The sequence below is a fragment of the Pagrus major genome, chromosome 8, assembly GCF_040436345.1.
Source record: "Pagrus major chromosome 8, Pma_NU_1.0".
NCBI lineage: Eukaryota > Metazoa > Chordata > Actinopteri > Spariformes > Sparidae > Pagrus > Pagrus major.
In genome coordinates, this window is record NC_133222.1 from 24021026 (window position 1) to 24093114 (window position 72089).

Here is a 72089-nt window from a genome sequence, read left to right on the forward strand (position 1 = left end):
TGCAAAGGTCTTCTTACCTTCTTCCACAAGCGATGTTTCATCTCAAAATGTCGGTTCCTCTTTGCCAGGGACACACCTTTGACCATGGCCTTCAACTGGTATAAAGAGGGACACTACAGGAATTTGCACATTACTGCCACCTACTGCTCTGGAGTTGTAAGCAGAAGTGATTTGCAATCTTAACCCATTAGAATTAGGTTGTGTTAACATACATTAGTCTTGTAAATTTCAAATTGTTGCATTTTATGCTAAAACTACATGATTTATAACTGTTCAACCACAAAACATGATTTTATATAATATAAGCTACATGTTAGACTTAGGTTAAGGTAACAGACACCCAGTTTGCTTTTTTTGAGTGTACAGATTTAACACTACAGACTTCACATTCATTCAGTAGCATCCTCATACCTTGACGATGAAAAGTTGTCAAAAGCTTTCGCCTACGTTATTCCTGGTGGGCGTGGAGGTGCGGTTAATTTCGATGACCCTCTTATGGCTTTTCCCATTCTGTACGTGGGGCGAGGGCCCGTTCATCTCTGCTTGCAGCTTTAATTAGGGCCCGAGCAGGAAACCTGCGAAGGCCCTATTGTATCTGTAAGGATTGTTTATTATTCTTTTTTGTCCTCCCAAAGGATCGCATATTTGGCGGCCTGAACATACCCCAAAACTCACCAAACTTGGAACATACGTCACATGTGGTGAAAAATGTGATAATTCAACAGGACTCATGGGTCTCAAAGATTTAGGCAGGAATTATTTTTGACACCCCCCTTATGGCCATTTTGGTTCACAGCGGCCATTTTGTCAAACTTGAAGCCCCGCCTCCAACATCCACATACACTAATGAAATTCGGTATGCATAAGTATCATGACCAGATGCACCCTCTTGGACCCCTACCCTCAGTCCAAAGGGAAGTCTGCCATTTTGGTTCAAAGTTGAGATTTCGCTGCCATTTTCCCCCATTTCTATGGCTCGTACTTTATTTAACTTGTCCTACAGATTTGATGCCACAGACTTCACAGTCACTAAGTATCATCCTCATGCCTTGATGATGAAAAGTTGTCAAAAGCTTTCGCCTACGTTGTACCTGGTGGGCGTGGCCGTCAATTTCGATGCTTGGCCATTGTAGGAGCCATGTCAATTTATGGTGTGTGTTGGACACAAACTGTCCACTAGGTGGCTGTGTTGTGTTTTGGGTCACATGCATCTATTTAGGTAGGAACCTTCCATGGCAGCACACACTGGACACAGGAAGTCAGCCTCATATCAATCAATCAGACGCCATTTATATCGCACATTTCATACAAATACAATGTAGCACAAGGAGCTTCACACAATAAAAGCAAGCAAAACGAAACAGAAGTGAAACCAAAAGACACACACACACACTTTCTCTCACACATAACACATACATACATTTCTGACAGAAGCTTAATGAGGCACTATCTTTCACTCAGCTATGTGCTGTGACAACAAACATTATCCAATTTACATGACATTCACAGGTTGTTTTCTCCAAACCGTACACTACAACATGACATATAATTGATGGGTGAGCTCTAGGGCCACATAGTGGACACAGGCAAACTTGCCCTCTGTGTCTGCCCTCCGATCGCGCCACGGCCCGACGTATGTGGGGCGAGGGCCCGTTCATCGCTGCTTGCAGTTTTAATTCATATTATGTTTCGTCACATTTGCCAAATTCCTTCCTCACTTTCTGACTCTCCCCTGGAAGTTATCGCGACAGGCGACCAAATGAAGTGCTCCATTACCTTGAGTGATATTGTGAATTCCTCTGGGTTTGAGCATTGGGATATTGTAAGTACACAGCTCAACAAAAAACTTAACAAAGGTGTGGTCGTTTTTACACTAACATTGTAAAGCACAGCAATATTATGTCTAATAACTTAACTACTAACTTACTTAATATAAATGATCGAACCCTATAAAAATAACACTGAAGTTGTTATCAACCTGAAATGTCCTTCAATTAAAATGAGATGATTTTTAAATTAAATGAAATTTTTAAATGCCTGATATTAAAATTTTACAGTGTATGAAGAGGATAGAGGCAGGATTCTGGGGTGGGGTGTGTGTTTACTAGAAAGTGATCTAAAGCACTCTAATTGTAGGTGGTGTGTTGGTGAAAATGATTTTGTGTCCCAGCACATCCCAGCATGTCTGTGTGTGTCTGTCACATCAACATTCTATAAACCCCTCATTTAAACATCAGCTGTCACCCACCTCCACCAAACACCTTCACTATCAGTGTTTACGTAGAATCTGTCCTACACTGCTGACAACTACTGCTCATTCTGACATCCCTTCTGTCAAACCCTCACTTTCTCTGGATGGATGGATGGATGGATGGATGGATGGATGGATGGACGGATGGATTAGGGGGATAATAGATGAGAGATGATCATCAATCGGAGCCTCTGTCAGCTGTGACCTTTGCAGGCCGAGTGACCACAGAGAGAGCAGAGTCATTACAAGCCTTTGTCCTTTTGTGTGTCTGTCGCAGCCCCGCAGAGAGGAGAATAGCTCTGTCATTTAGGGCACCGGTTCTCAACCTGGGGGTCAGGACCCCCTAGATGGTCACAGGATAATTTTTCAGGGTCATATGATATAGTTTTATTATGCAAATGTTTGGCTTTTTTTTCTTGTTGCTTTTACTCCAGCTTCTGTTATAATTAATCACATGGACCACTGTTAAAATGGAATCTCATTCTTCAGTTTACCTCATCGCCACTGTATATTTCACATTATATCATTATTTTGGGAAAGAGGAATGTGTTCAAGATTTGGTGTGTTATTGCTGATCAACATTTATTCTGGAATCTGAATCTGGGTTGAGTTTATTACCATGTTGTAAAAGTAGTACATAGGCTGTAAAATAATGTACCTTAACATAACTTCTTTAACACAAATTCAATTTTGTAATACAAGGAACAAGGTGAGTTTACAAAAACAATTATATTTTTGTTACATATCAATCAATTCTAAAGAAAGAGTGAATATATATGAAATTAGTCTATTTTGACAGCTCACTTGCCTCCACCGGTAGGCAGAGGAGGAAGTGATAACAGAATTTAATTTTCTTGACAGCATACAATTTTAAATTTTTATTGTGAGATAAATATAAAAATGCTTGTGTACTGTGTGTTAAACAACAGCTTTTAAGGTTATTTACTTGTGGCCATAGCCAGAACTGTTATGGGGAAGCAGAGCTAAGTGGGCACTGCAGCGGTATGGGTGTCAACTCACTGTCAATGCGAAGACAGCCAGATATCAGCTGGAACGGGTGTATCTATACTGCGCAAAATGAGTACAGAAACATATTCAGATATTCAGAAACAATATGTATCAATACATCAAATATATGTAATAATAAGTGTAATATAATATGACAACAATCAGACATTAGTTTTTTATAAAAACCAACAGTTGCTAACCCACACCTGCACCATACCTGCCATGTGAGCAGGTGTTTCCTCAGCTCAAATCAAACAGCAATTCATTAAAAATGGAGGTATAATGATATGGTGATCTACACTCTGAAAGTAAAATCATTTCATTTTAATTCCAGAGTGCTTTTATCAAGAAATGCAGAAAGTAATGACAACAGTATGAAAATGTACATTGTCATCTGCTTTCTGGTTTTGAACAGAAACAGGCATCTGGTAGTTATGTATTTGTCTGTGTGTGATGTGGTTGATGAGCATCAGGTATGCTTATCAGCATCATGCCAGCTACGAGGCAGGTTCAGACATGTAACAAAGGACCCAAGTGTACAGACACTCCTCACGCTGAAGACAAGCCTCACACATACACTTTCCAGGGAATAGACTATTACCCTATACTGCTTTGGCATCACATTAGCTCAGACCCATCCCCATAATGGTATCACTGGTCCTCCTGTAAACCTCTGTCCACAGCACAGCAGTGGCTGTATTATCACACACACAGTAATATGTGGTACTGTGTAGCAAGTGTAATTACAATTGGCAGAAGATTCTATTTGGGCCTTTGGGGAAGTAATTGCATTTTAAGTGCTATACACAATATAAGGTAGACTGAGGGCAACAGTGACAATTTTGTTTACGATGTCATTATTATTTTTAAAAAAAAACTTTGACAAGTATGAGAGATCAGTTTGTCCATTGGGCAGAAACAGAGGGATCAACACAGCGCACATGTGCAAGTTTCATGGTTCTGTCTTGTTTCTGATTGGTGTAATTTGAGATGTTACAAATGACCCTCGTTTAAAATGTATAAGACAGCTTCTGATACATAAACATCAGAGATTTCTAAACCCAGGTCTCCAGACTGAGAGGTGAAAGACTTAAAGGTCCAATGTATAACATTCAGCCTCACTAGATGTCAGGAAACAACTATTTCTATGTAAAGATATGGTGGAGTAAAGACACCCTGAGCAGAGAGTGATATCACACTCTCCCTCTCTGTGTGTTATTATTATTATTATCATCATTATTGAGCTTCTCTTTTTGTTTTGTTTTGGAGCCAGTCTGGTAGTGCATGTTAGTGCATGTGAGCCCTCTCACTTCAAAACTGTTGGCCCCATTTATAGACACAGCGAGCAGGGTTGTGTGTGTTCTGATTTATGCCACTTTTGGGGACTAACACCAGAGTCAAGACTGCATTTGCATGAAAATAGGTCTACCTAACCTTCAACACTTTAAAAGTAGCCCAAGTCCACAGGAAAACCACGTGGACAAACCACAGACTTGGACTACTAAGTATTTTCATGCAAATGCAGTCTTGACTCTGGTGTTTGTCCCCAAAAGTGGCATAAATCAGAACACACATGCACGTGCCTTTACCCTCCATGTGGTGTTCACATCCATCACTGCTAATAAGCCATTTTTTACAAAAGGGAGGGCGGCTAAGTAACATTCACCTTCACACCCTAACTGCCTCATACATACACAGCCTGAAGTGATGGAGATTTGAACACAAAGTCTGAAATGAGAAGGGAACTTTTGTTCTAAGGACCCGAGTCTTGACCAGCATGTTGGCTGGTCTGATTCGCTCCCTTTTTCTACCAGCTGTGGAGCACTACACCCAGCTTATTCTTTTAATGTTTATAGCCTGTTGTCATTAATGTATTATGGTCTGGTACAGTATTTGCTCTTTTGTCTGTTATTATGAAGCACTTTGTGATGTCTACTCCTGAAAGGTGCTTTACTGTAAAAATACATATGTCATTGTTTAGTAGTCAGGCTCAGCAGTGTAAGAGGTGAAAGGTTTCCAAACAAGTATTATTATTGGCATTTTAACATTTGAGTCTTTGTATGTAATGACCATGTGATGTACACACTGAGGGAACAAGTATCACAGCAGACAACCACTCCTCTGTGCTCTTCTTCCTCTATATCATCCTGCTGCCTTCTTTTTGTTTCCTCTTCCACTTCTGCCCCTGAGATGACGTAGCCTCCTCCACAGCGACAGCTGTATGAGTGCACACCCTCATCTGAAATGACACACACTTACATTTAATAAGGAAAACTAAGGATGTACCTGCCTTAATCAAACAGTGAGCATGAATATGTATATATAATGATCTTGATATTTAACAGTGACTGAAAAATAAAATACAATAATTCAAGAGATGTAATGACTGGATTATTTTGCTATGCATACCATTAGAAGAAGAATCTGAATATAAATTAATAAACAATATTGCAACGGGATCACACAAACCATGATTCCCGTCAACATGTTAACATTCTGACCCATGAATACTCACTAATGATTTTTACATTATTACAGGACATGACGTCCATCTTTGAACTATGCCTTCATTTTGATCTTAACTACACACCTGTAAAGTTTAGTGACTGTATCTTGCACAGTTGTGATGCTATCGCACTGACAACAATGTGTTGACAGACAGACTGACAGCTGGCAAATTATTCAAAACTGTAGTTCTGAGTTAGTAGTTCCCACTACAATAGGTGTCTCCAGGACCACATTTTGCCATGACACACACACACACACACACACACACACACACACAGTGGTGCTTGAGGAAAGGATTTATCCTCCAAGGCCCATAAAAATCCATGCAAACTTCATACGAATCTGACTAGTTAAAAAACAGATTGATCCATCATTGGGTCCAGCAGGGTAAAGATCTTATGAACTAGTGAGAATGACAGGAGTGAACCATAGGTTTCAGACAGCCTGTTCCAGCAGCCAGGTTTGAATTTGAACATTGTTTAAATGTAGTGGAAGAGTTGCTTTCATTTTGCATAAGCAGGTTGCATCATACGAGTCAGTTGCAGTGTAGTCAAGATAGAACTTAAAACTGACACATGATTTGATATGCCTTATTAATTGTTGTCATGGAAATGATTAAAAAGATAGACTAATGCCAGAGAAGAGCATGAGCATGCTCAGTATTGTGAGGTACCCGTATATTTATACATACATGAGGGCACGAGTGCAACCATTTTCTGCAAGGCTGCCCAGGATGGCATTATTGGATTTTCATTTAATTTTCTTGCATTTTTTGTCATTTAGTCCCTTTACTTGTCAGTTATTTAATTAGAAAACATTCACTCTGGTTAAATTGACCTTAAACAGTTTCAATAAATTTTCCAGACAATTTACTGTATAATCATATTGTTGAAATTCAATGGGGATATTAATTGATTATTGATTATTAATCAAGTTATTAATGTTAATCAATGAAATGTATGTTATTACTATTCATTAATAATCACCGGAGCACCACCCTGGAATCAGGGATCAATAATCAAATGATATGCTTTTAGTCTCAATGCCTGAAATTTATTACAAATTGTTAATATTACAAAAATATCAATAATGAGGGAAATAGAAGGCGTAAATCCGAACACTGGACTTCTCAACCAGCTGTTATTATAATATCAAGTTGTGCAAAATAATCACAGGAAAATGCTCAATTATAATCAACAGTGTTTATTAATGCTTGTCCTCCATCCACAAACCTCTTACTTTAACAAACAACAGTCGCTAACTACAACTAGCACATCTACAAAGCAACATAAGCAAGCACAGATATAGGAATGGACGTAGACCTGTATGTGTGTGTGTGTGTGAAAATGGCCGACAATGAGTCCTTTGAAAAGAATACAAAAATGGCCGAACCGGACGTTGGACTACAAATTAGCGGACGTGACGTAGGGAAGTCACGTTCGTAAGACTACAAAAATGGCCGGAACTTGACTTTGAGAAGTCACGTTCATAAGACTACAAAAATGACTGGAACGTGATTTGGAGAAGTCACATTCGTAAGACTACCAAAATGGCTTGAACGTGATTTGGGGAAACCACGCGTGGACACGAATTCAAAGGTGATGATATTGATTTTGCTGACTCATGTACCTTCAATTCAAAAATGGCAGACTGAATACGTCAACCAAAGGTAGTCACTCTAACGAGCACGCGAGATTTGAAACAATGGCAGGGGTTACACCACCATTGGCCTCATATGTACTTTGATTGCACACAAGATGGATTTAGAGGGAAAGTGACTCACTGTTCCAAGAAAGGTAGCCGTGCTACCAAGAGGCGTCCGCCTCTAAAGTGATGAATGGAAAATACTACAAGTCACATGTATCTTGTGCTATAGCGGGTAGAGCCCGACCGATATATCGGCTGGCCGATATTAGGCATTTTCCAAACTATCGGTATCGGCATTTATAATGGCCGATAAATTAATATTTAAAAAATAAAATATAAATGGACAAAACACCCTTCAACCATGTTATGAGTGTTGGCGTTGTATAGTTTGTCCACCAGAGGACACTCTACAACATCCCTGTTGGCAACACTCGTGTTTAGAACGCCACAAACCCAGTTACCCACGACTGAGATCAAAGGTGAAGTTTGTTCATGGTAAGTAACTGTCACGAGAAATACATTGCTTGAATAACAATTAAAATAACATCCCCATCAGTTCTCTTAACTCAAATAAGCATGACAAAATCTGTGACTACCATGTCCAGTTTTGCTGCTGTTACGTGTAAGCCGAACGTGAAACGGAATTAGCCAGTAGCAGTGTTCACAGTGTGTATATCTTAGCCAGATCACATCACTGTTCACACTGTCTAATAAACACAATGTGTCTGAATTAAAATAACTGTCCTGCCATACCTACGTCTTTTCGGACCAGAATTCCAGTCCAGCCACCCCCAGTGATGAATTACCACCCTGCCCTTTATTCTAATCTGCAGCTGGTCTCATCAACAAGCCTCCCCAGTGGACGTCTGTCTCGATACATTACATCCGCTGACATCTTTGACCATCATCCCATCAAATATACTCTGTGTTGTGAACTTTTGTCCATCCCATGGTGAAGAGCTTTGCACAAAACTGTACAGCTTTTCGAGTCTAAAACAAACATACTTGCAATAGTATTTCTTATAGCATTTCCTTTTATTTTAATTTTAATTTTTGTGTTCTATATTTATAGTCTTGACTGTTGCAGTAATTAGCCTTCATTTATTATGCACCAGACACCAAGGCAAATTCCTTCCTACAAAAAAGGAGTGACAGTTTAGTGTTCACTATTGCACTGATATTTTTGTAAATTTTGAAAACTTTGTAATAAATGGGGAACCATGAAAGACTGTTTGTGTTGACAATAACTGAAATAAAACATTCCAACCTGCTGGAAAGGCTTTTATGCCAGCTTTACTCAACTGTAGTTTACAGTTGTTGTTCAGTATGCCTGCTTCCACAGACGTGTGTTTGTTACACCAGTAGAATAAGCTGTTCTCAGATTTTAGTATCAATGTATACCTCCAAAAGTTTTATTTAGCACTTATTGTGTAAGAAAAGAGAGCAACAATGAAACTTAGGGAATGGTGAATATATGAGTAAATAATTAAATTCATAGTAGACAACACAGACAACAACTTGCAACAATGAATTTGCAATGAAACAAATCAAATATATAAAATAAATAACAAAAGGGGTTTGAACTAAACATTGAGAAGGGGGGAAATACTGCACCCCATTCGTTTGAAGCAAGTGGCTGGGAATTACAAATAGGTCCTTTTATTGATACTGCAAGATAAAATCATATATATTCTGTGACAGGTATGTAGAGTATACATGTATAAAAACATAAGTACCAAGTGATTGATAAACAATGAATTATACATTTCGAGCGTGAACAATTTAGGGGGACATAATAGTAGAAATGGAATATTCAAAGTTATGATTTCATTAATGTCAAATCACCTGAAATTTAGAATCATTCTGTTTACGTTACCTTAGAATGAGCCTTTTATGTCTAAGAACAGAGCGTGTCCTCTTTCATGGAGTCCGCCATGTTGCAACACCATGTTTCTACAGTAGCCCAGAACAGACAAACCAAACCCTGGCTCTACAGAGGGCATCTCATGTTTTTCAAGTTCTTAGAAGCCACCATAAAGGAGAGTGAGATGAAGGGTACTTTGCTTGTTGCATTATGCAACCACACCACTATGTCAGTAAATGCTACACACTGGTCGTTTAAATGATGTTAACATATCAACTAATGAGTGAGCGTAAGATGGAAAAGCATTGTATTTTATGTTAGGCAGTTCATTACTGGCTCTTTGCTGAACAATGCAGTTTAATGTAGAGCCCTCTCTTCCCCATATTACACGGACAATGCACTAGGTCAAAAGACACTCTGTGACAATGTTTTGCTTACAAACTACTTACTTAATCTGTTCTGTAGTAATAAGGAAGACTAGGGCTGGGCGATATGGCCAAAACTGTTATCACAATATGTTTTTTTATATTGATCGATGTCGATAATTATCACGATATACAGTATATTTAACAATAATAATGTTGAATTGACAGTTTTAAGAATATTTTCCTTAGGACAGAACCCAAAACCAACCAGAAGGTTCATTATGGTTTATAAAATACAATTATTTATTGTCAGAATGAATAGGTGGCAAACATTCAACAGAACCAACCAACCAAATGGCTTTATGTTAAACACCGGATAAATAAAATGATGAATATGTACAACAAATGGCTTGTTTCAAATGTGTCTTAAACATTTTAGAGGTAGTATAGTGAACTGAACATTGATTAAAGAAAATAAAATCAAAAGGTAAATGTTGAGGATGATTATGCTACTGTATTATTTGAATATTGCACATTCTTGAGCTTGCAGGTAGTTGTTCAGTTCAGCTTTAATGCCTCCTGTTCTGTAAGACCTGATGTGGTTCAGACGTGCGACCAGACCACATATCAGTGGTGACATCTCTGAGCTGCTCCTCCAACTTTACCCTACACTCTGCGTAGAGCTGATTTTTCAACCGTGCTTATAGGCATCATATCTTTAGCGATACAGTACGTAACTGCTGGTTCTGTCTTTGTGGCGCTTCGGTTTCTTCTCATATGGGGTAATGTCTGAAAAAGCAGCAGCAACTGTTGGTTGTCGAACTGAAGTTTGACCAGTAGAAGCAGTGGGGTCGGGCTGGTGGCTACTTGAGGGGAGGCTGACCACCAGTTCTGCTGAGGACTGGTCGCCGACACATTTTGCACCTAATGCTGGTCTGTCCTTTGTCAGACTTCAGGTAGCCGAACTATTTCTAAATAACCGAAGTGGTATGACCTTTCTTCGGTACAATTTCTTCGTCTTTGTCAGTTTCCTTGCACTCGGTTTGCTAGTCGGACCGCTCATTGTCTTGTGTCGGCTAGACACACAGGTGGTCACCGTCATTCTGAGTAGTTGTGAGTGGGAGGGGCCAGAAACATGCATCAACCACATGCATCTGTTTCTCTGCTGTGTGATTGGCTGGTGATGTAGTGTTTTCTAGGTAAAGGAAAACGGACTCAAAAATAACTATCGAAAATAAATGTCATAAATTTATCATAGTTATCGTGGAAAATTTTATCATGAAAATAATCGAGATTGTTTTATCACCCAGCCCTAAGGAAGACAATGCAAAAGACTCAGTGGTGAGTTTAGTGAAAGACTAACTAGTTACAATGTAGCGAGTGTTGATTTTACACTCAAGCTAGTGATGAAACGTGACTTTTTGTGTATGTGTTTTAGTGTACATGGTGTGTAGTTACCCTGGTCCCAGGTCATGTCCTCCAGATAGACTGTAGAATCCATTGGCCAGTCCTGTTTCAGTTCCTGTGCTGGAGGAAAAATGCATTAGTATTATAGAAGTGGTAGAAGGAAGACTAGCAGCATTATGTAAAGGTATTGCGACTTCACATTTATCAGTCTGTATCCAGAGACTGGATAAGGCAGGACTGGAGCAGAGACTTACATTGCAGTTTATTTTACTAAAGACCTCAAAAGGTTTCTCCCAAAAATTATTTTCTGACTGAAGCCGATGAGATATGCCGTTATATACCATATAAGCCTAAGAGCTTCACATTTGAGCTGTGACATTAACAGTTATAGTGTTGCTTGCAAGGGGTATATTTCACCTCTTGGACAAATTATAAGCTGTCCCAGAATAAATTTCCATTGCTACACTGATGATACTCAGCTGTACGTGTAAACCAACGTTTCTGTTGGTCCTTGTGTCCTGGAAGATGCAAATTCTGGTCAAATATGATCTGTTTAATGAGCTTAAAACAATTCACTGAGACTGATGACCTCTGATGCCATGCATCACCAACCAAAAGCATTGAATTTTATGACCTGAAAATGAGACTCAACAAACAACTATAGCCGAAGAATAGAAAGATAGTTAATTGTGGTAACAATTACGGTATGTAATGATAAATGACGTTAACACGTCATATAGAGGAGAAACATCTGGACATGCATTGATGGTTAGACCTTTTGATCTGGTGATGAATGTTGCACAGTATTGTTCCATTTCATTTCTGTAATTAGATAATGTATAGGTTTTGATTGTTAGGACGGTACATCAGTTAACTCTGCTTTTGAGTTTATGTCAGGAGGGCACACATTCTACATTATATCTTCTTTATTATATGACATCTTAGTGTCCTCACACTCTCACCCCCCAATTGTTCGTAACTGCCTGAAAAAAGTCACTACACCATTGCTGAAAATCTGCTATTACTAAGGTTGTAAAAATTGTCCAGCCTCTCATAAAACATTGGGACCTCACAACATGGTCCTAGCAATAGACAGGACTGCATGTAAACCAAAGCCTAACATGCAGCCTCCACGCGCTAACAAAGCCTGAAAACAAAAGGAAAGTACGCCAAAACCAGCATCCATTAAATCCCGCCTGGTTGCTACATTTTTCCAGGTTTGAATCTACCTTCTGAGGTGTCTGCTGTTAGATGCAGCATATTTATACAAATGGTTTGTATTATGAAGATATATTGGAATGTTAGTTGCTGTTTGGGCCTTCCTGACTTGGAGGTTATTTGGTTAGGGGTACCAGAATGCTGACATGATGGTGCTGTGGTCAAGGTAACATATATCAAATGTTAGGTCAGCAGAGTCATGGAAGTCCTGGGTCAGAGGTGAAGAGACATATGGTGGGGCATCCCTAAAGAGGTGCCTCTATTCTTATCTGTCCCTCTCTTAATGTGAACCATATGTGGTAACTAAGTTTTTGACCAGAACAAGCTCGATATATAAGGAGCTGTCTGCATATTTTCGTCAGAGTTTCATTATTCGGCTGGAGGCTCTCCAAGTAGATTACGATACTGAACTTATTGTAATAAATTTGTTATACAACTAAGACAGTGTCGGCGGAGTTTTTCTTCAAACATCTTCAACTGCATCGCCACAGAATATACAACAAAACTTGGCATCACAAACTATCAGGACGTCTTTGTGGCCGCGGCGCAGCTGGACGCAGCCCTGCTTTCCTCCTCTCATCCAAGGTGAGCCTACACCGTTACGCTGTTTGGGGGGATGAGGTTTGACTGGAGCTGTCACTGGCTGTGTTGGTTTTCGGTCGCACCGAAAAGATTCTGTGTGGGTGAATGTGTGTCATGCTGTGTTGATGTTTGCGGGTGAAGTTCCGTTTAAATTTGTTTTGCTCTCCATTGTTTTACTGCGTTGCGGATAACGCAGTAGGGGGGAGTGATGGTAGAGTAAGAGTTAAGAATAAAAAGTAGAAGGGAAATGTTTGTGTAAAGGGTAAAGGCAAGGAGCCTAACAATGAGTAACATTAAGTGAGTTAAAAAACTATGCAGGGTTAATGAAGAAGAGGGGCCACAAGCTTCTCAAACCATAAGACGTGTAAATTAGCCGCTGCGTGAAAGTTGAATAAGTGGAATTGAAGGGAAAACCTGGTACCAGGTGTATAACCAGAAATAAGGAAATAAGGATTTAAGGAAGCCACAGATTTGGATAAAAGCCCTCTGGGAGGAGGTTTTAGACGGGCCTAAAACCTGAATATTTCACTAGGTGAGTTCAGGTTGGTTATAAGCAAATAACTGGAAGTGTAGAGGAAAATATTTGTAGATAAATGCCCTCTCTGGCGCTGGCTGACGAGCCACGACTGATGCCGTTTTGTCAGATATTCTACACTTCAAAGGTAGCAAAAATTTAGATATAAGGGAGAAAAAGGAATAAGGAATAAAAATCCAGTCTATTATTCCTGCAGAAGGAGGACTTTCATCAGAGAACAAGCTGGATTAACGAGGCGGACGAACACACTAACTGTCAGTAGGTGATTTGTTAATTTTTAACAGGGGGGATGGCCCAGTGGGAGCACCACCCTGCCCCGACACACCTATGTACACCTCCCAAAGGAAATTGTTGCAGGACGCCTTAACCATAACTGACATTTCTAATTCTACAATTCCATTTTATCCAGTTATCTTCCTTCTCTCCCTACTACAATTGTCTTTTTATAACTGTATTAAAGTAACAAGTAAATACACCTTTAAATTGTATGCAGCGTGTGCAAACTTCCCTGCTCCACCGTATTCGGGACGACGTCGTCACGTTGCCGAACGTCACCGGAAGGACCCGAGTAGTCCCGAGTGAACACGAGAGCGACATAACAACCCCGAAGGAAGTAAACAACACACCTGTAGGATGCTGCACACCTCACCTACGATTATGACGTTGTTGAGCGGAGCATAGTCATAGCCGACAACGCCATCAACGCCGTCACTTTGTGTTCGTTGTGCGTGAGTACAAAGTAAGTTTGCATCCGCTGTTTATTGTTATGCTGTTTCTGATGTGCGTGGTGTTGATCCGGACCGGCCGCCATGTTGTAATGCGTGCTCTTGCACACAACGTTTCATATGTGTGATATATTACCACAGACTGACTAATATGTTAGCTTTCCTTTACATATGTGTTTTAGACATATGACACTGTTTTGATTGTGTGTTTAATACCTCGGATGGTCATTATATCCGATGATGTTCATGTTCAATACAACTGCTGTGTGATGTTGTATTGATGCGATGTGAGGCGCCCCCGTGCGGCCATGACAGAGTATTATTCTGACCTCAGATGTTATGCTCACTGCATTCTTTGTGTAGCATCGTATGTCTGTTTAATTTACAATCATAGTACTTTATTTCAGTAACATACTAATATATATGTGTTGGTTCTTTATTTGTATACCTCAGGAAACCACAACAAGCTCATCCTGTACACTGTTCCTGTGTAAGATTAATAAAGAAGGGTTAAAGAAACCTCTGGAGTCGCTGCAGTTTTTCTAACCGAAGACTAAGGCCAGACTGTGTACGCCAGCATCCAAAATATAATCTACAAGTGGTCCTTCGAGCCGGATGTACACAAGCTGCGCCATGGCTACAGGGTGTGACGCATTCCCGGACATCTGGAGGACTACGAGCTCAGCTACCCGTTCCAACCCCTTCATCCCACTATGACAAGGACAGTGTCGCCGACGACATCAACATATGTCGCACCACCCAACACGGGAGGACTCCTTCACTATCCAGCGTCCACATATCAGCCCTACGAGAGCCCTGATGATAGACTTCAGCGCCTAGAGGCACGCTAGCAGAGTGTGAGACACCAAATGAGAGAGCTGGAGGCTGAAATGGACAATGTCAGACTCACTCCTCACCCTCAGGTTGGCTACACTCACCCCACATATCGCTCACAACAATATGCTGCAGATATGCCTCAGTACGGTAGCCTGCCCCATCTAGAGAGGATGTATCCCAGCCCCACTGGGATGGCACAGTATCCATCTGCATCACACATGCCAGCTCCGATATCGCCCTTCTCTCAAGATCAGGACACAGCTGCAGCCTCATCAATGCACGCTGTGCCTTCTGCTGCACTGACAGGGGCTGTGGACCACACGTCTGCTGCACTGCTGGACGATGATGTGGATCACGCGTCAGACGCTGAATCGACACAATCAGCTCCCATATCCCAGACAAGACGAGTGGATTTAGTGGCCTCCGTTCCATCAGCAGCTATTCACCAGGTAAGCCCCTGTAACATTGGCCCCGCCCGCACAACCTGTGCCTCCAGTATACATGATACAACCGACTCCCACTACCTCACTGGCGCCACCTGCAGTCTCCGCAGCTCTTGCCCCGCCGGTCCAGACTGCACCTGCCACATCACGACCAGCATACAGCGCACCCAGGTATTGGCGGCCTCCTCCTCAACCATATCTCTATCCTTCTGTACAACATCTTGCTCCTCCTGTCCAACACTACAATCCTCAGCAGCCGCCTGCACCTGTGCGGCCACCAGATAACTCTAATGCACCAGGTGTTTTAGAGATGGTTATTGCTTCATCATTTGGCATTCCCAAGCCCAAACTGACTGTTTTTACCTCAGGGAGGGAAAGTGACTTTCTGCTGCTTAAAAAGGGCCTAGACAGTGTCCTTGGGCCCCACAGACACTTAAGTGAAGACTACAAGTACCAAGTCCTTCTCGACCACCTCAGATTCCCTGCTGCTCTTCAGATAGCCAAGCGGTTTATCAACAGTGCAACGCCATACACTACTGCCATGCAAGCCCTCATTCAGAGATATGGTCAGCCCAGACAGCTCGTGCAGGGAGAGCTCAATGCCATCCTGAACGCTCCACCAGTGAAGGCTGGAGACTATCAAGGTATTGAAGATTTTGCAGCATCAGTTGGAACACTCGTGGGCATGTTAAGCACAATGCAGGGTCCCTCATCTTCAGAACTGCTGTGTGGTTCTCACGTTGACACACTGCTCACTAAGCTGCCTGCTAACTTCAGAGATGCCTTTGCTGAACACTGCTTCGCTAGGGGAATCATCCAGAGTGGCAGTGACAGGACATATACTCTTCCAGATCTGGCAGAATGGCTTGAGAGGAAAGTCCAAACACTGCAGGTATCCCGTCGAATAAGTGCGTGTCCAGAACCCACACATGCTGACAACCGGGAGCGCAGATCAGCAAAGCAGCCAAGGGTGAAGTCCGCGACTATTCTCCTGGGTAACCACCAGGGGGCTCAGCAACCTAATCCAGCTCCTGCATCAAGCACCCCACTACAGTCTAAGAAGCGTGACAGGTTTAAGCCCTATTGCCCTTACTGTAATAACCAAGAGCATTACCTCAACACCTGCGGTGACTTTGCTAAACTCACAAACAATGCAAAGGCTGACTGGATAAAGGAGAGAAAAGGAGGCTGGAGGTGTGGGAGAGGACACACACCCGACAACTGCACTTTGAAGAAGCCATGTTCGACTTGTGATAAACAACACCTCACTGTGCTCCATGATGTGGCACAAACAGAGACTGTCCTGACTGTGAGTACATCCCCCAGCATGATTTACATGGACCAAAGCAGCCATTCAGGTCGAGTGATGCTGAAGGTTGTCCCAGTACACCTGCACAAGGGGAAGAAAACACTCAGTACTTACGCTGTTCTGGACGACGGATCTGAACAATCATACTACCAGCTGCAGTGTGTCTCCTTGGTCTCAAAGGTAAGGAAGAAATCTTGTCTCTGAGGACTATTAGACAGGAAAAGGTGCAGTTAAAGGGAGCTACAGTTTCACTCAAAGTGTCACCCCTGATGAAGAGAGGGATGAAACACGACCTTCAACATGCCTTCACAGCAGCAGAGTTGAATCTGGCTGAACAATCATGTGCTGCTGACAACCTGAAACGGAGCTACCAGCACTTGAGAGACATTCCATTGCACTCCTATAATAAGGTCAAGCCTATGCTACTCATCGGTTCTGACAACCCTCGCCTGATAACACCAGTAACCCCAGTTCGGTCTGGCCCAATCGGTGGCCCTGTAGCTGTGTGCACGGCTCTGGGATGGGCTGTGCAGGGACCTGCCACCTTCCTGCAGCATTCATCGGGTGAGCACAGCTGTCTTCATTCTTCATTCCTCTCCCCCTCGGAAGAGCTACATCAGAATGTTGAAAGACTCTGGCAGCTAGACACATTGCCATTCAGAAACAGTAAGGAGGTGATCCGCTCTGGTGAGGACAAAGCAGCTATGGAACAACTGGAGCAGAAGATCATCAGAGTCACAATCGACGGTGTGTCCCGCTACGCTACTCCATTGTTGCATAAACCAAACGCAGCCACTCTCCATGCTCCACCTACGGCCGTGATGGCTCTCCTCAGAGCAACAGAGCGCCGCATTGCTACCAACGCTGAACAATCTGCAGTGTGTAACGAGGAGATACACAAATTGGAGAAAGCTGGATATACTGTCAAGATCAACGCTGATGAGGTGAGCAGTTCAAAGGAGTCATGGTTCCTCCCTCACCATCTTGTTTATCATAATGGTAAAGCCAGAGTTGTCTTCAACTGCTCATTCAACTATCAACAAGCCTGCCTCAATAACAACCTTCTTCCTGGTCCTACCTTGAGTGCACCATTGCTTGGTGTGCTACTGAGGTTCAGAGAACACGCTGTGGCCATCAGTGGAGATATACGTGGCATGTTCCATCAAGTGCGTCTCCTCTCAGAAGACCAGCCACTCCTCCGCTTCCTGTGGCATGATGGTGAAAGAGAGCGCAGCCCAGATGTCTACGAGTGGCGTGTTTTACCATTTGGGACTACCTGTAGCCCATGCTGCGCAACCTATGCTTTGCAGCGTCATGTGCAAGAACACAGTGAGGGCAATGAAGACGTTGTCCAATCTGTGCTGCAAGCATTTTATGTAGACAATTGTCTCCAGTCTCTGCAGTCTCAGGATCGAGCCAGACAGCTCATCGACAAGATGAGAGCTCTCCTTGACAGTGGAGGCTTTGATATGAGACAGTGGTCCAGCAACACGCCTGAGGTTATCGCCCATCTACCTCCCGAAGCCAGATCAGCAGGATGTGAGCTATGGCTGACTGCAAATAAGATCGACCCCCAGGAGTCAACACTCGGTCTCCTGTGGCGCTGCAGACCTGACACTCTTGGCTACAAACACCGAACCAACCCAGTGACTGAACCGACCATGAGATACGTATATCGGGTTTTAGCCAGTCAATACGACCCTCTGGGCTACATCATACCTTATACCACGCGTGCCAAGGTCCTGGTTCAAGCCCTGTGGAGAAAAGAGAGAGGATGGGATGAGCCGATTGTGGACAGTCTCCTCCTCGTATGGCAAGCGTGGGAGAGCGAGCTCTCACAGCTACAGCGCATCACACTGCCACGTTGCTACACCGCTGATGTTCCTACTGACACTCCTGTTGAACTGCACATCTTCTGTGATGCCTCAGAGAAAGCCTACGGTGCAGTGGCATACATGAGGGTTGAAGACAGTGAAGGAAAAGTACAGGTGGCATTTGTGATGGCAAGGTCGCGTGTAGCACTGAAGAAACAACTTTCAATACCTCGCCTGGAGCTGTGTGCGGCCCTGTCAGGTGCACAAGTAGCCAAGGTCCTGCACAAGGAACTGACTCTGCTGGTAAAGAAAACAACATTGTGGACAGATTCCACAACCGTTCTGCACTGGATCCAGTCTGAATCTCAGCAGTACAAGGTGTTTGTGGGGACACGCATAGCAGAGATACAAGACCTAGTTGGAGCAGACAACTGGAGATATGTTCCTTCAGAAGAGAATCCTGCTGACGACATCACCCACGGGAAACATCTCGCAGATCTAGTGAAGCCCAACCGCTGGACATGTGGCCCGACTTTCCTCCACCAGCCTCCAGCCGAGTGGCCAACTAATCCTGCTGTGAGTTCCACAACTACACCAGTTGAAGAAACCCGTGATACCATCTTCTGTGGAAACATCACAGTAAGCAGCCTTCCAGTCCCAGATATAACTCAGTTTAAATCATGGTCAAAACTGGTAGACGCCACATTCCAGTCCCTACACGGGGCGGCTGCTCTACCCATGACTGCAGCCGACGGGGTCAACACAGAAGTTGTCATCTTGAAGAGAGCACAACAGGAGAGTTTCCCGGTGGAGTTTACTGCACTGCAAGCAGGTAAACCTCCCAGCTCTAATAGCAGCTTGCTGTCTCTATCCCCTGTCTATGACAAAGATGTGGAGCTGATAAGGGTCGGAGGTCGACTTCGAAAGGCAGAGAAGCTAGAAGAGGACACCATTCATCCTATCATCCTGGCACCAAACCACCATGTCACAAAGTTGCTCATACAGGACTATGACAATCGGTTGCTTCACGCAGGTCCTGACCATGTGTTTGCAGAAATAAGGACATACTGGATCATTCGTGGACGTCAAGCCGTCAAAAAACATCAGTATAGCTGCACAGAGTGCCGCAAATGGCGCAGCAAGCCTGTCATTCCACAGATGGCCGACCTGCCAGCTGCTCAGTTGCGCATCAACCAACCGCCGTACTGGTCTACTGGAGTAGATTGTTTTGGTCCATACACCATCAAAATAGGCCGCAGACATGAGAAGAGGTGGGGTATCATCTTTAAATGCCTCACTACTCGGTGTGTGCACCTGGACCTTCTGTGCAGCATGGACACTGACTCCTTTTTGCTTGCCTTACGACGCTTTGTGGCAAGAAGAGGGAAGCCATTTGAAATCCTCTGTGACCGAGGCACTAATTTCCGGGGAGGAGACAGAGAGCTGCAAGAAGCCTTCGCTGCACTTGAGCCAGCACTAAAGGACCAGCTTGCTGAGCAGAGCATCAGCTTCAGGTTTAATCCACCACTTGCACCTCATTTCGGCGGTGTTTGGGAGAGAGAGATCAAATCTGTAAAAGCTTCCCTGCAAGTAGTCCTGAAAGACCAAGTGCTCCCAGAGGAAGTCCTCATGACGGCCCTGATAGAAGTTGAGGGGATTCTCAACTCTAAGCCCCTGGGCTATGCTACATCAGACATCGCAGATCCCGACCCCATAACGCCAAATCTCCTACTCATGGGGCGGCGGGACGCATCACTACCACAAGCTGTGTATCACAACAGTGACCTGCTTGGACGTCGCCGCTGGAAACACAGCCAAGTGCTGGCAGATCACTTCTGGCTCCAGTTCACTAAGAACTATCTCCCTAACCTTCAACATCGTCGGAAGTGGCATAATGCTACTGTGGACCTTACTCCAGATCAGGTGGTCATGATCATTGACCCACAGCTGCCAAGAGCACTGTGGCCAGTTGGGAGAGTCACCAAAGTGATCCCCAGCGATGACGGCGGGATAAGCACAGCTGAGATAAACATGAAAGGGTCTACATACACACGGCCAGTAGCTAAACTCATCCCCCTGCCGGGAATGCCAGAGGACCGAGACTGATTGTACAGCACAGCAGGGACCTTTGTGGTACTGCAAATTCACCAGGTGAATTTGGGGGCGGCTGTGCAAACTTCCCTGCTCCACCGTATTCGGGACGACGTCGTCACGTTGCCGAACGTCACCGCAAGGACCCGAGTAGTCCCGAGGGAACACGAGAGCGACATAACAACCCCGAAGGAAGTAAACAACACACCTGTAGGATGCTGCACACCTCACCTACAATTATGACGTTGTTGAGCGGAGCATAGTCATAGCCGACAACGCCATCAACGCCGTCACTTTGTGTTCGTTGTGCGTGAGTACAAAGTAAGTTTGCATCCGCTGTTTATTGTTATGCTGTTTCTGACGTGCGTGGTGTTGATCCGGACCGGCCGCCATGTTGTAATGCGTGCTCTCGTACACAACGTTTCATATGTGTGATATATTACCACAGACTGACTAATATGTTAGCTTTCCTTTACATATGTGTTTTAGACATATGACACTGTTTTGATTGTGTGTTTAATACCTCGGATGGTCATTATATCCGATGATGTTCATGTTCAATACAACTGCTGTGTGATGTTGAATTGATGCGATGTGAGGCGCCCCCGTGTGGCCATGACAGAGTATTATTCTGACCTCAGATGTTATGCTCACTGCATTCTTTGTGTAGCATCGTATGTCTGTTTAATTTACAATCATAGCACTTTATTTCAGTAACATACTAATATATATGTGTTGTTTCTTTATTTGTATACCTCAGGAAACCACAACAAGCTCATCCTGTACACTGTTCCTGTGTGAGATTAATAAAGAAGGGTTAAAGAAACCTCTGGAGTCGCTGCAGTTTTTCTAACCGAAGACTAAGGCCAGACTGTGTACGCCAGCATCCAAAATATAATCTACACAGCGGACTGAGTTTATTCAGGTAGGGTTTTCTCAGGTTTCTCACAATACACTACAAGCAGGGTCATTTTAAGTTACATGACCCCTTGGAATTTTTTACCATCTAAATTCCTTGAAGGACACACAATGAACATGAACAACATGTGCAAAATAGTAGAGCCCGACCGATTTATCGGTAGGACGATATTATCGGCCGATATTAGCCTATCACAGAAATATTGGTATCATCGTATATATTGTCCGATATGCACCGATATGAAAACCCTATTTAAAAACTATAATGCAGAATAACATGCTTGGGGTAATTTAAAATTGGTGTAATGACATAGTTTGTCCAGCAGAGTGCGCTTCAACGGGGGATAAAACAGCTGGTGTCAGGAAATGTAACAGCTACCTCACTAATGGTTAAACTATAAACCAGCACAAAAATGACAATTACCAACATAACATGAGCCACCATGTTCTGAACAGGCACACTAAAAACACTTACAAAAAGTAACTTTTTAGTTTTAGAACATAAATAGCAAACTTGTTGTGCTCCTCCTCTACACGAGAGACGCGCTGGGAATCCACCGAAAGCTGCTCTATGACGTCGCGTCTGCTACAGGTTTTGTTCCGCCCTCTGCACGGCATCATACCATGAATGTATAAAGAGAACCCAGCGGGAAAGTTTCAGAAGTGGAGCCTTTGGCCTGGCCGATTTTGTTGACTTGCTCAGATTTTGTTGTTCTGGTTATTTTTCGTTTTTATACAATCGAGAGTCTGCACAGGGTGTTTTATTTTGAAAATTGACCGGATGCTCTATGCCGTTCCTGTGTCTCTGACTTCCTGCTGGCGCGATCTGCTCTGTGCAGCTTCTTGCAGCTTCCGTCAAAAATCAACCAGGCAGCCGGAACTCAAAGCAGCTGTGCTCAGCTTGACTCCACTGTGAGCCGGAGCTGATCGCGGCCGTTTGTGATTTGTAACACACTATCTGCTACTAGGGGATGGAGAGTGATGGCAGGTTAACAAGGGGGATGCTTTTTGGTAATTTTGCTAACAAGGGGGATGGCATCCCCCCTCATCCACCCTCATCCCCCCTCAAATCGCCTACTGGTTATTGGTCCATGAATTCCTGGATGGTGCTCCATGATTAATAATTAATATTAATAATGTTATAATTCTATAATTACTATTAGTAATTATTAATTGCTAATGACCAAACCTGCCCGACCATTGACCAATGCATTTTAAGACAAACCCCATCTGCATCTGACCAACTGACCTGGCCCCATTACCAAAGGACCACTGTTAAGACATTAAGTCATTTTCCTAAGAGTATTTCTGTGACTGTTTTTATGTCTACCCATTTCGAAAAACAGTACTTCAGAAGGAGTGCAAGACAAGGATTTCTCAACATCAGCTGTGGTGCTGAAGATGATGCAGAATAAGAAATTAACAATTTTACAACCCTGATTACAAATAAAGTTGAGAAATTGTGCAGAACAAAAAAAACAATGTGATCGTTTTCTTGTCATTTTCAACATATACTCTATTGAAAACAGTACAAAGACAATATATTTACGAACAAACTTAATTGATTTTAGTAAATGTCACTAAATCATTATATGATTATTATATATCATTTATTTATTATATAAATTATATATATTTTAAAAAATATTATTCCTTAGTATGAAAACAATTAGTAAATAGTGTATAGCTTACATTTCTTTATAATTCATGTTCCTAGGTGGAAGTAGGTTTAAGAAAGTTAACTTTGATTGATTTAGCCCTTAGACCTTACTCTGAATCTCATATGAAACCTAAAAAGAACCAGCGGTGGTTCCTGTATCAGACCTGCATTATATTAGTGTTGCAAACAACATATGCACCAAAAATAACAAGCAGACGTAAGATATAGAAACAGAAAATACTAAAAGGAAAGTTGTATTTTAAATTAAAGAGATAAATACAGTATAAGAGGCAAAAAGAGGGAGGAGGATGACAGATGACAGAAACCGGGCAAATCAACTATAGAATTAATTTGTGTGTTCAATGTTATTCATTATAAATATTTTCGACTTAAAAATAAACAAAAACAATAGAACATTTTTTAAGAAGCTCTAGGCTCCTACAGTTGTTTTTTAAGCTTAAGAATACACATAAAACGGATTTTACATCATCTTAGCCTTAAGATGCTTTTTGGGAAATGAGGCCCTGGTCGTGACAATGCCCGCATTCTCAAAACAAATCCAGAGGATGGATAAATACAAGGACTGACAGATGATGGAAGACAGCTGAACAGATGGATGTTCACGCACTCTTTTTACAGTTCACTCTTGAGGAAACAGTCATTATCAAGTTGCACAGTTTGACAGTGATAATGACTTTGAACCATGAATAATGAGTGCTAAACTTTGCTTGTGTTTTAATTAGTGTTACACTGTGTGAGGAATAATCACTGCTAAACTAGTGATAATTTAAAATAGGATGAATGGTGAGGGAGGAGCTGCAGCTTTTAGGAGGCATACATTCACATATACCAACAGAAAACAAACGCTATTTCTTACCATTTTTGATGCGTATTTTAATACTTTTTTTCCCAGTGACTCTGGGTGAACAATGGAATCCACTGTAACCTGTGTGAAGCAAGCTGACTACAGCCCTCTGTTGGGAGTAAGATACAAACTTTTCACACTACAATACTTAAAAGTAGGGTTGCAAGTACAATAAGCTGTATTGTATTTGTATTCACACTTATTTCATACTCATATTTGTTATTTATTAATAACAATACACTGCTCACACTGTTTATAATTAACTGTTTATATTTGTACATATTATGTATATACGATTCTATTTCGATTTCTGCTCTAGCTCTTCTTCTTACCTTTTTATTATATTGTTTATTTTTTACTATTATTATTGTTTATTGTTACATTGAAATGTCCTTTGGCTGCTTTGACGCACAAATTTCCCCGTTTGCGGGACTGATAAAGGAATTTCAGAATTTTCTGGGTTTTTTTATTTAATTATAGGCTCATGGAATAGTCACAACATGTCTTAGCTAGGCATTTCAGATATTGTTACTTTCAGAGTAAGTTAGGCCACTTAAGACAGTCACGCCTTTATGTTAATCTGTAAATATTTATTTATTTACCATTGTGGGTGCTTGTGATGGTCATCAAGGCTTCAACAGCAAAATAAGTTTTAAAATCCCTCAGTGTACAGCCAGAATAAAAAATACTCCTCCTTGCAAGAACATTTTTAACTCATTGCTGTCTGTCTCTCTGCTCTGTACATTGTGTCTATTTTCATTGATGTACTTGAATCTGTGAAGAACATTAATATTAAACATTAAAAATCACCCATATCTCATGTTCAGGGACAGGGACAGGTTGAAAAATGTATTAAATTAAAACTGTTTCAGTTTTTTCAATGTCCACAAGACACATTTATCTTTATATTCCACATTCATTTATCTGTATATGAACGGATGGAGCAAAGTGTTGGGAGGCATTGATCTGATATACCAGATCATTAAAGTTAGTGTGTAAGTGAGGAATGGGGACAACTATTTTGAAATCGGTCCAGTGTTGAGTGAGAACACTGCAGCTGGCACATGGGAAATCAGCTGCAATGTAATCTCACCAAGCAACTGTGCATTCTCAGGGTACGACCACTTAAAGTGCTTGTTTTTGCCACTTAGACTTTGTTCAGACAGCAGGCAAATACAATTTGTCTCTCATATCAGATCTGAAAGACAGACTGTCCGCACGTCATTTGCAAGTAATCGGATCAGATTTTTGGGTAGAGACATCACCAACATATCTGCATGGGTTTCTATGGTAATGCTGCCCTGTTGGTAACTTCGTATGTGGGTGACATGCAGGGTGGGAAAATTGAATTTGATCAACCCACAAATAGGTCAAAAAGTGATATTGCAATTATTTTGACAGATATTGCGATTGTGATATAATTCCTGTTTATAATAGATGAATACATTTTACATCACAATTTTCATTATCATTGAAAAACTAGTAAAATCATGATAATGGTCTCTGCCAATAAAATATGTTTTATTACATCTGGAGAACAAGCTTTGTAGGCCAGAAAATCTCTACAGCACTACAAATTTTCATTAAAACACTGTGACACATTTTACCTTTATAAAATAATTGCTAATTTGGATTATTTTGCGATTAATTGTGCAGCCCTAGCCACAAGCCACAGTGGTGGGTTATGTTGGGAATTGATGGTAGGGCAGGTGTGGTTATTAGAAATTAATCATTATTGATAATAATTATATAAATAAAAATTAAGAAAATTAATTTTCAAATCGTTAAAACGGGGCACCACCCTGGAATCAGGGACCAATAACCAGACCAAAATTAGTCTCAAAGAAGGGTTCACTTTAAATGTAAATATTTGTAAAATATTTACAATTAAAGGAACAGTGAAGGAAATGAATCCGAGCACTGACCATCACAACCAATAAATACCACAAGACACATGCACAAAATAATCACAGAAAACTGCTATGTACAATATAATAGACTTTATTATTGTTAGCAAATTGATTAAATCAATAATACTTTCAATAAACACAAATCAATCACTCAACTAAAGCAGCTAAACTATGAAACTAAACTAAGACAAACTCAAGCACAAATAACAAACAAGCATGGATGTGTGTGTGTGTGTGTGTGTGTGTGTGTGTGTGTGTGTGTGTGTGTGTGTGTCAGAGAGACAAAGACAGAGGCGGTTGAAGTCAAAGAGACAAGTGAAGTCAAAGAGTCAAGATGGCGGAGAGCCAAAATGGTGGCCACGCTCTCTTAGACGGTGACATCACGGAGTGTTCCGTTGAAACGACTACAAAAATGGCCGAACCGGAATTGGGGAACTCACGTTCGTTCGACTACAAAAATGGCTGAAACGTGACTTGGAGAAGTCACGCGTGGATATGAATTCAAAAATGATAATGATTTTGCTGAATCATGTGTCTAGAATTCCAAAAATGGTGGACGTGAATACGTCACCTAAAGCTAGTCAAATGAACGAACGCGCAAGATTTGAACAACGGCAATGGTTACACCACCGTTGACTTTGTGTGCGCTTGTGTGCACACGAGATGAATTTGGAGGGAAGTGACCTAGTGTTCCACAAAAGGTGGTCGTGCTACCACGAGGCGTCCGTCTCCAAAATCATAAAAGGGAGATATCACGAGACACACGTATTTTATGTTATAGCGAGGTCATCAATCATAAGTCTCCAACAGGTCGCTCATAAGATTACGTGTGTGCGCGCGTAACCCCTAATATGTGTGTACATGTACATGTGGGTTAGTTAGCGAGAAAGAAAGAGAGAGGAAGACAAAGACAAAGGGCTAATGCCCTTAGCAGCGACTAAGCTAACACTCCCGCTCCACAGAGTGGAGAGGCTCAAATCAGCTCGTGATGAGTGAAAGGGAAAGCAAACAGCATGTTTAACAACGTAAAACTAACAGCAATTAAAAGGGACACGGCGGTCCACAAACTCACAAACAAACAATGTAGCTCACAAGCATACAATACACGCAAACTTATGGTATCTTCCCAGACACTAATTAAGCCTCACTTGTAGTCGTGTCTTCCTTATTCCAGCTTGCTTCCTCGGCGTGGATTAAAGGCGGTTGCAGCGTCCTGCTTTGGCTGTTAAGACAGCATAGTCGACGTGGGCATTAAGAAAACGGGCAAAAGCAGGCGTTTTCTGAGGAAAAGTCCTCCTTCTGCAGGCGGGGAAAAGAGGCTGGTTGCACGGGAACTGCCCATTGGTCCGACCTCCCATTGGTTCGACCTCCCGTTACTCCGACAAAATACCCACTGGTCCGACCTCCCATTGGTTCGACCTCCCGTTACTCCGACAAAATCAACCACAAGTCGGACCAATAGGAGGTCGAACCAATGGGTGGTCCCGTTAGTTCGACCTGTCATCCCTACTTTCTGACAAGCGCTTTCATTGCGAGCATGCGTCTCTCTCTCTCTGAGAGTTTGTTTTAACTCTGCTGTCCCAATGCTTTGGCAACATTGTATATCACAGTCGTGCCAATAAAGCAAATTGAAAGAGAGGGAGAGAGAGAGAGAGAGAGAGAGAGAGAGAGCTCTCGGAAACGCACGCACACACACACGGACGGAGCGGAGCCAGTTTCCTCTCGGTGCCGTTAACCGATTGTGCCAGATGCGCCAGAGCGCGCACCTCTGTGCCAGGCTCGCGCTCTGTGGGGAGATTTGTGTTATTCATCTTAACAGAGATGCTGAACAGAGGGATTAATGCACACATTCACACAGGCTACACACACACGAGCTACCCACAGACACACAGCTGAGGGGCCGGAGAAATGCGCATCTGGTGGCGTGCTCAACCTGGTCAGTGCGTGCTCGTGCAAGTTGGCAGCTCTCAAATATCCGACCTGTCTGTTTAGATTACAGATGCATTAGTCCAGTTCGAACTAATGAGGACCTCCCATTAGTTCGAACTCTCATTACTCCGATTGTCGGAACAATGGGAGTTCGAACTAATGGGAGGTCGAACTAATGGGAGGTCGGACCAATGGGTGGTCGGACCAGTGCCATGGACCCGGTTGCACAGCGTCTTTGCTGGATCCGAAGCATGTTTGGTAAACACGGGGCAGTTTTGGCTCGTCCAGCGAGATGAAAGACTGCGGCCTAGGCAGTTAATCCAAACGTCTGGGTGCTCCCTTAGAGTACAGTTACGCAGACGAAAGCTGATGCTTCCCGCAACATGTAACATCTGGGACTGCGATGAAATGAGTCTGCAGCTGTATTTATCTCCTCCTGTGTCAGTGGAACTGATACATTCAGACAATGGGAGATGGGAGTTTCAAACCTGGAGGGACTGTGACAAGCAGGCGCCACCTACTGGACATTAGGGTCGGTGCACTTTCCTTTGTTTACCAGGCTTTGTTAGTGCAAGGAGGCCGCATTTAAGCGTTAGGCTACACGCAGGCCGTTCTGATGTCAGAACCATGTGAACAGTCCCAACAGTTATCAATTGGGACAGGAGATTCTAAGACAGAGAGCATACAATTGAGTTATACAACTGACGAGTCAGGGGCAGCAATACGCCTGTGCTGCCTCTAGTCTGCTGCAAAGGCCATTTTCAGTAGAAGAAGAAAGCCAGAGAGCGTGTCTACAATGGCGGTCAGCGTGAACTGAGCAGCAATGTAACATTACATTGCCGACTTAAAGCGGGTGTCAGATGTCAGCAAGCTTTCTCAACAGGAGCCAACAGACAACCCTAAAGTTAAACTGCATTTTTTTGATGAGAAGTGGAAAAGAGCTGATGGTGGCGACCACGAAGCATTGACTCGGTATGGAGTGTGCTTAATATTTCCAGCAACGGTGACACGTGATGAGTGCAGCAGGGAGGAGGGAGGGACAGAGGGGGGCGTGGGCAGGACGAGACATGAAGGCATCTGATTGGTTCTTTCCACTCGCACCAAGAGGCAGGGATTGGTCAGAGTTTTTACAGTCCTGCTCACCATTATTGGCACCCCTTCATTTTTTGCATAACCTCTACAGTATCGTCAGAAATAAATGGAAATGTACCAAATTTATATCATCAGGATCTTTTAATCGGAGGTCCAAAGTAATTTAACAAAGAAAATTGTTTTTTCAACTTACATATTGTAATTTCAAAGAAGAAACAGAAAAAACAGCATGTGCAGCAATAATGGCACCCCTCTTTAATATCTGGTTGCACACCCTTTGGCAGTGATGACAGCCTCCAAACGTTTCTTATACGCTTCTATAAGCTTCTTGCACTTCTCAGCTGGTATTTTCTCCCACTCTGTCTTTGCAAATTGTTCAAGCTCTTGAACGTTTGCAGGTTTCTTTTCCCCAATGGCAGATTTCAGCTCATACCAAAGATTTTCAATCGGATTGAGATCAGGACTCATGGCTGGCCATTTTAAAACAGTCCATTTTTTCCTTTTCAACCATTCCTGCGTGCTTTTGGATGTGTGCTTTGGGTCTTTGTCTTGCTGGAGGACCCATGATCTTCGACTCAAACCAAGTTTTCTTACACTGGGTAGGACATTTCGCTCTAAAATCTCTTGATAATTCTCTGATTTCATGATTCCTGTGATACGGTCAAGGCCTCCAGTACCAGATGCAGCAAAGCAGCCCCACAGCATTATGGATCCTCCACCATGCTTAACTGTTGGTAGGGTGTTCTTTTCCTTGTAGGCTTCATTGTGTAGTCTATAAAAAAACTGTGGGTGTGCATTGCCAAAAAGCTCTATTTTTGTTTCATCTGTCCACAGAACATTTTCCCAGAAGGATTGTGGTTTGTCCAGGTACTCTTTGGCAAAGATTAGTTGTTCCTTTTTATGTCTTTTCCTCAGCAGTGATGTCTTCCTTGGCCTTCGCCCATGAAGCCCTGTTTGGTTTAGTGTGCGGCGTATGGTACTTGTTGAAACCATGACTCCAGACTGTTCCAGGTTGGCCTTCAGGTCTTTGGACAGGGTATATACAGGAATCCTGAAGCTAATTTTAATACCTTTTTAAGACTTTTTCAAGACCATCCCAATATTTTTTAATACCTCACCGCCACTTCAATATGTAACCATTTACATCAGTGACACTTTTAACTTAACTGTTTTAGTTTGTGATAGACTACAGACCACTAAGACCGCTATGATACAACAGAATTCAAAATGGGCTGGGATGATAACTCAAGGGCAAAGTTTATTAAAAACAAAAACATTGCTCCATTATCAAAAAACAAAACACTTAGCTCTCCAGTGGCTAAGCTAATGAGTTGACAAGCCGTTACCGTGTCAATACACAGACAACAAGGATCAATAACCGAGCTCCGAGCCGGTTAAACAACAGGTAAGTTACAGCTGCAGGTGATCATGTGTTGTGTGTGTATGGTGCTAAACCGAATCGTATAATGTAACCAGATTTGTCCTTACCACAAGCAAAAGTCTTGGCAATGTCTGAATCGGGAAACATGGCCCTGAAAACGTCAGCCAAGTTTTCGTTACTGTTCAGCGAGTGGTGTTTCTCCGCTGTGTGGAGACACCACAACACCTCCGCACGCAGCGTTGCCGTGCCGCCCAGCGCCACCCTGATGTCGGCAGAAAACGAGGAGGCGCAGTGAGCCGAGGTCGTAGCCGTATCTCTCGGTTCAGGTGCGGCTGCCGGTGGTAGTGCGACTGCACTAGGTTGTGGTGGTGCACAGAAAGCAGCAATGGAGAGCTCTCGGCGGCTAGCAGCAGCTTTGTGGCTAGCACAACACATGTGGGACCTTAATGCCTGAATTCCCAAAGACACGATGTTAATCCTCTTCTTGCACATTCTACAATATGCCTCCTTGGTATTCCCTTCCACTGGCTGCAGCCATTCTTTAAAGTCCGGCATGTCAAGCCAGGACTCCGCAAACTTGCACTTCCCCATGACCGTTCACCAAGCCTTCTCTTTCGTTTTTTCGCGCCGAGAGCGTCATGTAACAATAGGTGCGTTCGTAATATGCACTGGGAGTGCCAGAGCGTACTTTGTGAATTACCGAGTGCACTCTGGCGCTCTCGGAGACAATTTACGAACGCACCCAATAGCGTAGTTTTTTATGTACCGGTTCATCTTTGTTTTTTAAGGAAATGAATACATTTTTTACACGTTTACGATGTTTTTAGGACCCAAACTCTTGGACAGTGAATTCAGAAAAAATACCTTAAAAATTTAAGACTTCGTAAAGTTGTGAAAAGACTTTTTTAATACTTTTTAAGGGTCTTAATTTTCCCAAAATTGATTTATCACCTTTTAATACTTTTTAAGACACCGCGGATACCCTGTTGGATGTTTGACGTGGTGTTTTTTCCACCATTCGCACCAACTTTCGAAGACTTCTCTCATCAATTTTTCTCTTCCCCCCACGCCCAGGGAGGTTCTTGACAGTTCCATGCTTGGCAAACTTCTTAATAACATTATGCACTGTTGAAACAGGGACACCAAGGTCTTTGGAGATGGCCTTATACCCTTTGGAGGTCTTGTGTTTGCCAATTATCGCACTTCTGATGTCCTCAGACAGCTCCTTTGTCTTCACCATTGTGACAAAGGAACAGGGGATAACAGATGGCTTTTTAAAACAGGGAAGTCATCATTCATTGGCTAATTCATGTCACATGGGCACAGACAATTTATCACAGATGATTCTCATTTGTGATTTACCACAGGTGAGTCACAATGTGTTTCCATACTGATTTAAAACAAAGGGTGCCAATACCAGTGACACAGCAAGCTTTAAGTTTTTCTATTTTTTCCTCCCATTGTTTATTGTTTTAAATTGTTGTTTATCATTTGCTCTTTTGTATCAAACACGAGTTCTCTATAGAAAAAAAATGTTTCACTTGATTCATTTTTTTCAGAAGATATTCCACATTATGTACTTAAACTTCATGGGTGCCAATAATGGTGAGCAGGACTGTACAGGCCTGCAGCTGCCAAAGAGGTCTGATTTTTTTCGTTCCTTTTTCTGAACACATTATGTATTGACTACTCTCAGGATGAAGTAGGCCTGGGCGATAAACCAAAACTTTACCGATACCGAAATTTACGACGATAACCGACGTCATTTTGCCCCTGTCGGTATATTCGGTGTTTAAAAAAAAAAAATAAAAGTCGTTTTTGTCTTGTTTGGCTGTGTGTGTAGGTAGGCTACTGGTATGTTCATGTCCCTTTAAGACGCTCGGCTGTACTACGTATACAGCGTGTGTAGTCACGTGACTCCACGCCATCCAGTCTGTTACAAGAAGGGAAAGAGACGGTGAGACGGAGAAAATGGAGCACGCCGGTTCAAAAGATGAAGCGGCTGCTGCTGCGGCTGCGGTAGTCGAATCTCTTTATAAGAGACTGTATTTTTAATACTTTGTGTTTGAAAGAAATTTAAGTTATTTTATACTTTTAACATGGATTAAAGTTCTCCGTCACTACGACGGATTTCCGTCATTCAAACTTCACAGAGGCGACTTGTGAGATCAATGTTGATCAGAGGAGAACTGTTGGCTTATGTTTATTGACAGATTGTCACACTCTACAGCCAATGGTATCGTTAACAGTGTGTGCGCGCCTGACCAATGACAGTGTAGTGACCCACACAGGGCGGGATCTAAACACGGGGTGGCGCTAAAGTTTAGCTGCTTAGCTAGCAAGGACTCGTCGCGCTGCTACATTATCAATTGAGTTTAGTCAGCACGTGAGAACTCGTCTGACACAGAGAGTCTCCTGTTGTGTGCTACATGTGTGAAATAACAACTATAGTAGTTTGACTGTACAAAATCATGAATGTAGCCTGATTGTAGCTCAATGCTTAAATCTTGTATTATAACATATAGAACAAAGCCTCAGAGCTTCTTTGATTATTAACAGCATGTTAGTGATGACAGAAAGGTGATAACTCGCCATCAGACTGACAAGGCTGCAAAAGTTGCTCCTTGTATGATGTATTTTTCTGTTAAACGATAAGAGGCTCACTTTAAACAATATTAATAATAATAATAATTAATGATAATGATGATGAGAAGAAGAAGTAGAAAAATAGCGTACTGAAAAGTTCTGTAGATGGTTGATTATTTGAAAGAGTAAAACTTGAGAGAAGCTTGGCAAAAAAAGAGGCTGATTTCATAGATTGAAAATTACATTGAAAAGACAAAAAACATATTAAGTGTGAATAGAACAGCTGTTCAGATCATCCTCCTGTAAAACACTGTTGGTCAAATATTTAAACTTGATGTCTGCATTAGAGAACATGGTGTGGGGTGAGGCTGTAAATCTTACCTTATTTTTTTAGCACGTGTCAAGTAAAATGCCCTGTAACATGTTTCACAAATTACAAATTGGGAATATGACTTGGCTACAGCTCGAAAAATTGTTATTTGGGCATTTTGTTGAAAGTAACTAAAAAGTAGTGTAATAAGTGATTTATTACTCTAAACAGACAACAATATTGCAACTAACCCAACACTGAAAGTAACTTACCCAACACTGTTAAGTTATGACTTAAAAGTATTCTACAGTGCCATGCTGCTCGGAGGGAGGTGAGCAAATTTGCACGTGCATCGAGATAAAAAATTTGACATTTTCTGATACCGAGAATTAAATATGGATAACCATAAGTAAGAATTTTAAATAAACATTTTTCATGCAATTGTATTGTTGAACATTTTAATTTCCAACACTGGTGACACAGCTTTCCAACACGAAACCATAATTAATCATCTCGCTCTCCAAACAATCACATTGTCAAGTCTCAGAGCAGACAGTTTCTTTCAGTTCAACTCCACAGACTGTTATTCTTTGTGTTGTCCTCCAGCCTGCTCTACAAGTAGCATTGCATTCTGCTCAGTGGCAAGAACGCAATGCAAACTCTGTCTCTCTGGATTAGACGTCACAGTTGTGTGTCGTGCTGCAAGTGACACAAAAGATGCTCTGAAAAAGAGGCTCTGGACTGAGACTCATTTGTAGAAAACCTATTTGAATTGCATTTGAAACCACCTCCAAATGTGGGTTAATTCACTTTTTACGAATCATGTGGTTTTTTGCTGTCCAGACTTCCTAAAATCATTCTGGATATTAAAAAAAATGGATTTGGGTTGGTAGTGTGAACATAGCCTTAAAGGCTGAGGTTGTTACTTTGTTTGACAACATTATGAAAGGATCCCTACTGAGATAGACCTTTTTGTTTTAGAATAGGATAATTTTTGTTTAACCAAAACAGCCACTAACACTTTTGACAAATCCACCAGATTCCATTTGCAGAAACAGACATTTCTTTTTGTCGTACAACGCAAAATAAACAAAATAAAACCAAACCATCCTGGACCTTCTTTCCTAAATGCAAATCTTGACTTTTGCAATAAAACTAAATGTAAAGTCCAACCTCTGCGCTGCAGGTCATACTGTCTCCTGGTGTTCTGGTCACTAAGGATCCTCCAGGCTGCATCAACCTCCAGAAACTTCTTCACACTAGACTCTACTTCCAAAGATCCCTCACCTCCAAGACGGTCTGGGTGGTACTGTGCATGCACAAACAAAAACACACACAGAGGGAATTTTAAGTTAGTAAGACTGAATTTTGAAAGACACCAACTCGATATGACAAACTTACCCCTTGTTTCGACTAGACACATCTCTGTTACCTGGCATGTGTGACACTATTTAGCAGTCCCTCCAGGATTTCCCGAAGTTACAATTGCACCAAGTAACGCAAATTCAACCAATCACCATGAATTCTTTGCGACCATGCTGCAACTTTCCCACAAATTTGACTAATCACCGTAGTCCTGCTCTTTTCACCAATCATGGCACTCTCTTTGTGTGGAACATAAAAAAATGAGTTAGAATGCAACAAGCTGAGAGAAAAACAGCAACAAATGGGCACACCAGAGCACAAGCTTGTGCAGGATGTAAGCACAAGTTGGAAAAGCAAGTTCTACATGATAACCAGACTGCTTTAGTGAAGATCGCCTGTAACCACAACGCTGTCAAGCATCTCACAGAAGGGCAAACGCTACCTTGACTTGAAACCCGATGAGTGGAGCCTGCTTACGGAACTTTCCACAGCCTTAAACCCCTATGAATGTGCCACTGTATTTATGAGTGGGGAGAACTACATCACAGTCTCTGCAGTACCTCCACCTGTGAAGGGGCTATTGAAGTCCACCCAGAGTGCTGCCTTTGAGTCAGCAGCAGTGCAGGCTTTCCAAGTCACTGCTACGGAGCAGCTTCAACAGCGATGAAAGAAGAAAGTTTCTGACACCCGAGCAAGTCTTTAATGTGCAGTGGACCTACAACTCCTGTTTCCTTACTTGATTCACTCCTTGATTCTGAATCCAGCAGTGAAGAAGAGAGTAGAGTGGGAGAAGCTGAGGATTCCAACAGCCAAGTGAGGAACAAAGTCCTCACATACTTTGGAGAGAAGCCCATTGCCAAGGAAGAACATCCTTTACACTGGTGGGGGGATAATGAAGTCCTACTTATGCATCCCTGGCACCTCAACACCATCTGAGTGCCTCTTCTCTACAGCAGGTAACATAGCTTCCAAGAAGAGAGCCAGCCTTAGCCCGAAGCATGTGGAGATGCTAACATTTCTGCATTGCAATGCAAAGTTCCTGTAAACTATATCTGAGATTGAGTGGACTGTGTATGTGTTCCTTCGGAACAATTCCTCCATATTCCAGTTCTACCTCCATGGCCTGTTGTTGAAGCCATTTGGTATAGCAAAGCCTGTTCAAGACTAAGTGTGTGATTTATGTTTTTCTTTATTATTATTTAAACGTTGCTGCTCAGCTCTTTTCAACTTAAGACTGGAACAGGTTTTTTCAAGACCTGTGTTCTATAAAAAGGCTCTTCTGATAATGTGACCAAATCTACTGGATCAAAAATATACATACAGTAATTCTAATACAGGGTTTCTGCAGGTTTGAACAAGTCAAATTTAAGACTTTTTAAGACCTTTTTGAACTAAATTTAAGACCTACACGAAGTACGAAACAGTAAGGAAAAATAAAGTCCCAGAATTACTTTCAAAAATAACTAAATGTATTGCCATTCACAGAGCAACTTAAACAATGAAGAATGGAGTGAGTGTGTGTCAAGGTTATTATAGTTTTTAAATTTCATTAGTTTTTGTTTTAATTTGGTTTTTCAGTTTGCTTTTTATTTCAGTTGAGTTTTAATTAATTTAAGAAGTGATTAATAGTTTTAGTTTAGTTTTTATCTAGGAATTTAACCTAATTTAGTTATCTCTAATAACCCACACACTTTTTTAAAAAACTACACACACACACACACACACACACACACACGGTGTTCAAAATCCAAAGCACCTCCGCTTTCAACGTCGGAGTTGAAACGAAGATGGTTTGAATGTCGCTCGACTGCGAGACGGCAGAGGCGCCGCAGAGTTCGGGTCGAGCAGAACTGGACGAACTTGGACCGGAAACTGGTGACAAAGGCGTACAAAAGCGTGTGATAGCGTGACTTCGCTGGAGACTTTTAGAAGCTAACTGGTGTTTATCCGATTTTGTGTGTGACACCAGCGCTTTCACACCAAATGTGCCCAATTTGAGGGTCCTCTTGCAGAGCGTACACTGCGCTTCAGATTCATTATTATGCAGCTTTTAACCAACTGAATTCTGGTTGTTCAAGCCAACACACTAAATTAACACTTTCCCATAGTTGTAACAGATTCCGCAGTCGAAGTCTTTCCGGAACTCCGAAAGTGTACGGCGATAAATTCCAACCGGGCTGTTGGCAAAATGCCACTTACGTTCCTGGATACCTCAGAAAGAAGTACAACACACGGAGCTAACTGTGAATCTCACCAACACATTTCCCAAAAATGAAAAACAAAAAAACAAATTAAAACTGTAAGCGTACGTCAAGCCTTGGTGCCGTCGGAGGCCGCGCGCCCAGATGTGTGCTCGCCCGTTGTCTGTGGAAAGGTTCCTACCTACAGTGCATCCGGAAAGTATTCACAGTGCTTCACTTTTTACACATTTTGTTATGTTACAGCCTTATACCAAAATGGATTAAATTCATTTTTTTCCACACAATTCTACACACAATACCCCATAATGACAACATGAAAGAAGTTTGCTTGAAATTTTTGCAATTTTATTCAAAATAAAGAACGAAAATATACCATGTACATAAGTATTCACAGCCTTTGCCATGACACTCAAAATTGAGCTCAGGTGCATCCTGTTTCCACTGATTATCCTTGAGATGTTTCTACAACTTGATTGGAGTCCACCTGTGGTAAATTCAGTTGATTGGATATGATTTAGTGAGGCACACACCTGTGTATATAAGGTCCACAAACCAAGGTGTTAAATCTGTAGGACGAGTTACTAAAAGTATGAGGCTTAGATATTGGGTTCCTACAGAATGGGAAAAGCCATAAGGGGGTCATCGAAATTAACCACACCGCCACACCCACCAGGTACAACACAGGCTGTTGAAGGTATGAGGATGCTACTGAGTGAATGTGAAGTCTGTGGTCTTAAATCTGTAGGATGAGTTAGTTAACGTATGAGGCTTAGAAATTGGGTTCCTACAGAATGGGAAAAGCCATAAGGGGGTCATTGAAAATAACCGCACAGCCACGCCCACCAGGTATATCAGAAGCGAAAGCTTTTGACAAGGTGTCATCATCAAGGTCTGAGGATGATACTTGGTGACTGTGAAGTCTGTGGCGTTAAATTTGTTGGACTAGTTAAATAAAGTACAAGGCATAGAAATGAAAAAAACAACATGGGAAAAGCCATAAGGGGGGTGTTAGGGGGCGCTACTGAGCTGTCGTGCGGCACATGAGGGCAGTTGTGGTAGCAAATTAACGTACTCATGGGTAATAAGCTACGGGCCAAATTTGGTGAGTCTGCGAACATTCTAAAGTCCCGAAAACAGCGTCGGAAAAATGAAAATCGCTGCACGCCATTCAAGATGGCCGACTTCCTGTTGCGGCAAAAATTCCGACTTCTGTAGGAGCAGTTAGTTAATGTACGAGGCATAGGGCTGTCACTTTTTATTCGAAATTCGAATATTCGTTCGAAGGTGGGGGGGAAAGTTCTTATTCGAATGTAATGACCTGTTCGAAGTCAAAATGTACAGTCTATAAGCGCAACAGACCGTTTGAAGTAGTTCGCCTTGTGATCCAGCAGAAGGCGCTCTAAAAATGGATCGAAAATGGAGGACACCAGCTGTGTGTGCCAGGAACCTCTGTACGCTCTGAACGGGTGTTCTCGTCGGCAGGTAATATTGTAAATAAAAAGAGAGCCGCACTTGATCCCGATCACGTTGATAGACTTGTGTTTTTGGCTAATAATATTAGAAATTAAGCCGGGCCGACGGGCCGTTCGGCTTGCCTATCAGTTCTGTTTTACCTTGTTTGCTACATTTTTAGTTCAAAGCTAGGAGCAATTCTCTCCTGTTGTCTGTGATGTTACATTTTCTATTCAGGGAGGCTTTTTCATCTTAACTCTTATTACTATTTTCTTTATGTTGTGTGTTATGTTGTTAATACTGTAGCACCTGGAGACTTTCAGTTTCACTATGAATGTAAAGTGCGGTCCAACTGTTTTTTAAACTTCTTTTTATTGAGAGCACGGTAGAACTGACAGATATAGAAAACGATGTTTTTAGATTTTTCAGAGAACATTTGTTATTCAGATGCGTTAATACAGCTGTTAAAAAAACATTTAATATTAACATTCGAGTGCTACTAGACGGTGATGTGATGTTAGACGGCCTGTGAAGTTAATAAAATAATGAAAATAATGTCGTGTGGTGTTGTGGGGGGGCGGGGGGGGGGGGGGGGGGGCGGAGATTTATTCGAATTCATTCGAATAAATTGCGTGTCATTTCAAATTCGTTCGAACTTGATTTTTTGAAAAAGTGACAGCCCTAACGAGGCATAGAAATGAAAAAAACAACATAGGAAAAGCCATAAGGGGGTTGTTAGGGGGTGCTACTGAGCTGTCGTGCCGCGCATGAGGGCAGTTGTGGTATCGAATTAACGTACTCATGGGTTAGAAATAGGGGTGGGCGATATGGCAAAAATATCATATCACAATTTTTTAAAAATGAAATCACGATTTCGATTTTATCACGATCTTAAATCAAAAAAAGAAAAACAGACAATTTAGGCCAAAGAACCTTTCTGAACAGATTTTAATTTAAATAGTTGCAGTTTTGCAAACATCTGCAAACAACGTAAACATACTAAAAGGTAAACAACAACACTCTGATAAAGTGCACTCTTGCAACATAAAAGGTAGCTTTCAATAAACATGAAAGTAACATATCAATGAAGACATTACTGTTTGTTTTATTCAACACAGTCATTTTAACAGGATTTAAGTATATCAAAACACTAAATAGCTTATTGAAAAGGGTCAAATAAGTCCGTCAGTGGTCGGACTATCTGACGGGGGGGTGGGGGGTCGTGGGAATTTGAACACTGTACAATTAGCGCATTTACCGTTTATTAGGGCCAAGCGCGACCTATCCATGCGCCCGTGTGTGTGTGTGTGTATGTGTGTGCGCGCGCGCATGCGTGCGTGCGCACCCGAGAGAGGCGGCAGGTGGAGGGGCTAACTGGCAGAGATGAGAGATGGTGAAACGCTGTTTTTTTTTGGTTTTTTTTTAAAAAAGCGACCAACTCCTCCGTTCGGCTTTCAGCCATGGCTCTCCATGCGGCTACCGCTACACACATAAACAAGGAGGCCGGTAAGAAAGTGCGTCACTGCCCGTAATTCGCTATGATTGGTCGGTCAGGTTGACGACGTAATACGTTTGGTGCGTCAGTGAATCAGCATAGAACTGCAATTTATAGAATGTGCCCTAGAGTCGATCCCTACGATCTCTGCACTTTGACAGATCGTCTACACATTCTAATCCTTCATGATCTAATATCGTCATATCGCACACCCCTAGTTAGAAACTACGGGCCAAATTTGGTGAGTCTGCGATCATCCTAAAGTCCCGAAAACAGCGTCGGAAAAATGAAAATCGCTGCACGCCATTCAAGGTGGCCGACTTCCTGTTGTGGCAAAAATTCCGACAAAAATTATTCCTGGCTAAATCCATAAGCCCTGTAAATTTTGATCCGAGAAAAATGTCGCAGGACAAATCGACGTTAGGTGGCGCTTTGGAGTCCCCTGGCCACACCCACCCCCAATCATTTTGAATTCAGACAGCGGCACACCAATGTGACATATGTTCCGAGTTCGGTGAGTTTTGAGGTATGTTAAGGCCTCCAAATATGCAGTCGAATGGAAGGAAAAAGAAGAATTAAAGCTGCAAGCAGTGATGAACGGGCCCTTGCCCCCCCACGTATGTTGGGCCGTCAGAGGGCAGACGCAGAGGGCAAGCTTGCCTGTGTCCACTATGTGGCCCTAGAGCTCACCCATCAATTATATGTCATGTTGTAGTGTATGATTTGGAGAAAACAACCTGTGAATGTCATGTAAATTGGATGATGTTTGTTGTCACAGCACATAGCTGAGTGAAAGATAGCGCCTCAGTAAGCTTCTGTCAGAAATGTATGTATGTGTTATGTGTGAGAGAAAGTGTGTGTGTGTGTCTTTTGGTTTCACTTCTGTTTCGTTTTTGCTTGCTTTTATTGTGTGAAGCTCTTTGTGCTACATTGTATTTGTATGAAATGTGCGATATAAATGACGTCTGATTGATTGATATGAGGCTGACCTCCTGTGTCCAGTGTGTGCTGCCATGGAAAGGTTCCTACTTAAATAGGTGCATGTGACCCAAAACACAACATAGCCACCTAGTGGACAGTTTGTGTCCAACACACACCATACATTGACATGTCTCTTTCAATGGCCAAGCATTGAAAGATCGGACCGTCATGCCCACCAGGAATAACGTAGGCGAAAGCTTTTTGACAACTTTTCATCATCAAGGCATGAGGATGATACTTAGTGACTGTGAAGTCTGTGGCGTTAAATCTGTAGGACAAGTTAAAGACAGTACGAGGCATAGAAATGGGTGAAAATGGCAGCGAAATCTCAACTTTGAACCAAAATGGCAGACTTCCCGTTGGACTGAGGGTATGGGTCCAAGAGGGTTTTTTGTGCGTCTGGTCATGATACTTATGCGTACCGAATTTCGTTAGTGTATGTGCATGAAGGAGGCGGGGCTTCAAGTTTGACAAAATGGCCGCTGTGAACCAAAATGGCCGACTTCCTTTTGGACTGAGGGTTTCGGTGCCTGGGTTATTTTGTGCGTCTGGTCATGATACATATGTATACCAAATTGCGTTCATGTATGTGCATGTAGGAGGCGGGGCTTCAAGTTTGAAATATTCCAGGGGGTGCTATGGAGCCATCTTTTCACTTAACGCAGTATTGATGGACAGACGTATTCAGGGCCAGCCCCTCTACATGTGTGACCAATTTGGTGAAGATGGGAAATTGTATGTTGAAGTTATAAGGACTTCCTGCGTGATGGCGAAGGATCGAAATTGACGGCACTGCCACGCCCACCAGGTACAACATAGGCAAAAGCTATTCACAACATATCATCATCAAGGCATGAGGATGAGGCTTAGTGACTGGGAAGTCTGTGGCGTTAAATCTGTAGGCCAAGTTAAATAATGTACGAGGCATAGAAATGGGTGAAAATGTGAGCGAAATTTGTACTTTGAACTAAAATCACCAAATTCCTGTTGGACTGAGGGTATGGGTCCAAGAGGGTTTTTTGTGCATCTGGTCATGATACATAAGCGTACCGGATTTCCTTGATGGCACCACCTTGCCCACCATTTACAACGCAGGCTGTTTAAGGTATGAGGATGCCACTGAGTGAATGTGAAGTCTGTGGTGTTAAATCTGTAGGACGAGTTAGTTAAAGTACGAGGCATAGAAAATGGGTCCGTATAGAATGAAAAAGCCATATGGGGGGTGTTAGGGGGCGCTACTGAGCTGTCGTACCGCGCCTGAGGGAAGTTATGGTATCGAATAAATGTACTCATGGGTTAGAAGCTACATAGCAAATTTGGTGAGTCTGCGACCATCCTAAAGTCCTGAAAACAGCGTTGGAAAAATGAAAATAGATGCGTGCCATTCAAGCTGGCCGACTTCCTGTTGCTGTTCCTGTTGACAAAAATAGTTCCTGGCTAAATCCTTGAGACCCATCAGTCCTGCGAATTTCATGACGATCCGAGAAAAAGTTTGCGGGGACAAATCGACGTTAGGTGGTGCTATGGAGTCCCCTGGCCACACTCACCCCCAATCATTTTGGATTCTAATAGCAGCACACAAATGTGATGTATGTTCCGAGTTTGGTGAGTTTTGGGGTATGTTCAGGCTGCCAAATATGCAATCGTTTGGGAGGAAAAAGAAAAAGAAAAAAAAAATCCTTACAGATACAATAGTGCCTTCGCAGGTTTCCTGCTCGGGCCCTAAAAAGGCGATGACGGAAGCGGTAAATGAACGTTCATATTTAAGACCTAACTAAATGTAATTTAAGACCTATATGCAAAATATGGACGTATTTAAGACTTTTTAAGGCTTTTTAAGACCCCGCGGAAACCCTGTAATATTTGGTTAAATGTCTCTTGGCCATTCTCACCTTTATTAGCTGCTTTTGCTAGCCATCCTAAAGCTTCTGGTCGTCCTCTGGATGAATGTTTAACCACTCCTCTTGACAGAATCGGTGAAGTTCAACTAAATTTGTTGGCTTCCTGGCACAGACTTGTTTCTTCAGCACAGTCCACATGTTCTGATGGGGTCCAAGTCAGGACTTTGTGAAGGCCACTCCAAAAGATCAATTCTAGCCTGATTTAGCCACTCCATTAACACTTTTGATGTGTGTTTGGGATCATTGTCCTGTTGGAACCCCCAACTACACCAAAGAGTCAATCTTCTGCTGATGATTTTAGGTTTTCCTGAAGAATTTGGTGATAATCCTCCTTCTTCATTATTCCATTTACTTTCTGTAGAGCAGCAGATGCACAGGATAACAGGCTGCGTGTGGAGCGCTGCTGTGTGGCGTTACATCTCACTTTTCATTTCGGCGTCCATGTTAACAGGTTAAAGCATTAACAGACACAGGATGTCTGAGACACGCTTCTCAAACGCGTGATTTAGAGATTCAGAGTCTCGCCTATTTCTACCGTGACACGCATGTGGTTCTCTGCAAAAAGCGACCTGAAGACAACCCGTAGACAGTCATATGGACATCATGACAGCATTTTACTACGAATAAAAAGAAGAATACGCACAACAGGTGATGAACATGTTGCTGTAAAACACACTTGACTGTGGACACTGACACCTGTCTTCCAGCAGCTTCTAATTCATTGCAGACTTGTTTTTTGGTGGTTTTTGGTTGTCTCTTGACCGTCCTGACCAGTTTTCTCTCAGCAGCAGGTGATAGTTTGTGTTTTCTTCCTGATGGTGGCAGTGACACAACTGTGCCATGCACTTTATACTTACAAACAGTTGTTTGTACAGTTGATCTTGGGACCTGTAACTGCTTTGAAATGGCTTAAAGTGACTTTCCTGACTTGTTCTAATCAATAATCATCAGCTGTTATCAACCAGAATCACTCAGAAGTTAAGAGGCCATGCTACACAGAACATTTGATTCAAACGACTTTCTATAATCACCAAAACTGATTGTTCAAGTTACTGTATGTATATTTTTGATCCAGTAGATTTGGTCACATTTTCAGAAGACCTATAATAAATTCATTACTGAACCAAACTTCATGAATGTGGGTCTAAAGAGTCTTATTGCAGTGGAGAAGAAGCTTTTGCAGAAGCTGGATGTTCTGCTGCGTATAGACAGATAAAAAATTAAATATTTGTATTGTGTCAATAATACATATATGATAATATTATGTTAATGTTCCTGCGCCTCTTAGATCACATCCATTCCTTCCTTATACACCGTGATGCTGGTTGCGATCCACCATAAAAGGAAAAAGACAAGAAGAAGATGCAGTAACTAGCTAACTAGCTACCGAAATCCTGCCCCCGAGACACCCTCCACTCCAAAGCCCTCCAAACTCAAGAGCTGAGCCCAGAAAAGAGTCTCCAATGTCAGTTGGTACTGAGGCTAACTGCCCCCTCTCAGACACAGTCTGACCAGCCTCACAACAACACTGCTCTCCAAACACCAATCAGAGTAAAGCAAATTATAACACAATGTAAAGAAACCTACCTGGAACATTGGAAAGAAGAAACTAAAAGCCAAAGTAGATCAGAATGTTATCTAGCCCTAAAAAGAGATGATGAATTAGCAGAATATCTCTCTACTGTCAGAGATAGAAAGCAGAGGCAGATCCTAACCAAGTACAGGCTCAGTGACCACAAACTGACAATCCAAACAGGAAGACACAAAAAATCATGGCAACCAAAAGAAAACAGAACATGTGGTCACTGCTCGACGGGTGAGGTTGAGACAGAGATGCACTTTCTCCTACAATGTAAAGCATTCAACGAAACGAGGAACATTTATTTTAATAAATTCAACTCTGTAATCTCAGAGTTCAAAGAGCTGAACGACATATCAAAATTAAAAATACTCCTGGGAGAAGGAGACAGGGCATATCTTGCTGCCCAATATGTGTCAACATGCCACAACCTGAGGGACAGTGAATGACCGACACACACACACACACACACACAGGCACACACGCACACACAGTTTATACTGTATATATAATTAATGTAAATCAATCTTGGTGTTGTGTTTGTGTTGTTATTTGTTATGTTTTTCAATTCAATTTTTCAATTCAAAGGGGCTTTATTGGCATGAAAGTTTTACAACAATGTTGCCAAAGCATCAAAAACTTGTCCAAACATTCGGACAGAACACAACAAATAACAACACAAACACAACAACAAGATTGATTTACATTAATTATATATACAGTATATACAGTGTGTGTGTGCGTGTGCCTGCGTGTGTGTGTGTGTGTGTGTCGGTCATTCACTGTCCCTCAGGTTGTGGCATGTTGACACATATTGGGCAGCAGATATGCCCTGTCTCCTTCTCCCAGGAGTATTTTTAATGTTGAGAGGTCGTTGAGCTCTTTGAACTCTGAGATTACCGAATTGAACTTATTAAAATAAATGTTCCTCGTTTCGTTGAATGCTTTACATTGTAGGAGAAAGTGCATCTCTGTCTCAACCTCACCTGTCGAGCAGTGACCACATGTTCTGTTTTCTTTTGGTTGCCATGATTGTTTGTGTCTTCCTGTTGTTATGTTATGTCCGAGTGTTCGGACGGATGCTTTGGCAACATTGTGGTTAAACTTTCATGCCAATAAAGCCCCTTTGAATTTGAATTTGAATTTGAATTTGAATACTACCACAGCGTGTGGCTCCTACTGCTGCACAAGTCAGGTTAGAGGAGTTGACAGATGAGAGCGTGACACTCTACCACCTGCAGTGTGGGTAGATATCACAATAATATTGTTATCGTGAATTCTTTTGCTATGATAATTGTTAAGTGAACATCTGATATTGTGACAGCCCTAGTTTGTAGTCAAATGGTCAAGGGAATATCCACATGCTGTGTGTAGTAGTGGCACAGTGACACAGAGACAGACAGAGGAATATATTTACCTGTAAGGCCAGCTGCTGGTATCGGTGTCTGAGCTGCTGGACTGAGTCTGAAGAGCTGGCTCCCAGGACAGCATACAGGTCCTTCTCTGCTGCTTCACACATCCCTGCTCCGACACAACACTGACATCAGACTAATGCATTAATAACACAAACCTCTACTGTAGAATTAAAGCTCTTCCCACTGGCCTTTTGGTCATTCCATACCAACTCACCTACAGCCTCCTCTTTCAGAGAAGTTTGACACTGCAAAATAATGTACAGTTGCAATCGGAAATATTCAACCCCCCCAAAGATTGCAAGGATTTACCAATGAAAGTTTTTTCAAAGAGCTAGATTTTGCTTTGGATGACTAATTTATCAGTTGAGTGATACATAAAATCAACAAAGAAAACGTATGATGTAGTATTCGTGTGTTACAGTATATTTTGTTAATATAGCCAAGTCACAATTATTCAACCCCTATGTAATATTGCTGTTTTTAAAACCTTCTGCTAGTTTTTAATGGCCTAAGGTGGAGTTTAAGCATGATTAAGCCTTTGTGAACTCTATAATGATCATTAATTTGCTTCAGCTGTGATGCCCATATAAACCCCATCCATGAGGGTGGCTCAAGGTGAGTTGCAAATTATGGGTAAGACTAAGGAGCTTCCACAAAAGCTGAGAGAGGAAATTATTTTTATTGCACCTGAAGGGCCTTGGGTATAAGAAGATTCCCCAAAAAATGTAACATTCCAAGACACATTTGGGAGCATTATAAGAAAGTTTAAAACTTATTGCACTGCTGCAAACCTGCCTGGCCGTGGGAGAAAGCCCAACATTTCATCAAGAGCCCTCATCAACTTAATCAGGACAACTAGGAAAAACCCCTGTGTTACTGCAAAATGCCTACAGGATGACCTGATGAAGGCCGGGACAAGTGCTTCAGTGGCAACTATTAGACGAGCACTGAATAAACAAGGACTTCATGGCCAGACTCCAAGAAGCACTCCACTCTGGACCACAAGGAACATCAAAGGTCGACTGCAATATGCCGGGAGGAATTTGGATAAGACTGCGATAAGAGGATAAGAGTTTTGGGAGACACTTCTATGGACTGATGAAACTAAACTGGATCTGTTTGGACACATAGACCAGCGGTATGTCTGGTGTGACCAGAAGAATACCATCCTCACGGTCAAGCATGGAGGTGGGTCATTGATGATGTGGGGATGTTTTTTCTGCTGCAGGAACTGGAAATCTTGACCGTGTATCTGGCATCATAGATTCTCAGAAATACCAGGCCATTTTAAGGAGGAATGTGATGCCTTCTGTTGAGAAATTGAACCTTGGTGATCATTGGACTCTCCAGCAAGACAATGATCCCAAGCACACCTCCAAATCAACAAAAGCTTGGTTGAGAAATAGATCCTGGAATGTCATGGAGTGGCCTTCTTAGTCACCAGATTTGAACCCTATTGACAATCTTTGGTGGTATTTAAAGAAGGCAGTTGCAGCACGTAGCCAAGCCATCAAACATCAATGAGCTATGAGGCTTTTGCACATGAAGAACGGGCAAAGATTCTAATAGAAAGGTGTAGGAAGCTTGTCAGCACTTACCAAAAACGCTTATTGGCAGTTATAAAGGCTAAAGGATGCTCGACAAAGTACTGGAGCTGGGGGTTGAATAATAATGCACATGCACCTTTTGTGAAAAGATTTAACTTTGAGTTCAAATGAAAAATGTAAGTCAGTTTATGTTCTCAAAATAACTCAAATATATCAATACATTTATTTTGTTGTTTTTAATTAGGCTTTTTGTCATATATTTTCATTAACCTTGATTCACGTCACTATAATGTCTCTTGAGGTGAAGGGGTTGAATATTTCCGATTGCAACTGTATGTGCATTAAGCTAAGGAATTAAGATTAAAATTGTGTCCTGGTTTGCAGAACAGGATGACAACATCCAGTATGCAACAAATCAAACCGTTACAAGCTGCAACTTATAAATGTCCTGAACCCAATAAAAAACAGACTCAATAGGTATCACCAGGATAGAAAACCTTAAAGTCAACACAGTACAAATATCTACAGATGAAATAAAACCATCATTTTGCTTTTAAATAAATCAACAGTCCAACGACGGACACTACGACCGACGGAGTCTACTCCGTGCAGCAGCAGAGGTGCAACACAACAGGTATCACATTTAACTTTTAGCATGTAGAGAGCTGACTGACAAGAAGTTGGCGGAGGATTTGTTGTCAAAGAGAAAAGCAAACGTTCCCGTTTGACCCTGATTTAAATGAAAACATGTTGCCTTAGTGTCTCTTGGATGTTCAGGACCAATTTTCATTCAATCCAGCGATTGGTGAGGTTGACTATATATACAAAGACTCGCTAAAATTCTGAACTTTAAAAGTATTTGGAGTACAGCTATAGGATTTAGCAAGGTGCCATGAATTTAATAGAAGTTTTAGCATGGATTTTTTGAAGAAAATCCATGACATGAACTGGGAAAGTTTCTGGATTTTGGATGAGTTGGCATGGAATGACCCCTTTACATAGAAACATCAAGCTCATAGCTGCATACAATGTGTTTCTAAAATTCAGCTAACACCAGACAGATCAGATGCTGTTTTGTAAGTTCAGCATCAGATTCAGCTGAAAGGCTACTAAACATGCTTAAGTGCTCTCCTTTTTATTTGGGTCACCGAATAAGTCCAGCACACCCTGGAGCAACATAAGGAGAGTTTGTTGGTATATCAAGCATTTAATTTGTAAATCAGGAGGCCAAAGACCACAGAAAGGGTCCCTAGGTGGTGTCTATGTGTTAGCAGTTAAAATCAAACAAAACTAAACAAACCTGTTATCACAAACAGAGCATTATTAATATACATTTATTAATCAGAGCATTTCAAATAATCACTCATAATCAGCAGGGAGAGGAGCATGGAAACAGCGATGCACTGCTCTCTCTCTGTCTCTCTCTCTTTCTCTCTCTTTCTCTAATCAAGTAAAGGTAAATTAATTATTCTTTTTTTTTTATCACAAGGGTTTAAAAAAATAAGGAGTCCTTGAGTCCTGCTTAATCTATTTTGGAAAATGGAGTGTTGGTGATGAGTTCAGGAGCCTCACAGTCTAAGGAAAGAAGCTGCTCTGTAGTCTGGTGGTACAGCAGCAGATACTTCTGTATCTTTTGTCAGAAGGCAGCAAAGTGAACAGACTGTGGCTGGGTGGCTGGTAATCATATGCCAAAAAGCATAAACCAAATACCACCATAGCATAGTGACGTTTAAAAAACTCACGTTTCAGGTATCACTGCCTGTCCAGACCACTTCCTTTCTCTTTCTCACTCTCTCGCTCTTTTTAAAAACACTGCACTCTTGTGATTGAAGGACAGCCTTTTTAATTACAAAGTCTTCATCTATTCATTGTGCCATGGCTCAGCATGCAAACAGGGCTAACACTGGATGTCCAGATGTCTGAGGTCAAACTTACTAAAGTGACGTCAGCAATGAGCTTCTCAATGTTGCTGTAAATGACCGCTTACAACTTAGGTAAGGCCTAAAAATACATCAGAAAAATACCTCTGACTGGGGACCGTGTAGTGTGGTTAAATGTAGTCCACCAATCAGCGGAATCCAACACTGTCAACGAACAACAATAGCTGGTTGTACAGAGCAATACACTCAATCAGTTTCTGAGTGATGCCTTTAATGCCTTGGTGGTCAAGGTTATATTTTCTGGCTTTATCCAAGGACTCGAGAAGAAGCTGCTGATGAGTTTTTGTCCCAACAGGTACCTGTTATTTCTCCTTGTCCTTCTTCATTGAAAAAATGTGTTGTAATGGTAAGGATGACGGCTCTTGAGATGGACAATAAAATCTGTAGTGTTGAAGGAACCTGTTTTGGCTCTTCCTCGCATAACGGATGCTGAGCAATCATTGCAAATTTGTTATCCGTTTCAAACACATTAAAAATACCTTTCACACCCCTGATATTTCAGTTTCACCCTCTCTCATGCTGCAGCTTGACGCTAGAGACGTGATGAGGTCGCGCTGTGCAGGGCACCCTTGCACTGGAGACATGGTGTAGACGACCAGCATTCAGCGAAGGATTAAGAGTTTGTCATATCAGCAAAAATCATCGTGTTGGCCAGTCCAACCATTATCATCATCATCATTTCGATTGATTTTAAAGCCAATATCTGCCACACCAATGACAATACCAATGATGTGACGATATTATTGTGCATCCCCACTTTTTAATTTAATGCACTATTTAAAACCCAAAAAGTTGTTGACCAGAGAATGACACTTAAAAATCAACCATCTTTAAGAGTCTTAAATTAGGAGTGGGTTAAGGAACTTTATTATGTAAATAAAAGAATTAAACAATTACATTACACTACATTATAACAAACATAAATATCCTGAGTTGGAAGTTCTTCAGCAAAGCTAGGTAGAATTTGGATCCTTTGTTTTCTTATCTCTTTAAAATACTAATTATTTGTCCATCACAATAGATTGTTCCGCTTTTTTAGCAGCAGCTCGGTAAATGAGCATGTCAATGAGCTGTGACGACAGACAAGCTGGAGACAACTGAGTGATATTAACACAGACCACATACGGTTTACACTGACTCCTAATGTCTGCCCCCCCCCCCCCCCCCCCCCCCCCCCCCCCACAGTACTGTAATATCATCACCTATCACACGACAAAGTGCAAAGAAACGAAGTCAACTCTATTCAGTCTGTGGTAATACTGTGCTTGGTTCGCAGTAACGTTATTTAGCACCCCGCGTGCATGGACAGTCTGTGAGTGTGAAGCAGCGCGCGGAGCCAAACGACCGTTTCATGTTTCCGGTATGTGCTCAGTGTGCCACTAACTGAGACTCAGACCGCTCTCTATCAGTGCTGTCTTTATTTCTGTGTGTGCTCAAGTGGAAAGATTTGAACAAACCTTCAAAATAAGGCTGTCATCTGAGAGGCGACATGGTGTTCAGCGATGTTATGAGTCCCCCTGAAAACAACCTGTACATTTGGTCCGCCTGCAGAGTTCCGCTGGTGAGAACGAAGACTTCCGGTTTTTTTTCTTTCTTCTTTTTAGAATAACAATGACTACACTACAGCTGTATAGAAGACGAAAAAGGCAGCAAAATGCAAATATAAGTCCCGTACAATGTTTATGTACCACCTGTACATACTGTTTTTATTATGCATTGACAGTAGTATTCACTGCCATTTTTACACACGTTCTTTTGATGTAATTGAAGCCTACATCTATCTATCTATCTATCTATCTATCTATCTATCTATCTATCTGTCTGTCTGTCTGTCTGTCTGTCTGTCTGTCGTCTACCATGATATTACTGAGCTGTAATGTAAAGTGCTACCCAGGATTCTTGCACAAAAACAGCTCTCTGCATTGTTCCATCTGTCACACTAAAATATAGGTTCCTGAAAAAGAATCACCTGGCTTTGCTGTGCTCCAAAGACCTTTCAATTATTTTCAATGTATTATTTATTTCACTTTAAATTTCTTCAAGATATCTCGTTTTATAAGATATGACCTGAGCTCTTCTGTAGCCAACCAGCCCGCGGACAATATGGTTAGATACCAACCATTATTGTTTTGTTGAATTGTACTAAAGAATTAATAAAATTAGACAGATCACATGTAACTATGTGAAATGATCATCATAAAGTCCATGATCATCGTGTTTAATACTGATGCCAAGACCACATGCAGGGAAGTCTGTCCTGACAATGCTTACCAGGAGCAATCTGTTAATTGAAATGGGAACAGAAGAGAAGAGGTGACACAATGACACCTTTATGATCTGACTTCCTGTCTCTCACCCACTTAAGGCTCTTTAACAAGACCACAGTGGGAGGGAGGAGGAGAGGAGATAAAGGGCGTCTGACATTGTTGGGCAGTTAATTATTCCTTAATTTTGGGCGAATTAAGGCTCAATTAGTCAGGTGACAAAATATTCACCGTAAGAGTGGGGGCCATAGTTACCACTTCATTAAATACAGTCTCATGCAGTTCAGTACAACTGCCCTGAAATAAACCTTGTCTTTGGGAAATTTTTTTATTAACTTTTTGAAAAAGTGATAAGTTTGATTGAAACATAGAACAGGGGGTTTACTTTACTCCAGGTGCAGCTACAATAAGGATATAAGAATCATTAAGGATCCCAACCAGCCGGAGAACAACCTTTTCTCCCTGCTGCAGTCAGGAAAACAGTACCTGATACACCAGGCCAGCACTGAACCGCTTAGGGAGAGCTTTTACCCTCTACACCCTGTACACTGTGTTTAGTTCACAACAGCATAGCCTTTAGAAATTGCTACAGCTCCAATTCATGCCTCTTTCTGGCTCAGAGTATAAAGAGTCAGGTAAACATGAAGATGAAATACTGGACTTCAAACTGACCATAACTTGGGGGGCGTGTCGGGAGCGATGAGGAGATAAGACGCGTCTCGCTGTAGCTCCTACAGATTTCACGTTAAAATTACATTTGAAACAAAACTTGTGTAACTTCTGACCTACCGGTTACCGTATTTATCACCTTAAACTCTCCAAATGCCCGCTAAACTGCGGAAATGCCGACACAAGCGGGGAAGTCCTGGGATACGCCGAACGGAGATGAAGGCCCAACTGAAGCACCGGCCCAGAGTGAGGGGGAGGACCCGGCGCTGAGTACGCCAAGCACGGACATTCAAGCTGTGTTGGCCGCCATAGCATCACTGCAAGCGGAGCTGTCCCAAGCGAAGTCGGACATTTGCGACAAAATTGACGAGAAGATTGCTGTCGTGAGTACGGCTTTGAGATCTGAAATTGCCGCTCTGAGAACAGAAAGTGACGCCGCATTTGTTGTGGTAAACAGCCGACTAGACTCCCAAAATGAGACGCTGAAAAGTTTAGAAGCTAATGCTAATGCTACTTCTGACACTGTTGTGGACCTCGAAGCTACGGTAAAGCAGTTACACAGCCAAGTTGAACAACTGTCAGAGAAGTGTTTGGATCTGGAGGGACGATCAAAGCGTCAGAATTTGAGGATTGCGGGTGTCAAGGAAGGGGAGGAAAAGGGCCAGAAAACCAGGGATTTCGTGGCCCAGCTGCTCATGGAGGTGTTACAGCTGGATGAAAAACCAGTGATCGACCGAGCCCACCGAGCCCTGAGACAGCGTCCCGGGGACAACGAGCCGCCTCGGCACCTGATTTTAAGGGTGCACTATTGTCACACGCTGGAGAGCATCCTGCAAAAAGTCATGAAGTCACGAAGTCTCACATATCGAGGGCAACGGATCCAAGTCTTCAGAGACTTTCCACCCACAGTGGTTAAACGCAGAGCCGCCTACACTCCGGCCAGGAAGTTGCTGCGAGACCAGCCTGGAGTCAAATTTGGTCTCCTATACCCAGCCAAGCTGAGAGTGACACATAATGGTAAAGAGACCACGTTCACAGACCCGGAGGAGGCTCGTCTGTATGCTGAACGCCACTTCGGTCAGGATGGTACCTGAGGTGCACATCTAAGAACATGTCCCATTCACTACTGATAGAGACTGGAGGTAAATGACAACTAGACCAGAAGTATTGTTAAAAACCGCTTATGGACAATTACATAATAATAACATAGCCAACCATGGTAACAATATTACCTTGGCAGAATGGCCACTGAATTTGAAAGTATTGGGAACACAATGATACCTTGATATTATAATCAATATTATTTTTTCTGACGGCCATAGGCCTGGTTTACAGTCCCACTCTCCCTATTATAATGTGAAAATATTTTTATTTAAAATTTTTATTTAGTTTACTTATTTACTTGTTTCCTGCCTGTATGTCTGCTGGAGGGCATATTTCATTTAGTAGTTTGAACAATTTAGTTTCTGAACAATTACATTATTTCCTTGGACTTTACTGCACTGCAGAGACAGCATGGCTTTAAGTCACTCAGACGAGGGGACATTTTGATAACCCTAGGGGTTTATGAATAAGTTTTGTGTTTATTTCAAAAGGTCTGCTAAGACATGAATGTTTACATATCTTTTCAATACTGTTAATGGGAGATATTGAATCCCTTTTGTAACTGAATAGGTTTTGTTTGAACTTGAACAACTGTAGGGCTACTAGCTACTGTAGGATTAAGAGTTCAACCACAGTTGGTTGTTAGAGTTTCTTCTCTGTTAGAGAGGTTAGACTACGCTTTTCTGATGTTTTTGTTTTTCTGTTTATCTGTGTCTTGGGTGGGAGTGGGGCGGGACTGGGTGGGAGGGCGGATGGAGTGTCATTTAACTCATAGGTACAAATATTCAGCAGAGTGGGGGGAGAGTCGAAGGATGGATGCCTGCAACCACCCTACGTAATGCATAACAATAACATCAGGAGGGATGATATAACATTCTGCTCATGGAATGTTAATGGTGTTAATGAGCCAGTTAAAAGAGGTAAAGTGCTCGCCCATCTCAAATCTTTGCAGGTTGATGTCATTTTCTTACAGGAAACCCACCTGAAGAACGACTCGCATGCTAGGCTCAGGTGCAGGTGGATACAACATATCTACCACTCCAACTTTTCAGCTAAGGCTCGTGGCACCGCCATCTTAATCCGTAGGGGGGTTCCCTTTAAACATCTGTCTACAATAGCAGACAAAGATGGTAGATATGTCATGGTTGTGGGGGAATTTCACTCTACACCTGTAACATTATTAAATATATATGGACCGAATAATGACGACCCAGGATTCTTCAAAAAAGTTTTAAATCTGATTCCGGATGTCTCCAGTACTAATCTAATAATTGGTGGAGATTTTAATCTAGTTCTGGACACTTATCTGGATAGATCTTCTCCTCAGAGGATGGAACCTTCCAAGGCCTCTAATCTTCTGAGATCTTACATTGAAAATATGAATGTCTTTGATGTGTGGCGGATTTCTAATGCTACTGGTAAAGAATACTCCTTTCATTCTAAAGTACATAATAGTTATACCAGGATAGACTTTTTTTTGGTGGATGGTAAACTAATGCCATTTTCTTATAATGCTAAATACCACAATATTATTATTTCCGATCATAGCCCGACATCATTTTCAATACAGCTTGGCGAGAATGCACCTGCCCAGAAAAATTGGAGATTCAATCCACAGCTCATCACGGATAAAAAGTTCTGTGAATATCTGGAATCAAACATTAAGTTATTTTTTGAAACAAACGATAATGAAAACACATCTCCTACACTGTTACACTGTAAAAACCCATGCTTTGTTCTCTTCAATTGGACACATATATATCAAGTATAATTTAATTAATATAAATGGTTTATCGTGTATAACCACTTTTTTACTTTCTCAATAAGTAATATAAATGGGTAACCATTTATTAACATTTGTTTTACGTTCTCAATAATTAAACAGACATAAAATACATCCAACTCAATATTCTTGTTTAAATCCTAAACATTTTGTTCCCCCTACGGCATGTCGTAATGACTTAATATAACTCGTAAAATTAGGTAATTCCTCCTGCCATTTGAAGCCGCAGGACACTGGACCAGCGACAGCCATTTTCTCTGGAGGTAAGTAATTTGAAACGTAATGGCAGCTAATCATTGATATATTATTACATGCAGCTAATAGGAAAAAGTGTGCAGTATAGTTTGGTAGTAGTTATTCATTAAATGAAATTAAGGTAATGCTCTTGCCTGATGCTATGCTTTCTACACGTGGTTAGCAACTCCTGATATGGCGTGGATATCAGACCAATTAAATCTAGGTTAGAGTTGTAGTAGAGCCTTAGTAACGTATTTAATGTGGCGTTTGTTTTAGTTGTGGTGCAGGACGTTTATGTTAGTTTAACCGCTTTGGCTACATAATGTAAACAGACCGCACCGGGGCTAAAGTGCTTCTTTCGTCGAATACACTTGCAGCGGACATGCACAACTTGAAGCTAGATGCTAATGTACCAGGGTGGCCTGCAATTTAGTTTATGATAATGTAGCTGAGTCAATATGTATTATAACATTTTGTTTATACTTGTGAACTTCGTCAAAACCTGAGTGTGGTATTCCATTATTGTAGAGTTTGATTTTTTGCGCATTGTTCTATATCAGTTGCGAATTGTTGAGAGTTTTTAAAGTTCCGGTTCACCTGTTGTAGTATGGGGGGGTTAATTAGTGAAACACACAAAGAATGCATCAGTTACGTCAGTCCAAAATCCCGGTAAAACCACGACAGCTATCGTGCAGGTAAGACGTGTATTGTATGCTCTCTGTTAAGCTAGCACTTTAAGAGTCAGTTGTTCTGACCGAAACTGCATGTAACGTTACAGTAGACCTTTATTAACATATTCATGTGTTTTGCCGTTGTATTTTGTCGCCAAAAAAACGGCTGTAACTATTTAAATTTAAGACTCGCTGCAGGAGACAGAGACAGACGCCGCTGCAGTGTGTGTGTGTGTGTGTGTGTGTGTGTGTGCGTGCGCGCGCGCGCTCTGACTGTGCCCTGTGCTGCTCCTAGGTGCTCTTTGATATTAAAATGTTTTTTGTAATGTTTTATGCACTGCGTGTGTGTGTACTGACTACCCTTTAGAGTAAACACCCTAATCCTGATTCCTGATAATGTGAATGCTATATAGAAAAAACACGTTCCTAATCATGAATTATTAATTTCAAATATTTTCCCATAATTGTATATGAGTTAGTGAATTAGAAATAAACTTGTACATCATACCATAAGTAGTCCACATTGCTGAGTAGGATTAACACTGTTCTGACAATGAGGTCATATTTTCTGTCTTAAGTTTTTTTTTTCCCCCTAGGAAACTTAAAGAGTGACACAAGATTGGTGCTTGCAGAGTGGCTTCTTCTGTAACGAGGACAGGTAATGACACTAATGAATGTTTATTGTTCACTAACAAAAAACAGTGATACCCAGAATGTAAATTATAAACTTGCGTGTTTCAGCTGCAATGATAGTATCTGATGATGGGGGGGGGGGACTTAATCATTATCATTTATTACAATTAGAAGGTATGTTTTTGAGGCAATTTGAGGCAAGAAGCGTTGTCCACTCACGTTATGTACCCAGTGTAGCCAAAGCGGTTATCCTGCACCTCAACTAAAACAAAGTCACATTAAATAACGTTACTAAATATATGTTTAAATTATTGCCCATTATTGGTAATTACATTTTTTTTTTTAGGTGTCAGTAGGTCATGAGATGGCCGTGTAAAGTGTGCAGTGCTGTTTTGCTTACTAAGGGGGATCTCCTGAAACATTACAGACTTCAGCATGGGACATTTGGACATGGCCATTCCCTTCCTTGCCTACATATAGATTGCCCTTGCTCTTTCAAATCCTGGAATGCCCTTCGCACCCATGTATCAAGGTACCACGTAGAAGTTGATTCACCAAGCCCAGACACAGCCCTTTCTTTTAAATGCCAAGTGTGTGGCAGACTCGGATTTTCCACTGAGAAGGATTATTTTGAACATCTTGGGCATCATCTGAAAAATAATGAAACTGTAGAATGTGTATTTGAAGTTTGTAATCACCAAACAAACATATATGGAACATTTGCAGCACACAAAAGCCGAAAGCACACTCCACATTCTTTAAGGAATTTCAAAGCGGCTGTGCTTTCAGCAAGACAAGTTGGACAACAAAACGAAGGACTTATTAACTTTGAAGTTCCTGGGGAGGAAGACAACAATGATAAAAAATGATAAAAATATACATCTACTAGTAATTAACATAATTGTCATGTTAAAATGGGTTATGTGGTTTCTGCATGCATGCAATATCAGTGTACTACCAAATGTAAACATATTGACACTTAGAGAGCACATTGTGCTTAACCCTGGGGTTAATCGTAATAGCATACAATATTCAAAATAAAGTGGCAATGCTGCAAATGCAGGAAAAAATTCACAATGGACACTAGGTGGTATTTCGAAAGGTTATGTCAATTGGGGTATGTGTATAATTTTGACCATGGGAGATGGAAGTCTGAACAGGGTGGTTAGGGTCATTTGCACTGTTGTTGTCAAGGATTCATCTTTACTACATCTTTTTACTGAAGGATCCATGTTGCCCAATCAATATGAAGAGAGAGGTTGTCCTACGGTGCTTGGTGGAGTACAATGGAGAAAGAGAAGAGGAACTTATCAAGGAATACCATGTAAGTATTATTTTAATAAATCAGGGCTGATGATTATTTATTCAGTTTATCATGTCATTTGGTGGTGGATTTTGTTGATCCTGGAGCCAGTAGCCCATAAATTCTACAAGTCAGATTGGCAGAGTGTGGAGGAGATATAGTTGTTCATACCAAACAATAAACAATGTACATAAGATGCAAGTTTCATAACCAAAATAAACATAAAGTTCACATTTATTTGTTTAAAGGGTTGTTGAAATGGAAAACATACACCAAAAATAAATGCAGAGACTGCAAACTAATACCTAAATGCAAACTATTGCTATTGTAATCTGCTGTTTGCTAATCCTTATTTGTGATGTAGGTTGCTGACTCCATAGGTAATAAAGCTTAGCCAACATCAACAAAAAAAATGAAAGCTGGTTGATTGGTTGGAAATTGGTTGACCAAGATATTTTGCCTCTAATAGTTGGTCTGTTTTTGTGACTTCCTAGGGGACTGAAGAAGCTGACATCCAAGAGGATCTCAAAGACTTCTCCATGAAGATATACGTGGGTCGTGAGCCTGACTCAATCGGGATCATCCTTGAAGGACTTCCAGTGCTGACAGGTCTGAGTAGTGTGGCAAGGGCTTGCTGCCTTCTTCTCGGCTTAATCTATGCAGTCAATCTTGAGTATCCTGTAAAACTGCGGCACACCTTTGAGGTCTTCCAGAGGCTGTTCATGGGGTTGGACCCCAAACGTCCAAAACAATCCCCAAAATACATTACCCTGAAGAACAAGCTCCTGGCTTAAGGCACCCTGTCAAAGCCATAAACCCATGTGAGTTTTTATTTTCATTTGTTAAAGTTTCTCATTAGGGGGCTTCAAGGTGATTACTGTAAGCATGTTCAGTCAAAGTTTATACAAGTTGTTGAATGTTGGCAATTTGGGAGGTCCTGTCCTCACTGATACCTCACTGTTCTTCAAAAGTTACATTCCCATTTACAAATTGAAAACCATTGAGCTGGTGTTACAAGTTGGAAATAGGGCAGGTCTTTGTATTGTAAATTGAGGTATACTGGCAATTCTAATAATAATAGTCAGTACAATATTTCTGAGGGACACAAAATAGATGCCTTGCACAGAATGTTTATGTAGTTCACATATATTAGGCATTTTATTTTGTAAATGGTTGTTACATTGTTAAATTGTTACAGGCAGCCTGAATGAGAACTCCAGGCCTCTGTTGAGAGCTGTGGTCAATTATAATAATTGCTAAAGGGGCATCGCCAATTAACACCATATTTTAGGCAAGTAACATCTATATTTCTGTTGCATACAACACTTTACATTGTTTTAAGTTATGTACTCTATGTTCTTCACATCTTCTTCACACCAGTCTCACACTTTTTTCCTGAAATAAGTCAGACAAGTTGTCATTTTTAGCAATTTGAATAAAGAAGAGGTAGCATACAAGTTTAATAATGGTGTACTTTGCCAAAATTTTGCCACCACATCCAGGTGTCCTGTCATGCATTTTATAGAATATTGTATTTTATTATTGAAAGTTTGTAACTTGGGCATGAATGTTGGAATGTTTGTGAGGCATCATGTTGCTGTTTATTAATAAATTATTTTGTTAAAAAGTTGTATCATGTTTATTATCAGTACATCACAAATTAGTTTAGGTTAAAAATAAAATTTAAGTTGATTTAAATTAAAAAAAATAATGCAAACTGTTGCCATAATTTTTTTGAGTAAATTGAAAGTGGTAGAAAATTATATTTAATAATCATTTAATAATTAATATAATTAAGTTGAAGTGAAGTGAAATTGGAATTACATTTAATTAGCTGAAACTTAAATTTTTTGATTACCTTCAAATATATAAATTTGTGTTAATTTTAATTAAAATAAACAAAAGTTGATTCAAATTAAAAAAAATAATGCAAACTGTTGCCACATTTTTATTAAGTTTTATGAAAGTAACAGTTTTTACAGTGTATGGGAAGCCTTTAAGGCTTACTTGAGAGGGCACATTATTTCTTTTCAATCCTCTCTCAAAAAACGTAACAAGGCAAAACAACTAGAACTTGAGGAGGAAATTCGCCAACTTGATATTGAGAATGCTCTGCGCCCCTCATTAGAAAAACATACTAAAATATCGGCTCTTAAATTTAAACTTAACAAGATATTATCAGATAGGATTTGCAGAGCCTTCGTTTTTACAAAACAGCGATATTTTGAATTCGGTGATAAGCCACACAAATTACTGGCGAGACAATTACGAAAGCTTGAGAACGACAGGACTATCCACAAAATTAAGTCTGGTTCAGGAAGTGTTCTTACATCTCCCAAGGATATTAATGACAGATTTAGACAGTTTTATGAAGCATTGTACACTTCTGAGGTTAATTCTGTAGGAGAAACAATGCAGACATTTTTAGACAAATGTGATCTCCCGTCATTGAGTCATGCGGACTGCGATACCTTAGGGGCAGACATCACATGTAAAGAGCTATTAGCAACCATTGGTTCAATGAAAAATGGTAAAAGTCCCGGCCCTGATGGACTCAGCAATGAGATTTACAAGAGGTTTGGGGGATTGTTGGTTCCTTATCTGCGTAAAATGTATACTCAGTCGTACGAGGATGGGATACTGCCCCAGTCGCTGACTGAAGCCACTATCACCCTCCTCCCCAAAAAAGGGAAAGATTTGGAAGAAGTGGGCTCTTACAGGGCAATTTCGTTATTAAATTCGGATCAAAAAATTCTGGCCAAGACTTTGGCCAGAAGACTTAATGTATTCATGTGCAAGCTGATTCACCCAGACCAAACTGGGTTTATCCCCCAAAGAAATTCCTTCCATAACTTTAGACGTCTTTTGAATATCATGCACTCTCCCAGACTTCCCCAAAAAGACCTTATTATCCTCAGTTTGGATGCTGAAAAAGCTTTCGACCGGGTCGAATGGGCATACCTATTTTCGGTCTTGCAGAAATTCAACTGTGGTGATAAATTTGTGTCCTGGACTAAGCTCTTATACAATAGCCCCCGGGCCAGAATACTTACTAATAAAACCCTTTCTGATCCCTTCCAGCTGGGTAGGGGCACGAGGCAGGGCTGCCCACTTAGCCCTTTATTGTTCGCGTTAGCCATAGAACCACTGGCAGAGACTATTCGTTCGCATCCAGATGTACATGGTTATAATACAGAGTACACCAAGAATAAAACATCATTGTACGCGGATGATATTTTGTTATTTGTCACGCAGCCTAGGATTACAATTCCTTCAATTTTGAAAATATTTCAACTGTTTGGTAGTTTCTCGGGGTACAAGATTAACTGGGGCAAAAGCGAGTTACTACCAGTACAAGTTACAAATCAAGATTGGCTCAAACAATTTCCTCTCAGAATAGCGTTGGACAGTTTAACTTATTTGGGGATAGTAATTACCAAGAAGTATAATGATCTTTACAAGGCCAATTTCCCTACCCTGTTAAATAAGTTAGCAAACAATATACAATTTTGGAAAACACTCCCTATTTCTTTGCTGGGCAGAGTGAATGCTATTAAGATGATCTTTCTCCCTCAGCTACTTTATCTTTTTCAAAACCTACCCATCTACCTTGCCAAATCTTTTTTCATTAAATTAGACTCAATCATTCTCCCCTTTGTATGGAATTACAAGTCTCATAGAATAAAGAAGGACCATCTTTGTAAACACAAGATGAATGGGGGGTTGGCGCTGCCTAATTTTATTCTATATTACTGGGCCTCTGGGATACGCTCTATGGTATACTGGTTAGATGACAACCCAATACCCTTTAATGGGCTAGAGATGGAGAGGGAAGACTGTCTACCTTATTCTATCAGAGCTGTTGTACTATCTCCCGTCCCAGTCAATAGATCTTGTTTTAAGCATAACCCTGTAATTTATGCTGTAATTAAGATTTGGAAACAACTAAGGAATCACTTTAAACTTAAGGCAGTTTCATTCCTGCTACCTATAACTGCAAACCCCTCTTTCACTCCCTCAGCTCTGGATGAGGCCTTTTCCTCTTGGAAACGATTGGGGATTGGTATTGTTGGCAACCTATACATAGAGGGGACTTTTGCCTCTTTCCAGCAACTCCAAGAAAGGTTTAGTCTACCAAGGAATCAGTTTTTTAGATATCTTCAGATTAGGAATTATGTCAGAACACACCTCCCTGATTTCGAGAGTGCAAATCCTGACAAGATAGAGAGTTTATTTAACCTGTTCCCCAACCCACGCTACATAATCTCGCAGCTATATGAGACATTACAAAACATGTGCCTTCCTAAGATGGACAGGATAAAGGAAGAATGGGAAAGAGAGTTCGGAGCCGTGATACCTCTCAATGTGTGGGAGGAGAGTTTGGAGCACATCCATGAATGCTCTATAAACGCCCGACACTGTTTGATTCAATTCAAAATATTGCACAGACTACACTACTCCAAAACAAAGCTACATAAAATATTTCCTGAAGTATCTCCTTTGTGTGAGAAATGTGACTCCATGGAGGCTACCCTATCTCATAGCTTCGCTCTCTGCCCCAAACTTCAAAATTATTGGCACGAAATATTTGATTTCTTTTCGCAGATTTTGGGGACCCAACTAGACCCAGATCTTATTTTAATAATTCTGGGAGCATCTGAGGGGCTAAAGAAGCTAAATAGTGCACAACAGCGCCTTCTGGCATATGGTCTTATAACAGCAAAAAAACTGATCCTACTTAACTGGAAGAAGAGAGAGGTCCCCTCATTTAAACACTGGTTGACTAGTTTGACAGATACTTTACATTTGGAGAGAATTCGATTTATTCTGAAAGACAAGTTGAGGGACTTTGATAAAATCTGGCAACCTTTGGTCTCTCATCTCGAAAGAGAATCTGATTGAGTCCCTAGTTGGATGCACTCCTGGGGATAGGAGTGGGTTTTTTTTTTTTTTTTTTGTCCTGTCTTTTTTGTTTCATCTACTTTTGTTGATGCAGGGCTCTGCTTGTTTACGTGCTATTCATTTTTGTCATTAGTCCTTTTTGTCAGGGATTTTTTTTCACCTTTTGTTAAAAGAAAAAAAAGGAAACATAATTGTCGATTGTTAATTTCACTGTGAATTGATTGGTTTCCCAATAAACATATTTGAAACAAACTGACCATAACTTTTTACATTGTCTGGGAGTCTGGAAGACTCCCGTGTTTCTATGTTGAGAACACTGAGAAGATCTTCATAAGGAATCTTTGAAATGAGTACTTAGAGCAACAGGTCCTTCAAATAATATGAAAAAAACATGTGGTCCATGCCCTCTAGACGACACATAGAAGCACTCCATTGGTCGGAAGACATGATTTTGTCTGTCATAAATCACTGTTGAAAAATAAAAAAAAATTGATCACACTATGATTAAAGATCCCATATTATGAAAAACACATTTTCTCTGGTCTCTACATATAGAAACTGGTCCTCCCTGAGCCTATCAACTCCAGAATGAGGAAAGCAAACGAGTCCTGCATCGTCTCTGCAGCCCACCCACTGGTAAAACGAGGCTCCTATAGGCTGTTCAGATTCAGCTCCTGTCGTTATGGAGTCAGATCAGTCTCATAAATAATAAATGCACAGAGAAAGACAAATGTGTTTTTTGATTTATATATAAATGACTCTCCACACACAAATATATTTCAATGCACACACAAAAAGTTTTCAATATATATATAAATGTAAAAAAGTTTCACAAATATTTTTCTGATCCACACATAAATGTTTCATGATTAATATAAATGTAATATAAATCCACATATATATGTATTTAAAAGTACTTGTAATTTTCGTAAAAAATATATTTATATGTTGTTACATTCATATACAAACTGTTGAACTTGCATTTAAAAATCTTTTTTCATTTGTAAACTTGTCTCTATTTGTGTGTGAAGTTGTCTGCATTTGTGTGTGGATTTTTGAGACTCCCCTGACCTCAGCCGATGCACAAATGCATTTTTTTTCAGATGGAACTGTCTGCAGCCAATGAGCTGTCGCCCTCATTTTCAGCCGATCACATGAGCTTAGCCCCACGAGGGGACGGTTACGCCCATTACATTTCATCTGCGCATTTTGCGGAGTCTGGACCACGTGACCATAGACATATAAACTGACACGTGACGGGTCAGAGGTCAGCTTCAAGATGGCGCCAGGAAGCAATTCTGTGGATTCCAGTGTAAGTAAAGGCGTCTTGGCGTGCTTGATTAAATATATTTTGAGTTATGAAACATTGATAAGTTCATGATGTGGCATCATGTGTGTATTATACATTATGTGGCATTTTAATACTATCATTTGCTAACTAGTTAGCCATACAATGCTAATAGACAACCAAGGATCATTAGCGAATTTAGCTGCCGCAATATAACACTAGAAACTGACATAAGACATTGACAACATAACCGTATCGGTAATTTGCTTGCTAATATCTTGCCTGTTTAAACATCCAATACAAATAAGTTGTTAGCAAACAATAGTTTTTATTTTATTTTGAGTAAATAGTAGCTCACGAAATTGGATTCAAAGATGTATTGTCATAAGACTCCGTCAATGCATCTATGCATCGTGTGGACAGTGTTGGCGTGCTCGCTACGATGGCCCGATTGGGATGTATGGTGAGGAGGACTTACTCAGTGCCTTACCCAAAGTACTTAGTACACATTGACACCAATCACAAACTCATCAGGTATGTCTGCATGCTATCTGTATGTACAATGTTAATTTTATTTTTGTATTTTCCAATATTGTATTTTGTGTATTGTATCACATATTTGTCTATCATTGACCAACACATGCAATAGCAACCATCATAGTATATCACATTAAACTTTATTTATTTAGAGCACCATGAACTGATTTTGTTGTGATTACATTCCCATTAATATGGTATTGTGAGAATAGAATAGAATAGAATAGATATACTTTATTGATCCCAAGCTGGGAAATTAAGGTGTAGCAGCAGCATTACACACAGAGACGAATGACAACACAGTAAAATAAAGAGAACAACCTAGACATATTAACATAACAATATAAAATGTAATATAAAAAATGTATATATACAAAAAATATGTATAAAAATGTATAAATGAGCAGTGTTGGTGTATACACAAGCAGTATTAATGGTAGTGCAACATAAAGTATAAGGTGCAGTGAACAGATGAGGTGCAGAACAGTGTAAAAAACATATAAAGTGCGTAGAGACTGTGTGTTATGACCAGAGTTTTAGCTGTTATTATACAGTGTGATGGCATGTGGCAGGAAAGATTTCCTGTATCTGTCCCTTCGACAGCGGAGCTGAAGCAGCCTGTGAGAGAAGGTACTCCGCTGTCTGTCTACTGTGTGATGGAGAGGGTGCTGATCATTGTCCATGATGGATAAAAGTTTCTTCAGCGTTCTCCTCTCCACCACTGTCTCAAAAGAGTCCAACTTGAGACCGAGTACGGAGCCAGCCTTCTTGATTATTTTATCAAGTCTGTTAGTGTCGCTGGCTCTGATGCTGCTGCCCCAACACACTGCAGCAAAGAAAATTGCTCCGGCAACAACAGACTGGTAGAAGATCTCCAACATCTTGTTGCACACGTTGAAGGATCTCAGCTTCCTCAGGAAATAGAGTCTGCTCATCCCCTTCTTGTACACAGCCTTGGTATTAGATTTCCAGTCCAGTCTGTTGTCGATCACCACTCCCAGGTACTTGTAGTGATCCACCTCTTCCACCACCTCCCCCCTGATCCTTAGTGGCTGTGAAGGCATCTTCTTCCTCCTGAAGTCAATCACCATCTCTCTGGTCTTGTTGACATTCAGCCTCAGGTGATTCTGTTCGGACCACTCAACAAAGTTGTCTACCAGTGTCCTGTACTCCCCCTCCTCTCCCTCTCTTACACACCCAACAACAGCTGAGTCGTCAGAAAACTTCTGCAGGTAACACGACTCAGAGTTGTACTGAAAGTCAGTGGTGTATAAGGTGAAGAGGAAGGGAGAAAGCACAGTTCCCTGTGGAGCTCCTGTATCACTGACCACCACATCAGACAGGACACTGCCCAGACGGACAAACTGTGGCCTGCCTGTCAAGTAGTCAGTAATCCAGGAGATCCATGCGTCATCAACACCCATCACACGCAGCTTCTCACCCAGTAGCAGAGGTTGAATGGTGTTGAAAGCACTGGAGAAATCAAAGAATGTGATCCTCACAGTGCCTCCTCCACCATCCAGATGCATATGGGCTCGTTGCAGCAGGTAGATGACAGCATCATCGACTCCTAAATGGGGCTTATAGGCAAATTGCAAAGGGTCCAGATACGTCATTACCTGTGGCCTCAGCTGGGCTAAGACCAGTCTCTCCAGGACCTTCATCACATGAGATGTGAGGGCGACTGGTCTGTAGTCTGCCGGGTCGGATGGTCTCGACTTCTTGGGGACTGGAACCAAGCAGGATGTCTTCCACAGCATAGGGACTTTCTCCAGACTCAGGCTCAGGTTGTACAGATGTGCCAGTACAGGAGACAGCTGGCTGGCACAGGTCTTCAGGATCCTGGGTGTGATGCCATCAGGGCCTGCAGCCTTTCACTGGTGTAGTCTTTCCAGCTGCCTCTTTACCTGGCCTGTAGTCACCGTTGGGCGGGGGTTGGTGCAGATGTCTTCAGTGGAGGTGGAGGAGGAGGATGTGGGGGACAAGGAGGGGGGGCAGATGGAGAGGTGCTGTACAGGAGAAAGCTGGGGGGTGGGTCGAGCCATTTGGGACAGTGTGGGTGTGTGGGGGGCAGGGGGTGTCGGAGGTGAGCTAAACCTGTTAAAAAACTGGTTCAACTGGTCTGCTCTATCCAGGCTCCCTGATGTCTGCCTGTCCTTCCCCTTCATCCCCTATGACCTATGCTGGTAGAGATATTGTGTATTGTGTTTGGGAGTTACTTCTTATCTTTTCTGTTATTATTTGTTTTAACCTAGGTACAACTTCGTCATCTTTGGGGGAATAGATGGCTATTCAAGAAAGGTAAGACTTTCACTGTCAAGGACTAACAACTGCAAAATGTTGCTGAACATCACAATTTTTCTCCTATATAACTTGCTATAACCTTTAAGTTTTTTTCTGTATAAACAGATGGTGAGCCTTCAGTAAAAAATATAATTTGTACTTTTTGACATTTTGTTTCTTGTTTTGTTTTGTTTTTTTACATCTGGCTATGAAACTTACTCCTTTTCCATTGCTGAGGAGAAGCAGGCTTGCCTATCCCAACCGCCCTATGTACTTTAAACATTTAACAACTTTCCTTTTCATAGTGTTCATCTATCTTTTTTAGTGAGCTTTGACTTAATTTCTCATGTCATAAGACTTGATCCCATTATATTGAATGATTCTGTAGTGAGTAGTTTTCTTACTGTTGCACACATAATTTTGGCATTGATTCCTTTAGCCCCTACAGAACATTGTCAGTTGATTTATGTCACGAGAGAAACTGAAGTATTAATATGTTGTTCTTGTAGATAATGTACCTTAATGTGGCAGACAACAACCGGTCTGATACCCACTTGGCCTTCTTCAACGCAGCTGTGACTGAACATGGGTTTCCTCTGAGGTATTAAAGTTATTTAAATGTAATAACTTGAGTGGTCGCAGACCTATCCAGAGAATTTAGATGCTAACCATCAAACAGCTGCATCAGTTAAAAAACACTGGAACTTTATTATTGAGACAGTTCTTTAATAAAAATAGTGTAGTGTATTGCTGTTAATTAAAAGGAGCATAGTCTGAACATATACTTGAACCGACGAGTTCAAGCAATTACATCCATAAATTATACTTTATATATAATCGTTCCTTGTTCTGCACAAACATACGAAAAACATTTCTCAAGCAGATGTGACCCATCCCTCATTCATATGTGCATTTAGATGACTTCAGGTATAAAAAGGTGGAAGATAGTCCTTTAGGGGAACAGTGTGCCTGTCAAATATCTCAAAGATTAATGTCCATAGAGGGCCATTTGTAAACATGATATTCTGGAAATATCAATATGATTTATCAGTTTTGTACAGGAAAACGGTCTAAAATTCTTCCTAGTCAATGTGCAGATGTGATCATACATGCTAGAAACATTTGGTTGATGTCACAGCTTTAAAATAAGATTTAACTAGTTGCTTAAACAAATCTACATTATTCCAACTGGACCTTGAAAGTTCAAGCCAATAATCCAATAGACCTTATTTTATGACAAAATTATAAAAATGTGCAGAGAAATCAATCCTTGACACTGTACCAAAAACTGTTGTAAATGGACTTAGATCATCTTGGAATGGAACTCCTTGTGCATGTGATGCTTGAACTACATGAATCTTACTTCTGCCTAATTATTTCCCTGATGAAGCATGATTAAACTCGTAAAGGTTCATGTTTTGTTTTTTTCAGAGTGAGAGGAGATCATGGAGGAGAAAATGTGGGGGTCGCAGAGTTAATGTTCTATATTCGTGGAACTGACAGTAACAGCTTTATTGCAGGGAAAAGCGTACACAATCAACGGTGAGTTTAATCTCGTTTTGGAAGTTTTAAGATAATATTGAGATGTAATGGCTTCGGCTGCGGCAGAGTAAACAGTTCCTTAAAGGATCTTAAGTACATGTTGTGAAAATGTTATTAATTTTTTCCCCCATACAGAATTGAATGCCTCTGGCGTGATGTGTTCATGGGTGTTACAGGTGTGTACTATAACATCCTGCACTCTCTTGAGGACCAACACCTCCTCGACATCAGCAACGTCCTACACTTTTTCTGCTGCCATTACGTATTTCTGCCGCGCATCCAGGCCGCAGGACAGAGCAAAACCTGACACCAAATCAGTTGTGGCAGGTGGGCCAGTCCCTGAATCCTGTTGAAGATCCTGATCCTGAGGTAAATTATGCTTTTCTTTTTTTCAAATGTCTTTAAGTTATTTTGTTGATCCTTAATGAAAAACCCAAACACCCTCAAATTTTGGTTCTGATTCACTGTTATCAATAAGTGCACTCCCCTTCTTGGATTAAAAAGCCTTGGCCTTTGTGTAAGCAAAAATAGGTGTTTTTACCACAAATGCACAGTACTTTGGGAGTGTTTATGTGCACCTCAAGTGAAATAGTCTTTTCCATGAATACCTTAATATTTTTACATCATCCTTCCCTTTATTTATTGATAATTGCATCCCCTTTTTTCATTTCAAACTATTCCCTTTTTTGTAATAATCAGTGGTAAGCGCACAGTGCCTGTTTAAACTTGTTTATGCAAATTAGTAGTTATTAAATAATGTTACGATCTGTCTTTGTCAGGGTATACTCATACCAGAGAGTCAATGGGAGGAGAGTGGATTCACAGATGAGCCTCATCTTGTGGTCAATGTCCCTATACAGGACAATCCTCTCCTGGATCCTGAAATGATCCAACTGGAAGACAACATTGATCCATTGCAAGAGTCTGCAAGTTTCAGAGTGGACATATATCTCCACACTGTCCAATATGTTGAGAACTTGCTTGAGGCAAGGTAATTACTATGCTAGTTTTGTTGTATGATTTAAGTTACCGAGTCCATGGGTCCGTTTCAGAAGGCAGGTTATGTGGAAACTCAGAGTAAGTTCACTCAGAGTAAGTGGATACTCTGAGTTTTCCGTTTCAGGAAGCAGGTTCACTTTACCTTTATCTTTATCTTCTCTTTAAGAGCAGATTACTGCAGAAATCTCCATCGGGGTGTTATTTATTTAGGCAGCCTATATTTCCTGATATTGTTTTATTTGATCGATCATTTATCCTATGATCAAAAGCCAAATTCTTAGCCCTCATAGCCTATCTTTCATAGAATTATTTTCAACATGTTTTTCATTATTAATTAATAGGCTACTGTTAGGCCTGTGTGTGTTGCACTTCATATTTTTTATTGAGGGAGTTTTCTGACATCTGTGAACCCGAGCAGTCAGCCTGAAATGATGTGACGCTCAATTTTTTCTTTACAGCTCACTTTGTTCCACAGACAAAACTCATCAGTCATCAAATAATATAAAGTAAGAATTTAAATTGTGATAACCTGCTTAGAAACGTGGCTGTGGACGTTAAAGTCTTGCATAGTTTCCGATATAACAAGATTGTCTGTTGATTAAAAAAAAGATCGTCTTTTTACTGCGCATGGTGGGGGTGGGGGTGTCTCACCCCCGCTTGTCCATACAGTGAATATAGGATACTGTACAGTAGGCTATCAGCAATTTTGTGCGACGACAGCTTTTACTTTTTTTTTACTTGCTGCTGCCACTACTGTGTGTTTTTCTTAAACACTGCTTCTAATACCGAAGTGTAGGTGTAATTCTAATGAGAAAACATGTTTGCCCTATTTTTCCTGTATGACCGAGATTATTCTATCAGAATTCTGAGATAATATACCCGTTAAGTCCTCTCCGTTCCATATTGTTCATTCATTAATATTCCTAACTCCAGTGGGAGGAGTGGAGAAGTGGGAGGATCAAGCTCTTTTTTTCTCCCGTTGCCATGGTGAATCATGTTAACAGTGATCCATAGATGAGGGCTTTTTAATTCAGGGTGAACATACTCTGGGTTGATTCACCCAACCCTGAACAGCCTTTCTGAAACTGAAAACTCAGGCTGGATCCCAAATCGCATACTCTTTCTTTTTTCTACATTACATACTACATACTACCCTAAATAGTATATAGTTTTTATGCAGTATGCATGTAGTTGGGACACACTTTACTTATTTATTTCATCGTAACAATGCACCCTGAACTTCCCTCTTCCTCCGTCGCACTGTTTGTAGTTTTTTACACGGAGCATGAGGCTCTGAATCAGAGGATCAGCTAACTCGCCAGTTGGAAAAATCTGCTTCTCACAACATTCTCCAAATAATTTTAAAAATATATGTGCTTTGTTTCAGAAAAAGAATAATTTTTCACAAGTCATAAAAAAGAAGATAGGTATCTTATAATACAGTGCATCCGGAAAGTATTCACAGCGCTTCAATTTTTCCACATTTTGTTATGTTACAGCCTTATTCCAAAATGGATTAAATTCATTTTTTTCCACACAATTCTACACACAATACACCATAATGACAACATGAAAGAAGTTTGCTTGAAATTTTTGCAACTTTATTAAAAATAAAAAACGAAAATATACCATGTACATAAGTATTCACAGCCTTTGCCATGACACTCAAAATTGAGCTCAGGTGCATCCTGTTTCCACTGATCATCCTTGAGATGTTTCTACAACTTGATTGGAGTCCACCTGTGGTAAATTCAGTTGATTGGATATGATTTAGTGAGGCACACACCTGTGTATATAAGGTCCCACAGTTGACAGTGCATGTCAGAGCACAAACTAAGCCATGAAGTCCAAAGAATTGTCTGTAGACCTCCGAGACAGGATTGTATCGAGGCACAGATCTGGGGAAGGGTACAGAAAAAATTCTGCAGCATTGAAGGTTCCAATGAGCACAGTGGCCTCCATCATCCGTAAATGGAAGAAGTTTGGAAGCACCAGGACTCTTCCTAGAGCTGGCCGCCCGGCCAAACTGAGTAATCGGGGGGGAAGGGCCTTAGTAAGAGAGGTGACCAAGAACCCAGTGGTCACTCTGACAGAGCTCCAGCGTCTCTCTGTGGAGAGAGGAGAACCTTCCAGAAGGACAACCATCTCTGCAGCACTCCACAAATCAGGCCTGTACGGCAGAGTGGCCAGACGGAAGCCACTCCTCAGTAAAAGACACATGACAGCCCACCTGGAGTTTGCCAAAAGGCACCTGAAGGACTCTCAGACCATGAGAAACAAAATTCTCTGGTCTGATGAAACGAAGCTTGAACTTTTTGGCCTGAATGCCAAGCGTCATGTCTGGAGGAAACCAGGCACCGCTCATCACCTGGCCAATACCATCCCTACAGTGAAGCATGGTGGTGCCAGCATCATGCTGTGGGGATGTTTTTCAGCGGCAGGAACTGGGAGACTAGTCAGGATCGAGGGAAAGATGACTGCAGCAATGTACAGAGACATCCTTGATGAAAACCTGCTCCAGAGCGCTCTGGACCTCAGACTGGGGTGAAGGTTCATCTTCCAACAGGACAACGACCCAAAGCACACAACCAAGATAACAAAGAAGTGGCTACAGGACAACTCTGTGAATGTCCTTGAGTGGCCCAGCCAGAGCCCAGACTTGAACCTGATTGAACATCTCTGGAGAGATCTGAAAATGGCTGTGCACCGACGCTCCCCATCCAACCTGATGGAGCTTGAGAGG

At 41.4% G+C, this 72089-nt stretch overlaps 1 protein-coding gene and 1 pseudogene across 2 annotated transcripts; one reads left to right on the top strand and one right to left on the bottom strand.

The window, feature by feature from the left end:
• Positions 1-1271: 1271 nt before the first annotated feature.
• On the bottom strand, positions 1272-50691 carry dnajc24 (DnaJ (Hsp40) homolog, subfamily C, member 24). Of its 2 annotated transcripts, none has more exons than XM_073472578.1 (5): positions 50589-50691; positions 45647-45766; positions 34429-34564; positions 11102-11170; positions 1272-5498 (listed from the first exon to the last, which is right to left on the bottom strand). In XM_073472578.1, exons 2-5 carry the CDS (start codon positions 45746-45748, stop codon positions 5290-5292), a joined length of 516 nt encoding a protein of 171 aa, XP_073328679.1. In that variant the 5' UTR covers positions 45749-45766; positions 50589-50691; the 3' UTR covers positions 1272-5289. The 2 variants fall into 2 exon arrangements, with proteins under 2 accessions (XP_073328679.1, XP_073328678.1); XM_073472577.1 differs by having other exon boundaries at positions 45647-45750; positions 50589-50643.
• A 20495-nt stretch (positions 50692-71186) lies between these two features.
• LOC141001647 (uncharacterized) lies at positions 71187-71883 on the top strand (annotated as a pseudogene).
• Positions 71884-72089: the final 206 nt, after the last annotated feature.

Bases quoted from the DNA above. Each gene is read 5' to 3' on its own strand.
- dnajc24 (XM_073472578.1), bottom strand. From the start codon at position 45,748: ATGTGTGAAGCAGCAGAGAAGGACCTGTATGCTGTCCTGGGAGCCAGC. The intron at 34,565-45,646 runs GTAAATATATTC...GTGCATGCACAG, and splicing joins ACCAGCAGCTGGCCTTACAG to TACCACCCAGACCGTCTTGG. The intron at 5,499-11,101 runs GTAACTACACAC...GTGTCATTTCAG, and splicing joins GGACATGACCTGGGACCAGG to ATGAGGGTGTGCACTCATAC.